At 44.0% G+C, this 70,861-nt stretch overlaps 1 protein-coding gene across 4 annotated transcripts; it reads right to left on the bottom strand.

Annotated features, from left to right (window-relative positions):
* Positions 1-14,982: 14,982 nt before the first annotated feature.
* On the bottom strand, positions 14,983-63,001 carry si:ch211-161h7.4 (protein piccolo). Of its 4 annotated transcripts, XM_036945620.1 has the most exons (17): positions 62,648-62,999; positions 62,421-62,464; positions 58,552-58,619; positions 42,157-42,240; positions 42,068-42,126; positions 41,931-41,991; positions 41,566-41,764; positions 39,989-40,087; positions 36,543-37,940; positions 34,612-35,294; positions 32,587-33,204; positions 31,669-32,431; positions 25,464-25,534; positions 19,187-19,375; positions 18,954-19,114; positions 15,812-15,902; positions 14,983-15,487 (listed from the first exon to the last, which is right to left on the bottom strand). In XM_036945620.1, the coding sequence occupies exons 1-17, from the start codon at positions 62,669-62,671 to the stop codon at positions 15,405-15,407; spliced, it is 4,695 nt and encodes a 1,564-aa protein (XP_036801515.1). In that variant the 5' UTR covers positions 62,672-62,999; the 3' UTR covers positions 14,983-15,404. The 4 variants fall into 4 exon arrangements, with proteins under 4 accessions (XP_036801515.1, XP_036801516.1, XP_036801514.1 ...); XM_036945621.1 differs by having other exon boundaries at positions 14,983-15,525; positions 42,068-42,240; positions 62,648-63,001; XM_036945619.1 differs by having other exon boundaries at positions 42,068-42,240.
* Between the last annotated feature and the right edge of the window lie 7,860 nt (positions 63,002-70,861).

Below are 70,861 nucleotides of genomic sequence, written 5' to 3'. Positions count from 1 at the left end.
AGCCCAAGCAGGACAGAGGCCAAGACAGGACATAGCCTAGGACAGAGCAAAGCCCAGGACAGGACATCCCAGGACAGAGCAGAGCCCAGGACAGGACAGAGCTCAGAACAGGGACAGTTGAGGACAAGAGAGGACAGGACAGTGCTAGGTCTTGCTGGTTCCTACCTGCTTCCTGTTTCCTGGTTCCTACCTGGTTCCTGTTCCTGAGTGGAGGACATTATGAGGGCAACAGGACAGGAGCCAAGGACAGGACAAAGCCGAGGACAGGACAGAGCCGAGGACAGTTTAGGACAGGACAGCTTGGCACAGGAGTGGGACAGGGGGGGATAGGAAGGGAAGGGAAACAGACTTTTGGCAGCACCTGTCCAGAAGAATTTGAATCTGTGAAAAATCCATCTTAAACTTTTTTAATCCATGATGCTTTACCAAACATTACAGCTGCTGACTGGAATATGAAGTCAAATCAATCCCTCACTCCCCTTCTCCCTCACTCCCACTCTTCCTTTCTCCCCCCTCTCCCTCACTACCACTCTCCTACTCTCCCTCACTACCACTCTCCCTCACTACCACATTCCCTCACTACCACTCTCCCTCACTACCACTCTCCTACTCCCTCACTACCACTCTCCCTCACTACCACTCTCCCTTTCTCCCCCTCTCCCTCACTACCACTCTCCCTCACTACCACTCTTCTACTCCCTCACTACCACTCTCCTACTCCCTCACTACCACTCTCCCTCACTACCACTCTCCCTTTCTCCCCCTCTCCCTCACTACCACTCTCCCTTTCTCCCCCTCACTACCACTCTCCCTTTCTCCCCCTCTCCCTCACTACCATTCTCCCTCACTACCACTCTCCCTCACTACCACTCTCCCTTTCTCCCCCTCTCCCTCACTACCATTCTCCCTCACTACCACTCTCCCTTTCTCCCACTCTCCCTCACTACCACTCTCCCTCACTACCACTCTCCCTTTCTCCCCCTCTCCCTCACTACCACTCTCCCTCACTACCACTCTCCCCCTCTCCTTCACTACCCCTCTCCTACTCTCCCTCACTCCCTCACTACCACTCTCCTACTCTCCCTCACTACCACTCTCCTACTCCCTCACTACCACTCTCCCTTACTACCACATTCCCTCACTACCAACCTCCCTCACTACCACTCTCCTACTCCCTCACTACCACTCTCCCTCACTACCACTCTCCCTTTCTCCCCCTCTCCATCACTACCACTCTCCCTTTCTCCCCCTCTCCCTCACTACCACTCTCCCTCACTACCACTCTCCCTTTCTCCCCCTCTCCCTCACTACCACTCTCCCTCACTACCACTCTCCCTTTCTCCCCCTCTCCCTCACTGTCACTCTCCCTCACTACCACTCTCCCCCTCTCCTTCACTACCCCTCTCCTACTCTCCCTCACTCACTACCACTCTCCTACTCTCCCTCACTCCCTCTCTCCCCCTCACTACCGCTCTCCCCCTCTCCCTCACTACCCCTCTCCCTCACTACCACTCTCTACCACTCTGTTAGCTAGTATACCTAGCTGTTAGTGTTAATGTTAGCCAGTATAGTTCGCTGTTATAGTTAGTGTTAGCTAGTATAGCTAGCTGTTAGTGTTAGCTTGTTTAACTAGCTGTTAGGGTTAGTGTTAGCTGGTATAGCTAGCCATTAGGGTTAGCTGATATATCTAGCTATTAGTGTTAGCTCATACAGCTAGCTGTTATTGTTATTGTTAGCTGGTAAAGGTAGCTGTTAGAGTTAGCTGATATAGCTAGCTGTCAGTGTTAGTGTTAGTTAGTATAGCTAGCTGTTATGGTTAGTGTTAGTTAGTATAGCTAGCTGTAATAGTTAGTGTTAGTAAGTATAGATAGCTGTTAGAGTAAGTGTTAGCTGATTTAGCTAGTTGTTAGTCTTAGCTGGTATAGTCAGCTGTTATTGTTAGTGTTTTCCAGTATAGTCAGCTGTTATGGTTAGTGTTAGCTAGTATAGCTAGTTGTTAGGGTTAGTGTTTGCTACGGTAGTATAGCTTGCTGTTTGGTTTAGTGGTAGTTGATATAGAGCTGTTAGGGTTAGTGTTAGCTAGTATAGATAGCTGTTAATGTTAGCTAGTATATATAGCTGTTAGTGTTAGCTAGTATAGCTAGCTGTTAGTGTTAGCTAGTATAGCTAGCTGTTAGAGTTAATGTTAGCCAGTATAGTTCGCTGTTATAGTTAGTGTTAGCTAGTATAGCTAGCTGTTAGTGTTAGCTTGTTTAACTAGCTGTTAGGGTTAGTGTTAGCTGGTATAGCTAGCAGTTAGGGTTAGCTGATGTAGCTAGCTTTTAGGGTTAGCTGATATAGCTAGCTGTTAGATTTAGTGTTAGCTTGTAAAGCTAGCTGTTCGGGTTAGGGTTAGCTGATATACCTAGCTGTTTGGGTTAGGGTTAGTCAGTATAGCTAGCTGTTAGGGTTAGTGTTAGCTGCTATAGCTAGCTGTTAGTGTTAGCTAGTATATCTAGCTATTAGGGTTATTTGGTCAAACTAGCAGATAGGGTCAGGGTTAGTTGATATTGCTCGCTCTTATGGTTAGGTTTAGCTGATATAGCTAGCTGTTAGGGTTAGTGTTAGCTGGTATATCTAGCTATTCGTGTTAGTTGGCATAGCTCCTGAGTGGTGCAGCAGTCTAAGGCACTGCATCTCAGTGCTTGAAGCATCACTACAGTCCCTGGTTCTAATCTAGGTTGTATCACAACTGTCCGTGATTGGGAGGCGCACAATTGGCCCAGCGTTGGCTGGTGTAGGTTGTCATTGTAAATATGAATTTGTTCTTTGATGACTTGCCTAGTTAAATAAATGTTAAATAAAACATGTTTTGTGTGTGTTAGCTGATATAGCTAGCTGTTAGTGTTAGCTGGTATAGTTAGCTGTTAGATTTAGCTGATATAGCCAGCTATTAGTGTTAGCTAGTATAGCTAGCTCTTAGTGTTTGGGTAAACTGATGTAGCTAGCGGTTAGGATTAGCTGGTATAGCTAGTTGTTAGGCTTAGTGTTCGCTGGTGGAGTTGGCTACATTTGAATAAAAAGGGTGATGAAGTTTTTACATTCCTATGTGAATATTTATGTTCATTTGAAACGTTTAACATTTTGATGACGATGCTGAAAAAAGATTGAAGCCTCAAATCTCTGTCCCTCACTAGTGTGTGTGTGTGTGTGTGTGTTTGCAGTCTTTTTAGTGTGATGCAGCTGTGTATCTCTGCCAAGGTACCTCTTATACGTTCTCATAATCAACAATGTACTTTACTGTGCTCAAAAATATGATATTTTTATCAAAGTGTTTAATTTATTTTCAGTTATTGCTGGCACGGTCATTACGAATTATGTGAAATAATATTGTAAACAGTCCAATAAGACACAGAGTTAACAACTATTTTAATTGTGTAGTAAGTTTTCCAGTATACAACTTGTGTATTCACTTGTGTTTTTAAAAAGTTCATACAATGTTCAACTTGTTGCTAGAGAACTGAATGTTGTTTAACAGAATACTATGATTCTATATCGTCTTTTTGAAATTGATTCTGTTGAGTGCATAATGCATGCAGCACGAGTAACATTATGAAACCGTGTGTACAAGCACCATGACATGCTACGCTCATGTAACTCACTAGGACTACAAGTGAACAACAAGTTGTTATTATCTTGTTATGTTCATGTTAACACACAAAACCACTCTTATTTTTGATATGCTGTCCTTCTTCATTTCCATGTACATATATAGATGGAAATAGTTTGTTATATTGGCAGAAAACTGAATTTTCCATGAAGGTTTTAAAGTGTTCACCACTCAAACCATTGCAAATAAAACTATTTAAAGAACCATGTAGGCCTTGGTTGTGTGTCAGACTATTGTTAGGAAATTGTAGTTTTTAAGATGTATTTAGACAACACATAATCACATAATCACACTCCATACCCACTAGGGGCGTTCTTTTTAGCTATGCTCTCAAGGATACTCAAATCAAATCAAATCAAATTTTATTTGTCACATACACATGGTTAGCAGATGTTAATGTGAGTGTAGCGAAATGCTTGTGCTTCAAATCAAATCAAATAAAATTTTATTTGTCACATACACATGGTTAGCAGATGTTAATGCGAGTGTAGCAAAATGCTTGTGCTTCTAGTTCCGACAATGCAGTAATAACCAACAAGTAATCTAACTAACAATTCCAAAACTACTGTCTTGTACACAGTGTAAGGGGATAAAGAATATGTACATAAGGATATATGAATGAGTGATGGTACAGAGCAGCATAGGCAGGATACAGTAGATGGTATTGAGTACAGTATATACATATGAGATGAGTATGTAAACAAAGTGGCATAGTTAAAGTGGCTAGTGATACATGTATTACAAAAGGATACAGTCGATGATATAGAGTACAGTATATACGTATGCATATGAGATGAATAATGTAGGGTAAGTAACATTATATAAGGTAGCATTGTTTAAAGTGGCTAGTGATATATTTACATCATTTCCCATCAATTCCCATTATTAAAGTGGCTGGAGTTGAGTCAGTGTCAGTGTGTTGGCAGCAGCCACTCAATGTTAGTGGTGGCTGTTTAACAGTCTGATGGCCTTGAGATAGAAGCTGTTTTTCAGTCTCTCGGTCCCTGCTTTGATGCACCTGTACTGACCTCGCCTTCTGGATGATAGCGGGGTGAACAGGCAGTGGCTCGGGTGGTTGATGTCCTTGATGATCTTTATGGCCTTCCTGTGACATTGGGTGGTGTAGGTGTCCTGGAGGGCAGGTAGTTTGCCCCCGGTGATGCGTTGTGCAGACCTCACCACCCTCTGGAGAGCCTTACGGTTGAGGGCGGAGCAGTTGCCGTACCAGGCGGTGATACAGCCCGCCAGGATGCTCTCGATTGTGCATCTGTAGAAGTTTGTGAGTGCTTTTGGTGACAAGCCGAATTTCTTCAGCCTCCTGAGGTTGAAGAGGCGCTGCTGCGCCTTCTTCACAATGCTGTCTGTGTGAGTGGACCAATTCAGTTTGTCTGTGATGTGTATGCCGAGGAACTTAAAACTTGCTACCCTCTCCACTACTGTTCCATCGATGTGGATAGGGGGGTGTTCCCTCTGCTGTTTCCTGAAGTCCACAATCATCTCCTTAGTTTTGTTGACGTTGAGTGTGAGGTTATTTTCCTGACACCACACTCCGAGGGCCCTCACCTCCTCCCTGTAGGCCGTCTCGTCGTTGTTGGTAATCAAGCCTACCACTGTTGTGTCGTCCGCAAACTTGATGATTGAGTTGGAGGCGTGCGTGGCCACGCAGTCGTGGGTGAACAGGGAGTACAGGAGAGGGCTCAGAACGCACCCTTGTGGGGCCCCAGTGTTGAGGATCAGCGGGGAGGAGATGTTGTTGCCTACCCTCACCACCCGGGGGCGGCCCGTCAGGAAGTCCAGTACCCAGTTGCACAGGGCGGGGTCGAGACCCAGGGTCTCGAGCTTGATGACGAGCTTGGAGGGTACTATGGTGTTGAATGCCGAGCTGTAGTCAATGAACAGCATTCTCACATAGGTATTCCTCTTGTCCAGATGGGTTAGGGCGGTGTGCAGTGTGGTTGAGATTGCATCGTCTGTGGACCTATTTGGGCGGTAAGCAAATTGGAGTGGGTCTAGGGTGTCAGGTAGGGTGGAGGTGATATGGTCCTTGACTAGTCTCTCAAAGCACTTCATGATGAAGGAAGTGAGTGCTACGGGGCGGTAGTCGTTTAGCTCAGTTACCTTAGCTTTCTTGGGAACAGGAACAATGGTGGCCCTCTTGAAGCATGTGGGAACAGCAGACTGGTATAGGGATTGATTGAATATGTCCGTAAACACACCGGCCAGCTGGTCTGCGCATGCTCTGAGGGCGCGGCTGGGGATGCCGTCTGGGCCTGCAGCCTTGCGAGGGTTAACACGTTTAAATGTCTTACTCACTTCGGCTGCAGTGAAGGAGAGACCGCATGTTTTCGTTGCAGGCCGTGTCAGTGGCACTGTATTGTCCTCAAAGCGGGCAAAAAAGTTATTTAGTCTGCCTGGGAGCAGGACATCCTGGTCCGTGACTGGGCTGGATTTCTTCCTGTAGTCCGTGATTGACTGTAGACCCTGCCACATGCCTCTTGTGTCTGAGCGGTTGAATTGAGATTCTACTTTGTCTCTGTACTGACGCTTAGCTTGTTTGATAGCCTTGCGGAGGGAATAGCTGCACTGTTTGTATTCGGTCATGTTACCAGACACCTTGCCCTGATTAAAAGCAGTGGTTCGCGCTTTCAGTTTCACGCGAATGCTGCCATCAATCCACGGTTTCTGGTTAGGGAATGTTTTAATCGTTGCTATGGGAACGACATCTTCAACGCACGTTCTAATGAACTCACACACCGAATCAGCGTATTCGTCAATGTTGTTGTCTGACGCAATACGAAACATGTCCCAGTCCACGTGGTGGAAGCAGTCTTGGAGTGTGGAGTCAGCTTGGTCGGACCAGCGTTGGACAGACCTCAGCGTGGGAGCCTCTTGTTTTAGTTTCTGTCTGTAGGCAGGGATCAACAAAATGGAGTCGTGGTCAGCTTTTCCGAAAGGGGGGCGGGGCAGGGCCTTATATGCGTCGCGGAAGTTAGAGTAACAATGATCCAAGGTCTTTCCACCCCTGGTTGCGCAATTGATATGCTGATAAAATTTAGGGAGTCTTGTTTTCAGATTAGCCTAGGGATATGTACGATTAGCCTTAGGGATATATACGGCTGTGATTATAATCGAAGAGAATTCTCTTGGTAGATAATGCGGTCCACATTTGATTGTGAGGAATTCTAAATCAGGTGAACAGAAGGATTTGAGTTCCTGTATGTTTCTTTCATCACACCATGTCGCGTTAGTCATAAGGCATACGCCCCCGCCCCTCTTCTTACCAGAAAGATGTTTGTTTCTGTCTGCGCGATGCGTGGAGAAACCCGTTGGCTGCACCGCTTCGGATAGAGTCTCTCCAGTGAGCCACGTTTCCGTGAAGCAAAGAACGTTACAGTCTCTGATGTCCCTCTGGAATGGAATACTCTGAGGCAATTTCATGTTAGGAATTGATAAAAAGAAGGCCGTGGCTAGCCCTCATTATGTTTGAGACTTCTTGGTGCCATGTGGTGGAGAGAGAGAAATGGTTGTTTGGTGTGCAGGTAGCCTAGTGGTTAAGAGCGTTGGGCCAGTCACTGAAAGGGTGCTAGTTTGAATCCCGTAGCCAAAGAGGTGACAAAATCTGTCGATGTACCCTGTAAATCGCTCTGGATAAGACAACTGATAGACCAAACAACACTGGAGCTGTCTGGCTCAGATGGTCAATGCTGCTGGTCAGAGGTCAGATGCTGGAGAAGTTTTTTAAGCTTGCTCCCTCTGGGTGTTCTGTTTACAGGTAAAGGACCCGTAAGGCAGAGTGAAGTTTATATCAGACTATGGCTGGATTAGAATGGGTAAAGTTTGTGTTCAGCTGTTTATATTTTGCCACAGACTCAAAGCTGCGCTTCATCCCTGTCCTACATTGATCGTAGAGATTTGAGGACCTGATGTAAATGTTCCTCCCCTTAATTTAACACCGATAAACACAGGCCAGAGTTATAGTAGTGGTAGTGTCTTCAGTGTAAGGACAGACGCTGAGAGACGAGAAGCAAGTACAGGGAGTGAATATTTAATCAATAACGGACATGAAACACAACAAGGACAGCATCTGGACAAGGGGAACAAAACATTAATTCAAACACGGGGAATAAACTGAGCAAGAAACAGATATTGGGTAGGCAATCAAGTTAGTAGAGTCCAGGTGAGTCCCATGAAGTGCTGATGCGCATAACGATGGTGAAAGGTGTGTGTAATGATGGGCTGCCTGGCGCCCTCAAGTGCCAGACAGGGGGAGCGGGAGCAGGCCTGACATTCAGTAGTAATGGTAGTGACTGGTTATAGTTATAGTAGTGGTAGTGACTGGTTATAGTAGTGGTAGTGTCTACAGTAGTAATGGTCGTGACTGGTTATAGTTATAGTAGTGGTAGTGTCTACAGTAGTAATGGTAGTGACTGGTTATAGTTATAGTAGTGGTAGTGTCTACAGTAGTAATGGTAGTGACTGGTTATAGTTATAGTAGTGGTAGTGTCTAAACTAGTAATGGTAGTGACTGGTTATAGTTATAGTAATGGTAGTGACTGGTTATAGTTATAGTAGTGGTAGTGACTACAGTAGTAATGGTAGTGACTGGTTATAGTTATAGTAGTGGTAGTGACTGGTTATAGTAATGGTAGTGACTGGTTATAGTAGTGGTAGTGTCTACAGTAGTAATGGTAGTGACTGGTTATAGTTATAGTAGTGGTAGTGTCTAAACTAGTAATGGTAGTGACTGGTTATAGTTATAGTAATGGTAGTGACTGGTTATAGTTATAGTAGTGGTAGTGACTGGTTATAGTAGTGGTAGTGTCTACAGTTGTAATGGTAGTGACTGGTTATAGTAGTGGTAGTGACTGGTTATAGTTATAGTAGTGACTGGTTATAGTTATAGTAGTGGTAGTGACTGGTTATAGTTATAGTAGTGGTAGTGACTACAGTAGTAATGGTAGTGTCTGGTTATAGTAGTGGTAGTGACTGGTTATAGTTATAGTAGTGGTAGTGACTACAGTAGTAATGGTAGTGACTGGTTATAGTTATAGTAGTGGTAGTGACTGGTTATAGTTATAGTAGTGGTAGTGACTACAGTAGTAATGGTAGTGACTGGTTATAGTAGTGGTAGTGTCTCAGTAGTAATGGTATCGACTGGTTATAGTTATAGTAGTGGTAGTGACTGGTTATAGTAGTGGTAGTGTATACAGTAGTAATGGTATTGACTGGTTATAGTAGTGGTAGTGACTGGTTATAGTTACAGTAATGGTATTGACTGGTTATAGTAGTGGTATTGACTGGTTATAGTAATGGTATTGACTGGTTATAGTAGTGGTAGTGACTGGTTATAGTTATAGTAATGGTATTGACTGGTTATAGTAGTGGTCGTGACTGGTTATAGTAGTGGTAGTGACTGGTTATAGTAGTGGTAGTGACTGGTTATAGTAATGGTAGTGACTGGTTATAGTTATAGTAGTGGTAGTGTCTACAGTAGTAATGGTATTGACTGGTTATAGTAGTGGTAGTGTCTACAGTAGTAATGGTATTGACTGGTTATAGTAATGGTAGTGACTGGTTATAGTAATGGTAGTGGCTGGTTATAGTTATAGTAGTGGTAGTGAATGGTTATAGTTATAGTAGTGGTAGTGACTGGTTATAGTTATAGTAGTGGTAGTGTCTACAGTAGTAATGGTCGTGACTGGTTATAGTTATAGTAGTGGTAGTGACTGGTTATAGTAGTGGTAGTGTCTACAGTAGTAGTGGTAGTGACTGGTTATAGTAGTGGTAGTGACTGGTTATAGTTATAGTAGTGGTAGTGACTGGTTATAGTAGTGGTAGTGTCTACAGTTGTAATGGTAGTGACTGGTTATAGTAGTGGTAGTGACTACAGTAGTAATTGTAGTGACTGGTTATAATTACAGTAGTGACTACAGTAGTAATGGTAGAGAAAAAGCGATATCTCAGACAAGCCAATCAAAATAAAAGGTGTCTGAGGTGTCTGTTTCTCAAACTAGACACTGTAATGTAATTGTCCTCTTGCTCAGTTGTGCACCAGGGCCTCCAATTCCTTTTTCTATTCTGGTTAGGGCCAGTGTGCGCTGTTCTGTGAAGGGAGTAGTACACAGCATTGTATGAGATCTTCAGTTTCTTGGCAATTTCTCACATGGAATAGCCTTCATTTCACAGAACAAAAATAGACTGATGAGTTTCAGAAGAAAGGTCTGTTTCTGGCCATTTTGAACCTGCAATCGAATCCACAAATGATCCGCAAATTATGTGGCTGATGCTCCAGATACTCTACTAGTCTAAAGAAGGCCAGTTTTATTGCTTCTTTAATCAGGACAACAGTTTTCAGCTGTGCTAACGTAATTGCAAAAGGGTTTTCTAATGATCAATTAGCCATTTAAAATGATAAACTTGGATTAGCCATTGGAACACAGGAGTGATGGTTGCTAATAATGGGCCTCTGTACGCCTATGTAGATATTCCATAAATCAGCCGTTTCGAGCTACAATAGTCATTTATAACATTAACAATGTCTACACTGTATTTCTGATGAATTTGATGTTCTTTTAAATTACAAAACATGTGCTTTTCTTTCAAAAACGAGGACATTTCTAATTGACCCCAAACTTTTGAACGGTAGTGTATATTTCAGGTGTAAAGGCTCTCCAAATCTGTTTTTGGATATTCATAAATACTTTCCTAACCCTAAATAATATACAAGATCAGAACATTTTTTTAATCCATAAATTGGTGCTGAAAATGAGACGTGTGTATTTATTTTATTTATATATTTTCACTCCAGATACAAACATATACATACAAACAACAATTTACAGACTCACACGAACAATGACTACATCTCATCTGCCCCGCATGATCACACCTCCATCCCCAGTGCTCACGCTATTGTTTGCCACATGGCCTTAAATTACAGATCACAAATATTATGTCAGAAACAGCTGGTTGATGTGTATCTAGCTGAAATTTCTGTAATATTGACAACCAATGAGACAAGTGTTTGTGATATGTAATATCCAATAAATAACTTCCTCGAGTGGAAAATACATCTGGGTTTATTTGTAGTGTAACCGATGTGAAATGGCTAGCTAGTTAGCGGTGGTGCGCGCTAATAGCGTTTCAATCGGTGACGTCACTCGCTTTGAGACCTTGAGGTAGTGGTTCCCCTTGCTCTGCAAGGGCCGCGGCTTTTGTGGAGTGATGGGTAACGATGCTTCGTGGGTGACTGTTGTTGATGTGTGCAGAGGGTCCCTGGTTCAAGCCCGGGTATGGGCGAGGGGACGGACTAAAGTTATACTGTTACAGTAGCATAGCTGTTTCTATACTTTTTCCTCTCACATACAGTAAAGGGCTGCAGAATGGAGAGCAAAGTGCTCTACGGTGTCCCCAGAGAGACAATCCTAAAAGAGAAAAGTCTGCTTTACGTCTGAATAATTCAGCATCTGGATATGGCTGGTTTATAAATACACTGCTCAAAAAAATAAAGGGAACACTAAAATAACACATCCTAGATCTAAATGAATGAAATATTCTAATTAAATACTTTTTTCTTTACATAGTTGAATGTGCTGACAACAAAATCACACAAAAATTATAAATGGAAATCAAATTTATCAACCCATGGAGGTCTGGATTTGGAGTCACACTCAAAATTAAAGTGGAAAACCACACTACAGGCTGATCCAACTTTGATGTAATGTCCTTAAAACAAGTCAAAATGAGGCTCAGTAGTGTGTGTGGCCTCCACGTGCCTGTATGACCTCCCTACAACGCCTGGGCATGCTCCTAATCAGGTGGCAGATGGTCTCCTGAGGGATCTCCTCCCAGACCTGCACTAAAGCATTGGTGGATGGAGCGAGACATGATGTCCCAGATGTGCTCAATTGGATTCAGGTCCGGGGAATGGGCGGGCCAGTCCATAGCATCAATGCCTTCCTCTTGCAGGAACTGCTGACACACTCCAGCCACATGAGGTCTAGCATTGTCTTGCATTAGGAAGAACCCAGGGCCAACCGCACCAGCATATGGTCTAACAAGGTGTCTGAGGATCTCATCTCGGTACCTAATGGCAGTCAGGCTACCTCTGGCGAGCACATGGAGGGCTGTGCGGCCCCCCAAAGAAATGCCACCCCACACCATGACTGACCCACCGCCAAACCGGTCATGCTGGAGGATGTTGCAGGCAGCAGAACGTTCTCCATGGCGTCTCCAGACTCTGTCACGTCTGTCACGTGCTCAGTGTGAACCTGCTTTCATCTGTGAAGTGCACAGGGCACCAGTGGCAAATTTGCCAATCTTGGTGTTCTCTGGCAAATGCCAAACGTCCTGCACGGTGTTGTGCTGTAAGCACAACCCCCACCTGTGGACGTCGGGCCCTCATACCACCCTCATGGAGTCTGTTTCTGACCGTTTGAGCAGACACATGCACATTTGTGACCTGCTAGAGGTCACTTTGCAGGGCTCTGGCAGTGCTCCTCCTGCTCCTCCTTGCACAAAGGCGGAGGTAGCGGTCCTGCTGCTGGTCGGCCTCCTCCACATCTCCTGATGTACTGGCCTGTCTCCTGGTAGCGCCTACATGCTCTGGACACTACCCTGACAGACACAGCAAACCTTCTTGCCACAGCTCGCATTGATGTTCCATCCTGGATGAGCTGCACTACCTGAGCCACTTGTGTGGGTTGTAGACTCCGTCTCATGCTACCACTAGAGTGAAAGCACCGCCAGCATTCAATAGTGACCAAAACATCAGCCAGGAAGCATAGGAACTGAGAAGTGGTCTGTGGTTACCACCTGCAGAACCACTCCTTTATTGGGGGTGTCTTGCTAATTGCCTATAATTTCCACCTGTTGTCTATTCCATTTGCACAACAGCATGTGAAATTGATTGTCAATCAGTGTTGCTTCCAAAGTGGACAGTTTGATTTCACAGAAGTGTGATCGACTTGGAGTAACATTGTGTTGTTTAAGTGTTCCCTTTATTTTTTTGAGCAGTGTAGATATGTCTGGATGCTGTATAGCAACAACATGGGACAGTATGGGAGGTTCAGTAAGGAACTCACGCAGCAAGAGACATTAGGGACATATGTAACAGTATAACTTTAGTCCGTCCCCTCTCCACGACCGGGCGCGAACCAGGGACCCTCTGCAAAAAATCAACACGTTTGGCTCTAGATTACACCTACCCTTACATACTTTACATTGTTTGCAATCTTACTTCTCTCAAATTTTGTGCACACATTTGTTCACATCCATGTTAGTGAGCATTTCTCCTTTGCCAAGATAATCCATCCACTTGACATGTGTGGCATATCAAGAATCTTAATAAGCAGTATGATCATTACACAGGTGCACCTTGTGCTGGGGACAATAAAAGGCCACTCTAAAATGTACAGTTTTGTCACACAACACAATGCCACAGATGTCTCAAGTTGAGGGAGTGTGCAATTGGCATGCTGACTGTAGGAATGTCCACCAGAGTTGTTGCCAGAGAATTTAATGTTCATTTCTCTACAATAAGCCGCCTCCAACATCAATTTAGAGAACTTGGCAGTACATCCAAACGCCCTCTGTGACGTAGAAGTGCGTCACTGGCCGCGGGCAGCATTTGGTTCTTTAACGCACGCACACATTCATCACTCCTCCCTGCTCCGTTATAAGATAACAATGTGGGTCGACACACAAGTTAACTTCTCTGTTTTAGTACATACATTTCACACTTATGTCAATGTTCATATATAATACAAGTAAAATGTATCTTACTTATCGATGTTATGGATGAGCGCGTTGTTTGTTAGTTCTGTTCCTCTCTCTCTCTCCATCTCTGTAGCTTCCGGGTATGATGCATAAGTCCCCGAGCAAAGAGAATTGGGCTGACTTTGTAGTGCCTCTCCCAAATGGCTCATTAATGTAAATGTACATATTGAAAGACACTGTCAGTAGTGATGTAATTTTGCAAATGTTATGTTGTGATATTGTTTCATAAACATGTTGCAATGTATATACTTTCGTATGTTTGTTTAGTTAAATGGAAAATGTAGGTTTGACTAGGTAATTGCTTAATTAGTGTTAATTGTTCTGAGGGAGCCTCTCTTTCAGTTCATGGGGAGGCCATTTTGGATTGAGCTGTGAATGGGGCAGCATTGTGTTTAGCTGTCCCATAAGGTATACGTTTGATGGCAGTACTGTTGTTTTTGTTCAGGAATCACTATGTAAATAAACACCCTGAAGCACAGAATAACTTTTGCGGCTCCGCCATCTTTGTATTTTGATAGAGGTTAGGTTTTCCAGTATAGCCTTCTGGCCTACTCTACGTGACATATGGTGGCAGTGGTGTTATGGCGCGCCGCAAATCAGTGACTTCCAACTAGAGAGGTAAAGGAATGCGTACAGGATTGCGTTCTCAGCAGCAGCATCAACTGTTAGAAAAGGTACCTGAAGTTGAACCGGGGTGGAATACCATGGAATCGTCTGGTGAAGGAGAGGTCAAGAATGAGAAACTAGGAGCCCGACCAAGTGGCCAAACACAAGCAGAACCGTTTGAGCTACCGGTTGAACCAGCAGATACAGCCATAAAAGACCATCTGACTGAAGGAACAGTTGGGGGACCAGAACCCAACCATGGTAGCCCTTTTCCAGCAACTGATCACCTGCCTTGAGAGGAGGGACGAAGACCTCAAGCAGGAGTTACGGAGTCTACGCCAATCTATCCTCACAGCTCCTCACCAAGCGGAACTCATCAGTGAGAGCCCAAGATTGGGTCTGCCAACACCAGGACGATAAAGGCTCAAAGGCTCCCCAAGCAGTAATGAGGCCAGCCCCAGCCCCAGCACCAGGACACCAGTCCAGCAGTGTAAACATCCATCTTCCAGCATTCCTGAGGAAGGAGCCAAAGATGCCCTCATACCAGCATGGGGAGGACATTGAAAACTACCTGCTGAGGTTTGAGTGCATGGCCAAGACGTGGCAGTGGCCGGAGGTAGAGTAGGCCTGCAGACTTGTCCCATTGCTCACGGGCAAGGCCTTAGAGGCTTACACAGCAATGGATGAGGGGCTGTCCAACGTCTACAAGGGCTTGAAGGAAGGGCTGCTGGTGAAGTTCGACATCTCCCTAGAGATGAACCATTCCACAGGTGCAGGTTCATTAATTGTTTATGGTCCATTGAACAAGCATTGGGAAACAGTGTTTAAACCCTTTACAATGAAGATCTGTGAAGTTATTTTGATTTTTACACATTATCTTTGAAAGACAGGGTCCTGAAAAATATATGTTTTTTTTTTGTTGCTGAGTTTAGTAGAATAAAGCTAACACAGCCAGGGCTGAATTACTTTTTATTTTTACATACCATGTGTTTGCAACAGTTGACAGAAGATTAATATTCCAATAAAAATACCCAGAAGCCTTTACAAGTTATTTCATTGGTCACATTAAATATACACAGTAGGGGGGCACAAGAAACCATAGAAACAAAAGTATTGCTATTTACAAATGTTACTGTGACAATAAGACAATAACAAGCACTTACAGCAGAGCCCTCTGTACAATTTTAATCTTTCTAACTTTTCCATTTAAATCACTGGCTGGTCATTTCCTGTTAAGTCCTTGGGAATGTCAATGAGGTGGGTGAATGTCTCTCATAAGTTGAGGTACCTGGTGGTCGTCTGTAAGGATCCTTCACTACTCTGACCTGTCACTATTGTACTTTACTGAGCCCCTGGCTGTGGTCTCCAGGCCTCACTCTGAGCTCTCTGCCAGCATCCTGGTGAAGTGTAGAGCAGCAGGTTCCTGGGTCAGATTGTGGAGGCTGTAGGCATGGCCTGTTGGACAACACAGGGAGAGGGTCAGAAGACATGGCCTGTTGGACAACACAGGGAGGGGGTCAGAAGACATGGCCTGTTGGACAACACAGGAGAGGGTCAGAAGACATGGCCTGTTGGACAACACAGGGAGGGGGTCAGAAGACATGGCCTGTTGGACAACACAGGGAGAGGGTCCGAAGACATGGCCTGTTAGACAACACAGGGAGGGGGTCAGAAGACATGGCCTGTTGGACAACACAGGGAGAGGGTCCGAAGACATGGCCTGTTGGACAACACAGGGAGGGGGTCAGAAGACATGGTCTGTCCTGGGTTAAAACTCACCACATGGGACCATGAAGGTCTGTCCTGGGTTATAATGGTTCTCTTTGCCATTGATCTTCACAGTTACTGAGCTGGTTAGGAGGTTATACACCTGGAACAACAACAAAATACAGCTGGTTAGGAGGTTATACACCTGGAACAACAACAACACACAGCTGGTTAGGAGGTTATACACCTGAACAAATTGATACCCTTGTATAATAGAGATAATACCCGAGCCCTGAAGCCTCCAGAAAATGTTTAGGAACTGACGCTCCACCAACCTGGAGGTATTCCAACTAGCTGGTAAAAAGCGGTTCGGTCATCCTTCTTTTCCAGTCTTATTGAGCAGAATAAAAACAATCCAAAATGTATTTTGATACTGTCGCAAAGCTGACTAAAAAGCAGCATTCCCTAAGGGAGGATGGCCTAGCAGTAATTTGATCATGATGATTAGAAAACAGCTTATGGACTCTCTTTTAATATGCGTATTTCTGCAAAACTTTGTTGTCACGAGTCTGCACAGAACTGCCAGGACAGAACTGCCAACTGGACCCTATTCCAACTAAACTAATGAAAGAGCTACTTCCTGTGCTTGGCCCTCCTGTGTTGAACATCATAATTGGCTCCCTATCCTCCGGATGTGCGCCAAGCTAACTAAAAGTGGCAGTAATAAAGCCTCTCCTGAAAAAGCCAAGCCTTGACTTGAAAAAAAAAAAAAGTATACATGTTTGAAACCTGACCGTTGTACATTACTTCAAATAATGAGGCATGTTTTTACCTTGCTTCAAAGTAGCCTAGCCAAAATCCATCCAGAGAAACATGGCAATTATTTTATAAAGGCTTCCTCGTGCCATTAACAGCATTTCACTCCTGTTCTATTGGTTTTCATATATATATATATATATATATCAAAAAAAGTGTTGTCTAGAAGCCAAAGGCCCAATCCTAGTCATATTAGAAACCCCGTGCTAAGAACTATTCAATGCTGGTCTGACCAAACATAATCCCTGCTTCATGATTGTTTTTTCTCACGCGGACTGGGATATGTTCCGGGCAGCTTCCAAGAATAACATTGACGAATACGAGTCGGTGAGTGAGTTTACCAGGACGTGTATAGGAGATGTTTCATCCACTGTGACTATTTGTTGCCATTGCATTCTACGGTTCTGAGATTGTCATCTCTGTCACACCATTAGGTACGCTGTTAAGAACAGTGTTTTCCCACAAATTGCATTTTGGCAAATGTTTAAAAAAATGAGGTTTTGTCAGTTGCTTCATTACAGGAGTTGTTGAATAATAGGCCTTTCGACTGGAAGACATATGCAACAATAGCCAGCCTGTCTACATTAATCTCTTAGTGAAACATTTACATTCCTTGTATGTATGCATACTGTTAGGAAAATCATTTTACTGTTAGTAAAAATAAATACATTTGTTGACCGGTTAATAAGGGTCGGTTAGATTTTCATCTAGATTTGTTTTTTAAGGAGTGAAATGTGATTCACAATATAAATCCAGATTTTTTTTAAAGTTCTCTCTGAATAAGCTTTGTTGCACAATTAGAAGGTAAATATAAGCCTTACACAACCATAAGACCCACTAATAATTACACCATTTTATCAAAACCTCTTTTTTGCTATAATCACTATTCTGGCTTTCAAAATTAAATTGTTACAAATGTAACTAGAACAATGCACATCCACTAATAATGACAAACATCTGGAGCAGGAATAATAGAAAATTAACACAGGTCTCATAATGCAATTTTTTAAAATGGTGCCGAAAGATGGGACTGCCCCACTTCTTCCTCTTAGAAAACTTTGCAGTATTTTGTTTTTTTATGTATTATTTCTTACAAATGTTCTTAGAATGTTAGCCCAGAATTATTACATACAACCGGGAAGAACTATTGGATATCAGAGCGGCGGTAACTCATCAGCACTAGAACCATTACGACCAGGAACACGACTTTCCCGAAGCAGATCCTTTGTTTGCACCCCCAAGGGCAATTGAACTGATTCCAGAAGCCGACCCGACCCTTAAAACCTACCCTAACCACAAACCGTGGATAGATGGCAGCATTCGCGCAAAACTGAAAGCGCAAAATACCGCATTTAACCGTGGCCAGGTGACTGGGAATATGGCTGAATACCAACAGTGTAGTTATTCCCTCCATAAGGCAATCAAACAGACAAACCGTCAGTATAGAGACAAAGTGGAGTCGCATTTGAACGGCTCAGACACGAGACGTATGTGGCAGACAATGACGGACTTCAAAAAAGAAAACTATCCTTGTCGTGGACACCGACATCTTGCTTCCAGACAAGCTAAACATCTTCTTTGCCCACTTTGAGGATAACACAGTGCCACGGAAATGGCCTGCTACCAAGGACTGTGGGCTCTCCTCTGTGGCCGACGTGAGTAAGACATTTAAACATGTTTGGTGGAGGAGGAATAATGGTCTGGGGTTGTTTTTCATGGTTCGGGCCCCTTAGTTCCTGTGAAGGGAAATCTTGACGATACGGCATACACAGGGGCATTGTCATGCTGAAACAGGAAAGGGCCTTCCCCAAACTGTTGCCACAAAGGTCAAAGCACAGATTTTAGACGATTCTGTGCTTCGACCTTTGTGGCAACAGTTTGGGGAATGCCCTTTCCTGTTTCAGCATGACAATGCCCCTGTGCACAAAGCGAGGTCCATACAGAAATAATGGTTTGTTGAGATCGGTGTAGAAGAACTTGATTGGCCTGCACAGAGCCCTGACCTCAACCCCATTGAGATGATTTGGAACACTGACTGCGAGCCTGGCCTAATCGCCAAACATCAGGGCTGTTGGTAATGTAGTGTATCTGACATCACACTGAACTCTGATATTGTCTTTGTAGAACGCGTAGGGGTGTATTCTGTGCTCAGTCAATGATTTCGATGTGAGAAACAGAGAACAGACCACAACCCCCTTCCAAGCTCAAATCGTTCATTCTTCGGATCTACACGATTCACGTGGATGGCCTATTTAGAAATCAAAATGGCGAATATCGCAGAAAAGCGACAATTTTGCATCCCTGATGGTTTTAGGGATCAGGGGTTAAAGGTTACTCAGAGTGCTAGGGCTGTTGTCGACCAGTAGAGGGTTAGGGGTTAGAGGTCAGGGTTACTCACAGTGGTGGCGCTGTGGTCCACCAGCAGAGGTTTCTTCATGTAGGAGCCCAGCAAGATCTTTCCATTGGAGAAGGTTTCAGCCAGAAGGTCCATCTTGTAACCAAGAGCTCTGTCTCGATACGAGAACCACTGGAAATGATCTGGGCTGATCTGGCCTCCCTCTGATAACACAACACAGGACAACATCACACTATTGTTGACCTATTGCCCCATCTCTGTCTGTGTGTACATACGTTTCCCAGTGGCAGGCCAGAGCAAAGCCATCCAGTCTGTGAGGTTGGCCTTGTCCTCCAGCTGCAGTGTGATGGCTCTGAGAGGAGGAGCACAAAGCTCAGTCACAGCCTCAGGGTCCGACAGCACGATGCCAGGAGGGACAGACTGATGGACAGACGGATGGGGCGTCACTCTGAACGACTGGACACCTGTCATGAAGAGGGCAGGGTTAGAGGTCAGTGGAATAATAAGAAAGTAGTATACAGTGCCTTGCGAAAGTATTCGGCCCCCTTGAACTTTGCGACCTTTTGCCACATTTCAGGCTTCAAACATAAAGATATAAAACTGTATTTTTTTGTGAAGAATCAACAACAAGTGGGACACAATCATGAAGTGGAACAACATTTATTGGATATTTAAAACTTTTTTAACAAATCAAAAACTGAAAAATTGGGCGTGCAAAACTATTCAGCCCCTTTACTTTCAGTGCAGCAAACTCTCTCCAGAAGTTCAGTGAGGATCTCTGAATGATCCAATGTTGACCTAAATGACTAATGATGATAAATACAATTCACCTGTGTGTAATCAAGTCTCCGTATAAATGCACCTGCACTGTGATAGTCTCAGAGGTCCGTTAAAAGCGCAGAGAGCATCATGAAGAACAAGGAACACACCAGGCAGGTCCGAGATACTGTTGTGAAGAAGTGTAAAGCCCGGATTTGGATACAAAAAGATTTCCCAAGCTTTAAACATCCCAAGGAGCACTGTGCAAGCGATAATATTGAAATGGAAGGAGTATCAGACCACTGCAAATCTACCAAGACCTGGCCGTCCCTCTAAACTTTCAGCTCATACAAGGAGAAGACTGATCAGAGATGCAGCCAAGAGGCCCATGATCACTCTGGATGAACTGCAGAGATCTACAGCTGAGGTGGGAGACTCTGTCCATAGGACAACAATCAGTCGTATATTGCACAAATCTGGCCTTTTTGGAAGAGTGGCAAGAAGAAAGCCATTTCTTAAAGATATCCATAAAAAGTGTAGTTTAAAGTTTGCCACAAGCCACCTGGGAGACACACCAAACATGTGGAAGAAGGTGCTCTGGTCAGATGAAACCAAAATGGAACTTTTTTGGCAACAATGCAAAACGTTATGTTTGGCGTAAAAGCAACACAGCTGAACACACCATCCCCACTGTCAAACATGGTGGTGGCAGCATCATGGTTTGGGCCTGCTTTTCTTCAGCAGGGACAGGGAAGATGGTTAAAATTGATGGAAAGATGGATGGAGCCAAATACAGGACCATTCTGGAAGAAAACCTGATGGAGTCTGCAAAAGACCTGAGACTGGGACGGAGATTTGTCTTCCAACAAGACAATGATCCAAAACATAAAGCAAAATCTACAATGGAATGGTTCAAAAATAAACATATCCAGGTGTTAGACTGGCCAAGTCAAAGTCCAGACCTGAATCCAATCGAGAATCTGTGGAAAGAACTGAAAACTGCTGTTCACAAATGCTCTCCATCCAACCTCACTGAGCTCGAGCTGTTTTGCAAGGAGGAATGGGAAAAAATGTCAGTCTCTCGATGTGCAAAACTGATAGAGACATACCCCAAGTGACTTACAGCTGTAATCGCAGCAAACGGTGGCGCTACAAAGTATTAACTTAAGGGGGCTGAATAATTTTGCACGCCCAATTTTTCAGTTTTTGATTTGTTAAAAAAGTTTGAAATATCCAATAAATGTCGTTCCACTTCATGATTGTGTCCCACTTGTTGTTGATTCTTCACAAAAAATACAGTTTTATTTCTTTATGTTTGAAGCCTGAAATGTGGCAAAAGGTCGAAAAGTTCAAGGGGGCCGAATACTTTCGCAAGGCACTGTATCAATAAATGGATTGTAAAGTTCCTGGGTTGGCTCTGCAGTCATCCTGGAAACAGGTCTGTCCAACACATCAGTGCCTTCAGAAAGTATTCACACCCCTTGACTTTTTCCACATTTTGTTTTTACATCCTGAATTTAAAATGAATTAAATAGAGATGTTTTGTGTGTCACTGGCCTACACACAATAGCCCATAATGTCAAATTGGAACTATGTTTTTAGAACATTTTACAAATAAATGAAAAATGAAAAGCTGAAATGTCTTGATTCAATAACAATTCAACCCCTTTGTTATGGCAAGACTAAATAAGTTCAGGAGTAACAACTCGCTAAATGAGTCACATAAATTGCATGGACTGACTGTGTAACGTAATAGTATTGAACGACTACCTCATCTCTATACCCTACACATAACCACGAGGCCAATGGTGACGTTAGGGTTGAATGGCTGTGATAGGAGAAAACAGGATGAATCGACAACATTGTAGTAACTCCACAATACTAACCTAATTGACATAGTGAAATGAAGGAAGCCTGTACAGAATAACAAATATTCCAGAACATGCATCCTGTTTGCAACGAGGCACTAAAGCAAAACTGCAAAAGATCTGGTAAAGCAATTTACATTTTGTCCTGAATACAAAGTGTTATGTTTGGGGCAAATCCAATACAACACATTACAGAGTACCAAACTCCATATGTTCAAGCATAGTGGTGGCTGCATCATGTTATGGGTATGCTTGTAATCGTTAAGGACTAGGGAGTTTTTCAGGATAAACAGAGTGGCACAAAGCACAGGCAAAAACCTATAGGAAATCCTGGTTCAGTCTGCCTTCCACCAGACACAGAGGTGAATTCACCTTTCAGCAGAACAATAAGGCCAAATCTACACTGGAGTTACTTACCAAGAAGACAGTGAATGTTTCTGAGTGGCCGAGTTATAGTATTGACTTAAATCTACTTGAAAATCTATGGCAAGACCTGAAAATGGTTGTCTAGCAAAGATCAATAACCAATTTGACAGAGCTTCAAGAATTTTGAAAAGAAAAATGGGAAAATGTTGCACAATCCTGGTGTGCAAGCTTTTAGAGGCATACTCAGAAAGACTGCTGTAATATTTGCCAAAAGTGCTTATAGAAAGTATTGACTCAAGAGGGGGGGGAGAATACATAGGTAAATTATATATTTCTGCATTACATTTTCAATAAATTAGCAAACGTTTGGAAAAACATATTTTCACTTTGTCATTAAGGAGTACTGTGTGTAGATGGGTGACTTTATTTGGATCCATTCTGAACTCAGGCTGTAACACAACAAAATAAGTCAAAAGGGTAGGAATACGTCCTGAAGGCTCTGTACTTTAAATGTCTCATATCAAACTTCACTTAAAGTGCATATAAAATCCCAACACACTTTAAATTAAAACAATAAATTGGAAAAGTCCAAGCAAACAAACAGGAATCAGTAAAACAGAAGCAATACAGGCTCCATAGGACACACTAGGTTAGGACAACATGCTCCATAGGACACACTAGGTTAGGACAATAGGCTCCATAGGACAACAGGCTCCATAGGACACACTAGGTTAGGACAACATGCTCCATAGGACACACTAGGTTAGGACAATAGGCTCCATAGGACAACAGGCTCCATAGGACACACTAGGTTAGGACAATAGGCTCCATAGGACACACTAGGTTAGGACAACAGGCTCCATAGGACACACTAGGTTAGGACAACATGCTCCATAGGACACACTAGGTTAGGACAACATGCTCCATAGGACACACTAGGTTAGGACAATAGGCTCCATAGGACACACTAGGTTAGGACAATAGGCTCCATAGGACACACTAGGTTAGGACAACATGCTCCATAGGACACACTAGGTTAGGACAATAGGCTCCATAGGACAACAGGCTCCATAGGACACACTAGGTTAGGACAACAGGCTCCATAGGACACCCTAGGTTAGGACAACAGGCTCCATAGGACACACTAGGTTAGGACAACAGGCTCCATAGGACACACTAGGTTAGGACAACATGCACCATACGACACACTAGGTTAGGACAACAGGCTCCATAGGACACAATAGGTTAGGACAATAGGCTCCATAGGACACACTAGGTTAGGACAACAGGCTCCATAGGACACACTAGGTTAGGACAACATGCTCCATAGGACACACTAGGTTAGGACAACATGCTCCATAGGACACACTAGGTTAGGACAATAGGCTCCATAGGACACACTAGGTTAGGACAATAGGCTCCATAGGACACACTAGGTTAGGACAACATGCTCCATATGACACACTAGGTTAGGACAACATGCTCCATAGGACACACTAGGTTAGGACAATAGGCTCCATAGGACAACAGACTCCATAGGACACACTAGGTTAGGACAACATGCTCCATAGGACACACTAGGTTAGGACAATAGGCTCCATAGGACAACAGGCTCCATAGGACACACTAGGTTAGGACAATAGGCTCCATAGGACACACTAGGTTAGGACAACATGCTCCATAGGACACACTAGGTTAGGACAACATGCTCCATAGGACACACTAGGTTAGGACAACAGGCTCCATAGGACACACTAGGTTAGGACAACAGGCTCCATAGGACACACTAGGTTAGGACAACAGGCTCCATAGGACACACTAGGTTAGGACAACAGGCTCCATAGGACACACTAGGTTAGGACAACAGGCTCCATAGGACACAATAGGTTAGGACAATAGGCTCCATAGGACACACTAGGTTAGGACAATAGGCTCCATAGGACACACTAGGTTAGGACAACAGGCTCCATAGGACACACTAGGTTAGGACAACAGGCTCCATAGGACACACTAGGTTAGGACAACAGGCTCCATAGGACACACTAGGTTAGGACAACAGGCTCCATAGGACACACAAGGTTAGGACAACATGCACCATAGGACACACTAGGTTAGGACAACATGCACTATAGGACACACTAGGTTAGGACAACAGGCTCCATAGGACACACTAGGTTAGGACAATAGGCTCCATAGGACACACTAGGTTAGGACAATAGGCTCCATAGGACACACTAGGTTAGGACAACAGGCTCCATAGGACACACTAGGTTAGGACAACAGGCTCCATAGGACACACTAGGTTAGGACAATAGGCTCCATAGGACAATAGGCTCCATAGGACAACAGGCTCCATAGGACACACTAGGTTAGGACAATAGGCTCCATAGGACAACAGGCTCCATAGGACAATAGGCTCCATAGGACATACTAGGTTAGGACAACAGGCTCCATAGGACACACTAGGTTAGGACAATAGGCTCCATAGGACACACTAGGTTAGGACAACAAGCATCACAGGACACACTAGGTTAGGACAATAGGCTCCATAGGACACACTAGGTTAGGACAACATGCACCATAGGACACAATAGGTTAGGACAACAGGCTCCATAGGAAACACTAGGTTAGGACAACAGGCTCCATAGGACACACTAGGTTAGGACAATAAGCTCCATAGGACACACTAGGTTAGGACAACAGGCACCATAGGACACACTAGGTTAGGACAACAGGCACCATAGGACACACTAGGTTAGGACAACAGGCTCCATAGGACACACTAGGTTAGGACAACAGGCTCCATAGGACACACTAGGTTAGGACAACAGGCTCCATAGGACACACTAGGTTAGGACAATAGGCTCCATAGGACACACTAGGTTAGGACAACAGGCTCCATAGGACACACTAGGTTAGGACAACAGGCACCATAGGACACACTAGGTTAGGACAACAGGCTCCATAGGACACACTAGGTTAGGACAACAGACTCCATAGGACACACTAGGTTAGGACAACAGGCTCCATAGGACACACTAGGTTAGGACAACAGGCTCCATAGGACACACTAGGTTAGGACAACAGGCTCCATAGGACACACTAGGTTAGGACAATAGGCTCCATAGGACAATAGGCTCCATAGGACAACAGGCTCCATAGGACACACTAGGTTAGGACAACAGGCTCCATAGGACACACTAGGTTAGGACAATAGGCTCCATAGGACACACTAGGTTAGGACAACAGGCTCCATAGGACACACTAGGTTAGGACAATAAGCTCCATAGGACACACTAGGTTAGGACAACAGGCTCCATAGGACACACTAGGTTAGGACAATAGGCTCCATAGGACACACTAGGTTAGGACAACATGCATCACAGGACACACTAGGTTAGGACAACAGGCTCCATAGGACACACTAGGTTAGGACAACAGGCTCCATAGGACACACTAGGTTAGGACAACAGGCTCCATAGGACACACTAGGTTAGGACAATAGGCTCCATAGGACAATAGGCTCCATAGGACAACAGGCTCAAGGCTCCGTACTTACAGATGTCGTCATTCTCTTCATAATCCTCCAGTTCAATCATGGAAGACGGTCCGCTTTTGAACCCTTTTAACCTGTTGACAAAAAGGAATGGATCTCCTGACAGTGTCATGTTGGACAACAGTCACTCATAACGTTGTTTAGAAGAGAAGCAACAGTCAGAAATACACCATATATATACATATATATATACATACACATACAGCAGTATGTGGAAACCCCTTCAAGTTGGTGGATCTGTCTATTTCAGCCACACCCGTTGGTGGAATCGGCTATTTCAGCCACACCCGTTGGTGGAAACGGCTATTTCAGCCACACCTGTTGGTGGAATTGGCTATTTCAGCCACACCCGTTGCTGACAAGTGTATAAAATTGGACTCTGGAGCAGTGGAAACGTGCTCTCTGGAGTGATGAATCACGCTTCACCATCTGGCGGATGCCAGGAGGACGCTACCTGTCCCAATGCATAGTGCAAACTGTAAAGTTTGGTGGGGGAGGAATAATGGCCTGGGGCTGTTTTTCATAGTTCGGGCTAACCCCCTTAGTTCCAGTGAATCTTAACGCTACAGCGTACAATGACATTCTAGATGATTCTGTGCTTCCAACTTTGTGGCAACAGTTTGGAGAAGGCCCTTTCCTGTTTTACCATGACAATGCCCCCGTGCACAAAGCGATGTCCTGGGGCGGCAGGTAGCCTAGTGGTTAGAGTGTTGGACTTGTAACTGAAAGGTTGCAATATCGAATCCCCGAGCTGAACAGGGTAAAAATCTATCGTTCTGCCCCTGAACAAGGCAGTTGTTCCTAGGCCGTCATTGAAAATAAGAATTTGTTCTTAACTGACTTGCCTAGTTAAATAAAGGTAAAATACAATGAAAACAGTGTTTAGAAGCAACAATCAGAAGTAAAAGATGCTGAGAAGCAACAGTTAGAACTAACAAGAAGTCGACCGATTATGATTTTTCAACGCAGATAACGATTATTGGAGGACCAAAAAAAGCCTATACCGATTAATCGGCCAATTTTTTATTTTATTTACAGGGGGGCAAAAAAGTATTTAGTCAGCCACCAATTGTGCAAGTTCTCCCAATTAAAAAAGATGAGAGAGGCCTGTAATTTTCATCATAGGTACACTTCAACTATGACAGACAAAATGAGAAGAAAAAAAATCTAGAAAATCACATTGTAGGATTTTTTTATGAATTTATTTGCAAATTATGGTGGAAAATAAGTATTTGGTCAATAACAAAAGTTTCTCAATACTTTGTTATATACCCTTTCTTGGCAATGACAGAGGTCAAACGTTTTCTGTAAGTCTTCACACACTGTTGCTGGTATTTTGGCCCATTCCTCCATGCAGATCTCCTCTAGAGCAGTGATGTTTTGGGGCTGTTGCTGGGCAACACTGACTTTCAACTCCCTCCAAAGATTTTCTATGGGGTTGAGATCTGGAGACTGGCTAGGCCACTCCAGGACCTTGAAATGCTTCTTACGAAGCCACTCCTTCGTTGCCCAGGCAGTGTGTTTGGGATCATTGTCATGCTGAAAGAACCAGCCACGTTTCATCTTCAATGCCCTTGCTGATGGAAGGAGGTTTTCACTCAAAATCTCACGATACATGGCCCCATTCATTATTTCCTTTACACGGATCAGTCGTCCTGGTCCCTTTGCAGAAAAACAGCCCCAAAGCATGATGTTTCCACCCCCATGCTTCACAGTAGGTATGGTGTTCTTTGGATGCAACTCAGCATTCTTTGTCCTCCAAACACAACGAGTTGAGTTTTTACCAAAAAGTTATATTTTGGTTTCATCTGACCATATGACATTCTCCCAATCTTCTTCTGGATCATCCAAATGCTCTCTAGCAAACTTCAGACAGGCCTGGACATGTACTGGCTTAAGCAGGGGGACACGTCTGGCATTGCAGGATTTGAGTCCCTGGCGGCGTAGTGTGTTACTGATGGTAGGCTTTGTTACTTTGGTCCCAGCTCTCTGCAGGTCATTCACTAGGTCCCCCCGTGTGGTTCTGGGATTTTTGCTCACCGTTCTTGTGATCATCTTGACCCCACGGGGTGAGATTTTGCGTGGAGCCCCAGTACGAGGGAGATTATCAGTGGTCTTGTATGTCTTCCATTTCCTAATAATTGCTCCCACAGTTGATTTCTTCAAACCAAGCTGCTTACCTATTGCAGATTCAGTCTTCCCAGCCTGGTGCAGGTCTACAATTTTGTTTCTGGTATCCTTTGACAGCTCTTTGGTCTTGGCCATAGTGGAGTTTGGAGTGTGACTGTTTGAGGTTGTGGACAGGTGTCTTTTATACTGATAACAAGTTCAAACAGGTGCCATTAATACAGGTAATGAGTGGAGGACAGAGGAGCCTCTTAACCTGTAGACACCCAGCCCGTGAACGGGACTGTTATCATCATCTGACACTAATTAGCATAACGCAACGAACATAAATCTTCCTAGAAAATATTCCTATTCATGAAAATCACAAGTGAAATATATTGGAACACAGCTTAGCCTTTTGTTAATCACCCTGTCATCTCAGATTTTCAAAATATGCTTTACAGCCAACGCTAGAAAAGCATTTGTGTAAGTTTATCATAGCCTAGCATAGCATTATGCCTTGCTAGCAGCAGGCAAACTTGTCACGGAAATCAGAAAAGCAATCAAATTAAATCGTTTACCTTTGATGAACTTCGGATGTTTTCACTCAAGAGACTCCCAGGTAGATAGCCAAAGTTCATTTTTTCCCAAAATATAATTTTTTTAGGCGAAATAGCTGTTTGTTCTTCACGTTTGGCTGAGAAATCGCCCAGAAATTGCGGTCACCACAACGCCGAAAAATATTCCAAATTAGCTCCATAATATCGACAGAAACATGGCAAACATTGTTTAGAATCCATCCTCAAGGTGTTTTTCTAATATCTATTCGATAATATATCCGTCGGGACAATTCCATTTTCTCTAGGACCGATTGGAGTAATGGCTACCTCTGCACTTTACGCGAGAATCTCTCTCGGAGCCACCATGTGACCACTTACGCAATGAGCCCTCCTACGGCTCGTTGATGGTACATTCACAGACATATAGGGTCATTGGAACGAGTCATTGAAAACCTGGGGCACTTCCGGATTGGATTTTTCTCAGGCTTTCGCCTGCAACATCAGTTATGTTATACTCACAGACACTATCTTTACAGTTTTGGAAACATTAGAGTGTTTTCTATCCAATTATATGCATATTCTAGCATCTTTTCCTGACAAAATATCCCGTTTAAAACGGGAACGTTTTTTTCCCCAAAATTAAAATACTGCCCCCTAACACCAAGAGGAAGTTACAGGTCTGTGAGAGCCAGACATATTGCTTGTTTGTAGGTGACCAAATACTTATTTTCCACCATAATTTGCAAATAAATTCATAAAAAATCCTACAATGTGATTTTCTGGATTTTCTTTCTTCTCATTTTGTCTGTCATAGTTGAAGTGTACCTATGATGAAAATTACAGGCCTCTCTCATCTTTTTAAGTGGGAGAACTTGCCCCACTGTATTTGTGTCACAATGTTGGCCTGGGGGTAGGTTTATGACAGTCATAAATACCTCTTCTCCCCCTTTTTCCTCTCTCTACCCTACTGATGTGACATTTGAAAATCCCTTGGTTAAAAGAGATTCTGGGAACATCAGAAGGTGGGGGGGAAATGAACTATATTCTGGTAATCTGACCAATTGAACATATGCAGTGGTACTTAATGAATATGATGTCAGTTCGGTTGTCATCTGAGACATTCTCATCAATGATAAGATGACATAAGCTCTACAGTGGAAAGTCTGCACATTGTAGTTATCGGTTTCACATAGAGTTGTTGTTCAATTTAAATGTTTGAATATAAAATTATTGGTGAAGAGATTAAATGTAATTTTATCTTCCAAATGAGAGATTTGGGTTTTCATAAGGTTAGGGCTCTGCTCAATCAGTGGCCCGCCCCTGTGAAGGGACATGGGTTACACAACTTTTCAAACACACCCTTCTCGCTCCACTATATAAAGTCTTGATGAAAATGTAACCTCCTGTTCCAAGTACGTGAGGTCTGCAGCCTCTGCGTTAAAAGGACTAACATGTCAACTACAGAACTAAGCCAACCTCAGCGTGAGCTTTGGTTGCGAATGGTATGAACTTTGAACTCTTATTCACTACAGAAGTGATACCTCCTAGCCGTTGAGTTAGCAAGAGCAGCTGCAAACGTGGGCCAGGAAAGAACAGAGACAGAGTATCCCGTCGACCACACAACGATGTTACTACAACGTATCCAATTTACCACCAGAGACATTCTTCAAAGGACAAAGGACTCGTTTGGGCAACACGGACTTCCATCTCCCACAACCTGCCGAAGCGCAGCTCAGAGTAAATATTTATTGCACTTTCCTTTTCCAAATGAGAGGTAATTTAGAATGCATAAGATACTGTATTTACGATAGCACAGCTTCTTCCTTTGTCCCTCAGTCTTCCCACTCTTTCACTCAAACCCAGCCCTTTTCCTTTGTGTAACAAGCTGTCATATCGGTTCCGCCCGCTAGGGACGTTTTCCTTTATGACATAATTTGTAATTAACCTCTTGAAGCTAGGGGGCAATATTTTTATGTTTGGAAAAATAACGTTCCCAAAGTAAACAGCCTATTTCTCAGGACCAGATGCTAGAATATGCATTTAGAAAACACTCTAAAGTTTCCAAAACTGTCAAAATATTGTCTGTGAGTATAACAGAACTGATATTGCAGGCGAAACCATGAGAAAAATCAAACCAGGAAGTGGCTTCTATTTTGAAAACTCCATGTTCCATAGCCTCCCATTGCTCCATTTAAAGGGATATCAATCAGATTCCTTTTCCTATCGCTTCCTCAAGGTGTCAACAGTCTTTAGACATAGTTTCAAGCTTTTATTTTGAAAAATGAGCCAGAACGATAACATCGCGTCAAGTGGTCACATGAGTTTTGCTCGTGCAACAGAGTTTGGATAGGTATTGCTTTTCCCTCTCCTACTGTGAAAGACATTTGCGGTTGAGGATTGATTATAAAAAACGTTTGACATGTTTCTGTGGACATTACGGATATTATTTGGAATTTGTCTGCGTTGTCGTGACCGCTCTTTCCTGTGGATTTCTGAACATAATGCACCAAACAAACAGGTATTTTGGATATCAAAATAATCTTAATGGAACAAAAGGAACATTAATTATGTAAATGGGAGTCTCGTGAGTGAAAACATCCGAAGATCAAAGGTAAACGATTAATTTGATTGCTTTTCTGATTTCCGTGACCGAGCTACCTGATGCTAAGTGTACTTAATGTTTTGTCATGCGATCGATAAACTTACACAAACGCTTGGATTGCTTTCGCTGTAAAGCATCATTTCAATATCTGAGATGACAGGTGGATTAACAAAAGGCGAAACTGTGTTTTGCAATATTGCACTTGTGATTTCATGAATATGAATATTTGTAGTAATATTATTTGACTGAGGCACTATACTATTCAGCGGTTGCTGATGACAATTATCCCGCTTAAGGGATGGGTAGCGCCAAGAAATTAAGGTATGATTAATATGATTGTATATGTAATTCTGTGTGATTAGTTAGGTATTTAGTAAATAAATAATTAAACCCAATTCTGTATTGCTGATTCAACTTGTTAGCCAGGGTTCGTGAAGATAACCAAGAATTTACAACTTTTTCAGATGAGACTGAAGTAAGGTGACGATTAATATTGACTGCTATAGATGTAAAATATTACTAGGTCTTTAAGAGTTTATTCGGAAGATAACAGCTCTATAAACATTATTTCGTTGTGCCCCGACTTTCTAGTTAATTACATTTACATGATTAGCTCAATCAGGTAATATTAATTACGGAGAAAGGATTTTATAGAATAGCATGTCATATCACTTATTCCGGCATAGCCAAAGACACGACAAGAAGCAACAGTCAGAAGTAACATGTAGAGAAGCAACAGTCAAAAGTAGCGTGTTGAGAAGCAACAGTCAAAAGTAGCGTGTTGAGAAGCAACAGTCAAAAGTAGCGTGTTGAGAAGCAACAGTCAAAAGTAGCGTGTTGAGAAGCAACAGTCAAAAGTAGCGTGTTGAGAAGCAACAGTCAAAAGTAGCGTGTTGAGAAGCAACAGTCAGAAGTAAGTAGTATTTGGGAGTGTACTTACGTGTTGTCTGAGAGTCGGTTGTTGCTTTGGGAGAAGTCTCGGTGTATGGTCTTCTTTTTCCCCAGCTGTCCAACAGGCTCTATGCAGACAGTACTGGCACTCAGATCCACAGGGCTGGAGCTCCTGTCACTGGTTGGGTCCTGGGAGGGGTCATTAGCTGGCCCAGAGCTGAGGCCGATGCTGGGGCTCTGGGCTGACTGCTCCTCAGGCGCTCTAGGGAATAGCGTTTTCCCCCCCAAAGTATGCCACGTGCTGCTTCTGACCGTGGCCACCGGGAGCGCTCCTCTGCCCGAGGAGAAGACGGCGCCAATGGTGGCCAGAGAGCACTTGACCGTCTTGGGGGCGGAGAGGTCCTTCCTCTTCAGCGGGGTCTGAACTCCTCCAGGTCGAGTTGAGGAGGCTGTGTTGCCATTCTGAGGGGGTCCAAGGAACTTACTTCTCTCCACCTTGCGAGTTTTTGGGTTCGGCTGTGGTTGAGGGGGTGAAGGTTTTTTGGGGTAAGGCTGGGATTGTTGAGGGAATGAAGAGGTGCTGTCAGCGTTCTCTGGGGGGTTGTTGGTGACCCACCAGTTCCCTGGAGCTTTCCTCCTCCTGCTGCGTTTCTCTGGAGCCTCCCTGGCCTGACGCCACTGCCTGCTGGGGGTAACGGTAGTGGGGTAGGCATCACTCCTGCTGGGGATAACGGTAGCAGAGTGGGGGGTAATGTCACTCTGGGGTTTACACTTGGGATGGCGGGTATAGATCCAGTCAAACACCTTCTCACCTGAGAAGAGACACAAGCAGAACACAAAATCACCACATATTTAAATAACAGCTGTTTGAGATGACAGAGTACATATTTTGTATTTTACTAAGTTTGATTTATGAGTGAGCTATATCCACTTGAAGGAAAAGGGTGGTGTTAGTATGAAGCCTTACTTGGGGTGAGTGTATGCTGTCTGAGAGGGCTGGGCATGGGACTGAGCCCCCCCAGCTCCTGTTGCTCCTCCTGCTGCTCTGCCGTAGAGGCCTCAGCCTCCTCCTCTTCTCTCTGACCTTCAGGCCTCGCTGGTTCCTCTCTACTGGTCGTCTTTTGCTTCTTAGTTCTGCCCCTCTTGGGCTTCTCTGCTTTATGCTCTGCAGTCTGATTGGACCAGGGTTTATTTTCTGTGGTCTGATTGGACAAAGGTTTATTTTCTGCGGTTTGATTGGACGAGGGTTTCTTCTTTGCGTTCTGATTAAACAAGGGTCTTGATGTCCCCTCCTCTTGCCCTGACTCCACAGAGGAATATCTTGCTGGTTTGGTTTTTGTTTTCTTGTTATTGTGTTTGTACTTGTTTGCTGTGTGTGTGTTGACTGTCTCTGTGACCTGTGTGTTGAAAGGGCTGGTGAGCCACCAGGGACCAGGCTTGATCCTCTTCCTCTTCCCTGCTGACTGGGTTAGCTGGCCGGCCTGGGAGGAGTCAGCCTCACCTGTAGGGGAGGGGCCGACCTCCTTGGCTTTACGATTGGCTGGGACCTTGACTAGTCTCTGTCCTGTCGGTGCCAACTGTAGAACTGTGGAGGAAAGACAACATCTAGCCTAGATTTTTATGTGCACTACATTTTTCCATTGATTTTTTTGTGAATATTTTTATTTTGTTGTTTTTATTGTTGAGAGCAAAACATACAGTCAAAGTCGGAAGTTTACATACACCTTAGCCAAATACAGTTAAACTCAGTTTTTCACAATTCCTGACATTTAATCCTAGTAAAAATTCAGTTTTAGGTCAGTTAGGATCACCACTTTATTTTAATAATGTGAAATGTCAGAATAATAGTTGAGAGAATGATTTATTTCAGCTTTTATTTCTTTCATCAGAAGTTGTGGTTAAAGTTTACATACACGCAATTACTATTTGGTAGCATTGCCTTTAAATTGTTTAACTCGGGTCAAACGATTTGGGTAGCCTTCCACAAGCTTCCCACAATAAGTTGGGTGAATTTTGGCCCATTCCTCCTGACAGAGCTGGTGTGACTGAGTCAGGTTTGTAGGCCTCCTTGCTCGCACACGCTTTTTCAGTTTTGTTTTCTAATTGTCTATAGGATTGAGGTCAGGGCTTTGTGATGGCCACTCTAATGCCTTGACTTTGTTGTCCTTAAGCCATTTTGCAACAACTTTGGAAGTATGCATGGGGTCATGGTCGCAAATGGGTCTTCCAAATGGACAAAGCTTTAACTTCCTGACTGATGTCTTGAGATGTTGCTTCAACATATCCACCTAATTTTCCTACCTCATGATTCCATCTATTTTGTGAAGTGCACCAGTCCCTCCTGCAGCAAAGCACCCCCACAAAAGGATGCTGCCACCCCAGTGCTTCACGGTTGGAATGGTGTTCTTCGGCTTACAAGCCTCCCCCTTTTTCCTCCAAACATTATGATGGTCATTATGGCCAAACAGTTCTATTTTTGCTTCATCAGTATAGAGGACATTTCTTCAAAAAGTACGATCTTTGTCCCCATGCGCAGTTGCAAACCGTAGTCTGGTCTTGAAATAAATCAACAAATACACCTCCAATTGACTCAAATGATCTCAATTAGCCTATCAGAAGCTTCTAAAGCCACGACATCATTTTCTGGAATTTTCCAAGCAGTTTAAAAGCACAGTCAACTTAGTGTATGTAAACTTCTGACCCACTGGAATTGTGATACTGTGAATTATAAGTTAAATATTATGTCTAAACAATTGTTGGAAAAATTACTTGTGTCATACACAAAGTAAATGTCCTAACCGACTTGCCAAAACCATAGTTTGTAAACAAGAAATTTGTGGTTGAAAAACAAGTTCTAATGTCTCCAACTTAAGTGTATGTAAACTTCTGGCGTTCAACTGTATTCCTATACCTACAAATTATACAACTTGAACTTGTGATGAACATTGTAGTCAAAGAAACCATTGTGATGTGTGATGTTAGCTGATCTTACCTGGTGAAACATCCTGGTCTGAAGCAGCTTCACTCTCCTCCTCCATGCTGACGGGCTCCTCCCCAGCTCCAGCTGACAGTCTCCTGGTCTTCCCAGACTGCAGGCCTCGTCCTCGGCTCGTCTTGGGGTTCACCTTGTTACCTTGGATACCAGCTTGGAATTTAGATATTCTGGGAACGTTCTTTTCTGTTTTGGTGCGGGCTTTTGATTGGCTGGGTTTAGGCTTAGCCCCTCCTCCTGGTTCCAGGTAACCTGCTGTCGGTTCAGATAACGGGTTGTTGACCTTCTTCTTCGGGTCTTGTTCTATGTGGTCTGCCTCGACAGGCCCATCACCCTGGGGACTTGAGTCCCTCTTCTTCCTGGCTGTAGACTTGGTGAGGACAGGTATGAGGGAGGAGCCTCCAGTAGCATTCTTCTCTTTAGTTTTCACTTCAGCTGTCCCTCCTGATCTCAGCTTGGCTGTATCCTTCTCTGATTGGCTGGCCTTGGTGAGTGTGTCAGCTGAGGCGTCATTACTGCTGTATGATTGATCCTTCTGCTGCGGTTGAGGTGTGGCTGTGGTCCTGTTGGGGTCAGTCTTCCTGCGAAGGGAGAACCAGGAAGGACCATCGTCCTCCAGGATCAGGAAGTCATCCTCCAGGTCGGTGAGAGGAGCTTCTCTCACTGGAGACGCTAGGGCTTTCCTAGGGCAGAAACACAGCATTAACCCTTTCCTAGGGCTGAACAGAAACACAGCATTAACCCTTTCCTAGGGCTGAACTTGTGAGAAGGTGGGAAGGGTCCGTGGACACTTCCCACCTTGGAATGGATGGGTATGATGAGTGTGTTTCATTTGGTGACTTCAGAGAGGACAGGAAACACACATGACGATTAGAGGTCGACCCCTTTGTTTTTTTTACACCTTTATTTAATCTTTATTTAACCAGGCAAGTCAGTTAAGAACACATTCTTATTTTCAATGACGGCCTAGGAACGGTGGGTTAACTGCCTCGCTCAGGGGCAGAATGACAGATTTTCACCTTGTCAGCTCGGGGGATTCAATCTTGCAACCTTACAGTTAACTTGTCCAACGCTCCAACCACCTGCCTCTCATTGCACTCCACGAGGAGACTGCCTGTTACGCGAATGCAGTAAGGTAAGTAAGTAATGCAGTAAGGTAAGTTGCTAGCTAGCATTAAACTTATGTAGCATTGGCTACACGGCTGGAAATGGTTGAACTCTGAGACTATCGATCCCTACAGAATAAGAGCAAATCTTAGATACGAATTACTAGTCTTCATATCGACTGTTTGTTTGCTTATGCATTTCTGTGATTATTTAGTTAATAAATAAATGATTATGACATTTGATGTATGGATGATTCATAGTGAAGACTGGGTTCGTGCAGATAAACAATTTATGATGTTTGGAATGAGACTAACGTGAGTTAAAGAATAATTCATTAATTAGAAGACTAATTGATCAGATATTAAAATATCTGAAGAGTTCAATTCGGAAAATTATAACTTTGTAATCTGAAGATTTTCCTTGGTGCCCCGACTTCCTAGTTAATTACATTTACATGATTAGATTAATCACGTAATAATAATTACAGAGAATTGATTTGATAACATAACAGTCTTCACTTTAATGCCAAAGACACGACATATTAGTTACATGTTCAACTACTTAAGACATTGGCTCAAATCTAGGTTGTGCCTTTATTTTTCAGAGACAATTAACAACGATGGAAGAATATTTCACTTCTCTCATTGGGATTTGAGAAGTCAAATCCCAAACTCCAGCCTGGTATGCTTCGCAAGCGTTCCCGGAAGTCTCGTGATGTTGGGCCTTTGGGTGTAGAAACAGGGAGGGCCACTTCTGTGGATATTGTACACAGGGCAGTTCTAACCATTCATTCAGTTAAATGAAGACAATAGATGTGGACTCACCAGGCAGGCTTGGACTGACCAGCCTCTCTCAGCTTCTGGAGGAAGGAGGATGTGGCTTTCCTTTCCGGTGTTGCCTCCTTCTCTGGTGGTTGGGCCAGACTCTTCTTCTCTGAGGGCTGGGCCAGACTCTTCTTCTCTGAGGGCTGGGCCAGACTCTCCTTCTCTGAGGGCTGGGCCAGACTCTCCTTCTCTGAGGGCTGGGCCAGACTCTCCTTCTCTGAGGGCTGGGCCAGACTCTTCTTCTCTGAGGGCTGGGCCAGACTCTTCTTCTCTGAGGGCTGGGCCAGACTCTTCTTCTCTGAGGGCTGGGCCAGACTCTTCTTCTCTGAGGGCTGGGCCAGACTCTTCTTCTCTGAGGGCTGGGCCAGACTCTTCTTCTCTGAGGGCTGGGCCAGACTCTTCTTCTCTGAGGGCTGGGCCAGACTCTTCTTCTCTGAGGGCTGGGCCAGACTCTTCTTCTCTGAGGGCTGGGCCAGACTCTTCTTCTCTGATGGCTGGGCCAGACTCTCCTTCTCTGAGGGCTGGGCCAGACTCTCCTTCTCTGAGGGCTGGGCCAGACTCTTCTTCTCTGAGGGCTGGGCCAGACTCTTCTTCTCTGAGGGCTGGCCCAGACTCTTCTTCTCTGAGGGCTGGCCCAGACTCTTCTTCTCTGAGGGCTGGCCCAGACTCTTCTTCTCTGAGGGCTGGGCCAGACTCTCCTTCTCTGAGGGCTGGGCCAGACTCTCCTTCTCTGAGGGCTGGGCCAGACTCTCCTTCTCTGAGGGCTGGGCCAGACTCTTCTTCTCTGAGGGCTGGGCCAGACTCTTCTTCTCTGAGGGCTGGGCCAGACTCTTCTTCTCTGAGGGCTGGGCCAGACTCTTCTTCTCTGAGGGCTGGGCCAGACTCTTCTTCTCTGAGGGCTGGGCCAGACTCTTCTTCTCTGAGGGCTGGGCCAGACTCTTCTTCTCTGAGGGCTGGGCCAGACTCTTCTTCTCTGAGGGCTGGTCCAGACTCTTCTTCTCTGAGGGCTGGGCCAGACTCTTCTTCTCTGAAGGTTGGGCCAGACTCTTCTTCTCTGAAGGTTGGGCCAGACTCTTCTTCTCTGAAGGTTGGGCCAGACTCTTCTTCTCTGAAGGTTGGGCCAGACTCTTCTTCTCTGAAGGTTGGGCCAGACTCTTCTTCTCTGAAGGTTGGGCCAGACTCTTCTTCTCTGAAGGTTGGGCCAGACTCTTCTTCTCTGAAGGTTGGGCCAGACTCTTCTTCTCTGAAGGTTGGGCCAGACTCTTCTTCTCTGAAGGTTGGGCCAGACTCGTCTTCCCTGGTACTGGTTGTTCTTTGGGTTCTACTGCTGGACACGGGCTTGTTTGGGGAGGCTCTTCTGGCTCTGTCTCTATGCTGCACAGGGACAGAGTCAACTTCCTGGAGAATGAACACAATAGGGTTGTGATACATTGAAAATTATCTTAACATTTAAACTGCCATTTTGTTCAGTTTCTGTTAAAAAAAATAAGAACAAGTGATACAATTCCACATGAATTCACAATGCAGAATATGGTCCTAATGCGTATGACCGCAAAGGTACAATGAAGATCAATCTACCACAGTCCTAGATTCAGTAGGCTACCGGTAGTCTACTGTCATTTCATATTATAAGACAAAAACACATTACCTAGCAATGATTCATAAGAAAAATAGTTGGAGAGCTTGCAGAGTAATAATTGTACAATTTCTCCACCAAGGCCATCATGGCATCTTGTAGTCTGGTTCTAGATATGCCATGAGGGTATTGAAAATAACATCCTCTACCATTGACAATGGCTGCATATCAATTGCAGTCATTTCTGGAATCAGGATCTCACTCCCATATCACAGTTCTTTAGTGTGAAGCAGTCTGATGTCTGTTGTTGGGGGCCTGTGCTGCCAGCAGCGGTGTGTCTCACGGTGCGTCCCTTTCACATGGTTAGACATCTGTACTACCATTACTGTACCTCAATTACACCTCGCACACTTTGCATTTCACCACTTTCTCAAAGTATTGCCATTTGCCAGACAGGATTTTGTTGCTGTCGCTTGCCCTTTTCTTCCATTTTCCCAACTTAACGAAGATGACATGCGAAGCTCTTTATATACAGTGCCTTGCGAAAGTATTCGGCCCCCTTGAACTTTGCGACCTTTTGACACATTTCAGGCTTCAAACATAAAGATATAAAACTGTATTTTTTTGTGAAGAATCAACAACAAGTGGGACACAATCGTGAAGTGGAACGACATTTATTGGATATTTCAAACTTTTTTAACAAATTGAACTTTTTGGCAACAATGCAAAACGTTATGTTTGGCGTAAAAGCAACACAGCTGAACATACCATCCCCACTGTCAAACATGGTGGTGGCAGCATCATGGTTTGGGCCTGCTTTTCTTCAGCAGGGACAGGGAAGATGGTTCAAATTGATGGGAAGATGAATGGAGCCAAATACAGGACCATTCTGGAAGAAAGCCTGATGGAGTCTGCAAAAGACCTGAGACTGGGACGGAGATTTGTCTTCCAACAAGACAATGATCCAAAGCATAAAGCAAAATCTACAATGGAATGGTTCAAAAATAAACATATCCAGGTGTTAGAATGGCCAAGTCAAAGTCCAGACCTGAATCCAATCGAGAATCTGTGGAAAGAACTGAAAACTGCTGTTCACAAATGTTCTCCATCCAACCTCACTGAGCTCGAGCTGTTTTGCAAGGAGGAATGGGAAAAAATGTCAGTCTCTCGATGTGCAAAACTGATAGAGACATACCCCAAGCGACTTACAGCTGTAATCGCAGCAAAAGGTGGCGCTACAAAGTATTAACTTAAGGGGGCTGAATAATTTTGCACGCCCAATTTTTCAGTTTTTGATTTGTTAAGAAAGTCTGAAATATCAAATAAATGTCGTTCCACGTCATGATTGTGTCCCACTTGTTTTTGATTCTTCACAAAATAATACAGTTTTATATCTTTATGTTTGAAGCCTGAAATGTGGCAAAAGGTCGCAAAGTTCAAGGGGGCCGAATACTTTCGCAAGGCACTATCTGTGGCATATAATTATAAAGATGTATATATATCTCCTCCTTACATTATAACATTGTTGCGTTGGGTATGTTCATCTTTTTATTTTCCCTTTATGATGAGGATCAGGACCTGTTAGTAGTAGTTTTGTAAACATTTAACATCCCAATTTCATTTAAATGTTCACACACCTAGAACAGAATAAGACAGATTCTAGAACACCTTCCTTGGACTACACAGATAAAACACAAAAGGTTTGCTCTAAACCATCAACTAACCTAACCCAGGTCTCCTGTTCTGTGTTAGCACTGATCTGATTATTATGAACTATAATAGGTAGAGACAAAATGGCCCAACAAAGCCAGGAGATGGGATTAAGATCAGTCTACAGAGCCACCATACTGAACCAGTCCAGTAGACTGACCAAGGTGTCTCTTCCTTCTTCGGCATACTGCGAGATGGCGTCTTTTGTTTGCCGACAGAAAACCGACAGGGAGGAGAGTCCAGCACTGCATCATATCCCCTGGAGAAAAGGAAACATCAGGGAGGTATAACAGGAGGGGGAACACCAGGGGGGTATAGAAGGGGGAACACCAGGGAGGTATAGAAGGGGGAACACCAGGGAGGTATAGAAGGAGGAACACCAGGGGAGTATAGAAGGAGGGGGAACACCAGGGGGGTATAGAAGAAGGGGGAACACCAGGGGGGTATAGAAGGAGGGGGAACACCAGGGGGGTATAGAAGAAGGGGGAACACCAGGGGGGTATAGAAGGAGGGGGAACACCAGGGGAGTATAGAAGGAGGGAGAACACCAGGGGGATATAGAAGGAGGGGGAACACCAGGGGGGTATAGAAGGAGGGGGAACACCAGGGGGGTATAGAAGGAGGGGGAACACCAGGGGGGTATAGAAGAAGGGGGAACACCAGGGAAGTATAGAAGGAGGGGGAACACCAGGGGGGTATATAAGAGGAAACACCAGGGGGATATAAAAGGAGGGGGAACACCGGGGGGGGGGGGGGGGGGGGGGGGTAAAAAGGAGGTGGAACACCAGGGAGGGGGTGTATAAAGGAGGGGGAACACCAGGGAGGTATAAAAGGAGGGGGAACACCAGGGAGGTGTAAAAGGAGGGGGAACACCAGGGAGGTATAGAAGGAGGGGGAACACCAGGGAGGTATAAAAGGAGGGGGAACACCAGGGGGGTATAGAAGAGGAAACACCAGGGAGGTATAAAAGAAGGGGGAACACCAGGGGGGTATAGAAGAGGGGGGACCACCAGGGGGGTATAGAATAGGGGGGTTATAGAAGAAGGGGGAACACCAGGGTGTATAAAAGGAGGGGGAACACCAGGGGGGTATAAAAGAAGGGGGAACACCAGGGGGTTATAGAAGAAGGGGGAACACCAGGGGGGTATAAAAGAAGGGGGAACACCAGGGGGTTATAGAAGAAGGGGGAACACCAGGGGGGTTTAAAAGAGGGGGAACACCAGGAGGTATAGAAGAGGGGGGAACACAGGGGGGTATAGAAGAAGGGGGAACACCAGGGGGGTATAAAAGAGGGGGGAACACCAGGCAGGTATAGAAGAAGGGGGAACACCAGGGAGGTAAGAAGAGGGGGGACCACCGGGGGGTATAGAAGAGGGGGGACCACCGGGGGGGTAGAGAAGAGGGGGGACCACCGGGGGGGTAGAGAAGAGGGGGGACCACCGGGGGGGGGGGTATAGAAGAGGGGGGACCACCAGGGGGGTATAGAAGAGGGGGGACCACCAGGGGGGTATAGAAGAGGGGGGAACACCGGGGCGGGTATAAAATAAGGGGGAACCCCAGGGGGGTATAGAAGAGAAAACACCATGGGGGTATAAAAGAGGGGGGAACATCAGAGAAGTGTAGAGGAAACAAATGTTCCCCCTATTTGAATCAATATAACACATCTACAACAAGACTAAAAACAACAAACTCGTTGTCAAGCGTTCTATTTCAGTATCGAGTTGGGATGCATCTTACCCGTCTGCTGCCTGTCCGTTGCACTGTGGTGTCAGGGCAGTGATAGGCTGCTTTACAGGGCCGTAGTCATCTTCATCATCATCATCATCATCACAGATCAAGAGCAATGGAGAGGCTGTTCTGTCCTTGTCCTCATCCCCCTCCTGCCGCTTCTTGGGGCTGGAGGTCTTGATGGGAGCGTGCTTTTTAAATGGGCTCTCTACCTCAGCCAAGGAAAATAGGAAAAGGGTTGATGATTTCTACAGATAACTTGCTGATGTCATACAGAGGTGGGCAGGTGAAACATTAACATATGCCCAGAGATACTGCCCCAGTAACAAGCCATTTCAGTCACTAGCTATCAGTTATCAACAGTCATCACCTACCAGTATCCAGCAAAGTGCTCTCTGCTCTCCCCTCCTCGTGCATCTCTTCTCCTTGGGGCACCTGGTGTCAACAGATCATAAGTGTGCATTCTGACATTTCATTTCATTCCATTGCAGAATAGTACGAGGTGTTTTACCGCTTCACCAGTCTCTGGAACTGATGATGGTTCTCTCCTCTCCTTCTCTACAGGGTTACCAGTCTTCTCCTCCTTCTCTACAGGGTTACCAGTCTTCTCCTCCTTCTCTACAGGGGTGAAGGTCGGAGAGGGAGGCAGAGGGGGAAGCTCTTCCCCAACATCAGAGGAAGAATCTGCAGGACATATTAAGTCACATTAGTTATTGAGGGTCCAGAGACAAGGTAACATACCGGACAGATGATGGGTCATAGGGATGGGCATTTTAAATAATTTCTCTATTTGAATCGTTAAAATAAAAAACATTGCTCTACTCTGACCAACCAGAATGACGCAAAACGCCACGACAGCAAACAGTGTTGTTTTCAGGGTGTTAAATCAGTACGGTAGCCTATTCTAACAACCACAGTGAAAGAGAAGTCTGACGTTCGCCATCATAGAAATAAGGATGCGACAAATGGAAAACATTTACTTAAACATCCCTTTTTTGTCGGTTTTCAGCCCCCATTGAGTATGACTGCTAGGGGGAAATTAAGTTCTCTGTGTTGGACAATGACTCTTACTGCAGTCCTCTGGGTTTTGTCAAGTCAAAATTGACTTTTCCTAGAAGGTTTAGGAAAACATCTGCAGCAGGTTATGAGAATTAAGGCAGCAGGTTAGGAGAATTAAGGCAGCAGGTTAGGAGAATTAACGCAGCAGGTTAGGATAATTAACGTAGCAAGTTAGGATAATTAACGTAGCAAGTTAGGAGAATTAGGTTAAGGTTAGAAAAACGGTTAGACAAAACATGACATTTTTCATGTCAATTTGATAAAAGCTGCATCCCATCTAGACATGACCCTGTTCCCCACCCACTCAGCAATAGTTAATGCCACTTTTAGGTTCTCTACTGTGTGCCTCTCCTCCATGTTCTCAGTGGTAAGTACATGGGACTTCATCCCACTTCATTTGTATTTATTATGGATCTCCATTAGCTGGTGCCTAGGCAGCAGCTACTCTTCCTGGGGTCCAGCCAAATTAAGGCAGTTCATACAATTTTAAAAACATTCAAATAGATTTTCTGATTTCACAACACACTGTGTGCCCTCAGGCCCCAACTCCACCACTACAAAACAAAATCCATGTGTATGTGTGTATAGTGCACGTTATCGTGTGTGTGTGTAGTGCACGTTATCGTGTGTGTGTGTGCATGTGTCTGTCCTATGTTTGTCTCTTCACAGTCCCCGCTGCTCCATAAGGTGTATTTTTATCTGTTTTTTTTTTATCTGATTCTCCTGCTGCATCAGTAACCTGATGTGGAATAGAGTTCCATGTAGTCATGGCTCTGTCGTACTGTGGAATAGAGTTCCATGTAGTCATGGCTCTATGTAGTACTGTGGAATAGAGTTCCATGTAGTCATGACTCTATGTAGTACTGTGGAATAGAGTTCCATGTAGTCATGGCTCTATGTAGTACTGTGGAATAGAGTTCCATGTAGTCATGACTCTATGTAGTACTGTGGAATAGAGTTCCATGTAGTCATGGCTCTATGTAGTACTGTGGAATAGAGTTCCATGTAGTCATGGCTCTATGTAGTACTGTGGAATAGAGTTCCATGTAGTCATGGCTCTATGTAGTACTGTGTGCCTCCCAGTTCTGGACTTGGGGATTGTGAAGAGACCCTTTGTGGCATGTATTGTGGGGTATGCATGGGTGTCTGAGCTGTGTGCTAGTTGTTTAAACAGACAGCTAGGTGCATTCAACATGTTAATACCTCTCATAAATACAAGTAGTGATGAAGTCAATCTCTCCTCCACTTTGAGCCAGGAGAGTTTGACATGCATATTATTATTAGCTCTCTGTGTACATCCAAGGGCCTGCTGTGCTGCCCTGTTCTGAACCAATTTTCTTAAGTCCTTTTTTGTGTTACCTGACCACACGACTGAACAGTAGTCCAGGTGCGACAAAACTAGGGCCTGTAGGACCTGCCTTGTTGATAGTGTTGTTAAGAAGGCAGAAACTAGGGCCTGTAGGACCTGCCTTGTTGATAGTGTTGTTAAGAAGGTAGAAACTAGGGCCTGTAGGACCTGCCTTGTTGATAGTGTTGTTAAGAAGGTAGAAACTAGGGCCTGTAGGACCTGACTTGTTGATAGTGCTGTTAAAAAGGCAGAGTAATGCTTTATTATGGACACCCACGCAATGTTAATGATCCCAATTGTGTCTTTCTATAAATAAAATGGGGCCAATGTGCGACATGGTTTGAAAGAAAATCCAAAATGTGCTGAATACAACAAGTGTAGACCGTACAGTGAAATGCTGACTGACAAGCCCTCAACCAACAATGCAGTTAAGACAAAGAGAGTTAAGAAAATATTTAGTTTGCTTAGTAAAGTAAAAAGAAAAAGAGCAACAATAAAATAACAATAACAGGGCTATATACAGGGGGTACCGGTACGGAGTCAATATGGAGGCTATATACAGGGGGTACCGGTACGGAGTCAATATGGAGGCTATATACAGGGGGTACCGGTACGGAGTCAATGTGGAGGCTATATACAGGGGGTACCGGTACGGAGTCAATATGGAGGCTATATACAGGGGGTACCGGTACGGAGTCAATATGGAGGCTATATACAGGGGGTACCGGTACGGAGTCAATATGGAGGCTATATACAGGGGGTACCGGTACGGAGTCAATATGGAGGCTATATACAGGGGGTACCGGTACGGAGTCAATATGGAGGCTATATACAGGGGGTACCGGTACGGAGTCAATATGGAGGCTATATACAGGGGGTACCGGTACGGAGTCAATATGGAGGCTATATACAGGGGTTACCGGTACAGAGTCAATGTGGAGGCTATATACAGGGGGTACCGGTACAGAGTCAATGTGGAGGCTATATACAGGGGGTACCGGTACGGAGTCAACGTGGAGGCTATATACAGGGGGTACCGGTACGGAGTCAATGTGGAGGCTATATACAGGGGGTACCGGTACGGAGTCAATGTGGAGGCTATATACAGGGGTTACCGGTACGGAGTCAATGTGGAGGCTATATACAGGGGGTACCGGTACGGAGTCAATGTGGAGGCTATATACAGGGGGTACCGGTACGGAGTCAATGTGGAGGCTATATACAGGGGGTACCGGTACGGAGTCAATGTGGAGGCTATATACAGGGGGTACCGGTACGGAGTCAATGTGGAGGCTATATACAGGGGTTACCGGTACGGAGTCAATGTGGAGGCTATATACAGGGGGTACCGGTACGGAGTCAATGTGGAGGCTATATACAGGGGGTACCGGTACGGAGTCAATGTGGAGGCTATATACAGGGGGTACCGGTACGGAGTCAATGTGGAGGCTATATACAGGGGGTACCGGTACGGAGTCAATGTGGAGGCTATATACAGGGGGTACCGGTACGGAGTCAATATGGAGGCTATATACAGGGGGTACCGGTACGGAGTCAATGTGGAGGCTATATACAGGGGTTACCGGTGCGGAGTCAATGTGGAGGCTATATACAGGGGTTACCGGTACGGAGTCAATGTGGAGGCTATATACAGGGGGTACCGGTACGGAGTCAATGTGGAGGCTATATACAGGGGTTACCGGTGCGGAGTCAATGTGGAGGCTATATACAGGGGGTACCGGTACGGAGTCAATGTGGAGGCTATATACAGGGGGTACCGGTACGGAGTCAATGTGGAGGCTATATACAGGGGGTACCGGTACGGAGTCAATATGGAGGCTATATACAGGGGGTACCGGTACGGAGTCAATGTGGAGGCTATATACAGGGGGTACCGGTACGGAGTCAATGTGGAGGCTATATACAGGGGGTACCGGTACGGAGTCAATGTGGAGGCTATATACAGGGGGTACCGGTACGGAGTCAATGTGGAGGCTATATACAGGGGGTACCGGTACGGAGTCAATGTGGAGGCTATATACAGGGGGTACCGGTACGGAGTCAATATGGAGGCTATATACAGGGGGTACCGGTACGGAGTCAATATGGAGGCTATATACAGGGGGTACCGGTACGGAGTCAATGTGGAGGCTATATACAGGGGGTACCGGTACGGAGTCAATATGGAGGCTATATACAGGGGGTACCGGTACGGAGTCAATATGGAGGCTATATACAGGGGGTACCGGTACGGAGTCAATGTGGAGGCTATATACAGGGGGTACCGGTACGGAGTCAATATGGAGGCTATATACAGGGGGTACCGGTACGGAGTCAATATGGAGGCTATATACAGGGGGTACCGGTACGGAGTCAATGTGGAGGCTATATACAGGGGGTACCGGTACGGAGTCAATATGGAGGCTATATACAGGGGGTACCGGTACGGAGTCAATGTGGAGGCTATATACAGGGGGTACCGGTACGGAGTCAATGTGGAGGCTATATACAGGGGGTACCGGTACGGAGTCAATGTGGAGGCTATATACAGGGGGTACCGGTACGGAGTCAATATGGAGGCTATATACAGGGGGTACCGGTACGGAGTCAATATGGAGGCTATATACAGGGGGTACCGGTACGGAGTCAATGTGGAGGCTATATACAGGGGGTACCGGTACGGAGTCAATATGGAGGCTATATACAGGGGGTACAGAGTCAATGTGGAGGCTATATACAGGGGGTACCGGTACGGAGTCAATGTGGAGGCTATATACAGGGGGTACCGGTACGGAGTCAACGTGGAGGCTATATACAGGGGGTACCGGTACGGAGTCAATGTGGAGGCTATATACAGGGGGTACCGGTACGGAGTCAATGTGGAGGCTATATACAGGGGGTACCGGTACGGAGTCAATGTGCAGGGGTACAGGTTAGTAATGAGGCTATATACAGGGGGTACCGGTACGGAGTCAATGTGCAGGGGTACAGGTTAGTAATGAGGCTATATACAGGGGGTACCGGTACGGAGTCAATGTGTGGGGGTACAGGTTAGTAATGAGGCTATATACAGGGGGTACCGGTACGGAGTCAATGTGGAGGCTATATACAGGGGGTACCGGTACGGAGTCAATGTGGAGGCTATATACAGGGGGTACCGGTACGGAGTCAATGTGCAGGGGTACAGGTTAGTAATGAGGCTATATACAGGGGGTACCGGTACGGAGTCAATGTGCAGGGGTACAGGTTAGTAATGAGGCTATATACAGGGGGTACCGGTACGGAGTCAATGTGGAGGGGTACAGGTTAGTAATGAGGCTATATACAGGGGGTACCGGTACGGAGTCAATGTGCGGGGGTACAGGTTAGTAATGAGGCTATATACAGGGGGTACCGGTACGGAGTCAATGTGCAGGGGTACAGGTTAGTAATGAGGCTATATACAGGGGGTACCGGTACGGAGTCAATGTGCGGGGGTACAGGTTAGTAATGAGGCTATATACAGGGGGTACCGGTACGGAGTCAATGTGCAGGGGTACAGGTTAGTAATGAGGCTATATACAGGGGGTACCGGTACGGAGTCAATGTGCAGGGGTACAGGTTAGTAATGAGGCTATATACAGGGGGTACCGGTACGGAGTCAATGTGCGGGGGTACAGGTTAGTTGAGGTAATATGTACATGTAGGTAGGTAGGGGTAAAGTGACTATGCATAGATAATAGAAAATAAAACAGTGAGTAGCATCAGTGTAAAACAATGCAAATAGTCTGGGTAACCATTTGATCAGCTGGGAGTTACGCAATAGTCTATCCTACACAATTGCACACAGAAGACTCAGTGTCCAATCTGAGGCACAAAAACAAGAACTCATTACCTTGATGCTTTCTCTGTTAAATCTAATGAGACTCTACTGTAAATCAAGCTGACGACATATGGTCAACTTGCTAGGGATATTAGATCCAACATGGGTCCAGGCACAATGGTCTTCACCGGCGTAACGAATGAGACACCAAAATATTATATTCTGGACATTCCTCGCCAACAACTTTTTTCCAGCACGTTGGCTATTCCATTGCATGTGCTGTCACCACAGCTGTTCATCACTTGACTGTCGTTCAAAATTCCTTCCTGGGTCAGATGTGGAAAAATAATCACCAAACACGTATCCAATAAGTATTATGCATAATTATTGAAGAACCACACTAATGACATTATCCATTTAAGTATCAAGGTGAGGTGACATTCAGTAATATGGAAGAAAATATAAACGGAACATGTACTCAATTGTCATACTTGAGTAAAAGTAAATATACCTTAATAGAAAATGACTCAAGTCACCCAGTAACATAATACAATATTTGGTTTGAAATAGTTCTTTATTTAACCAGGTAGGCTAGTTGAGAACACCTTTATTTAACCAGGTAGGCCAGTTGAGAACACCTTTATTTAACCAGGTAGGCCAGTTGAGAACACCTTTATTTAACCAGGTAGGCCAGTTGAGAACACCTTTATTTAACCAGGTAGGCCAGTTGAGAACACCTTTATTTAACCAGGTGGCCAGTTGAGAACAAGTTCTCATTTACAACTGCGACCTGGCCAAGATAAAGCAAAGCAGTGCAACCCAAACAACAACACAGAGTTACACATGGAACAGACAAGTGTACAGTCAATAACACAATAGGGAAAAAAAGAAAGTCTATACAGTGTGTGCAAATGGCGTGAGGTGGTAAGGCAATAAATAGGACATAGTAGCAAAGTAATTACAATTTAGCAGATTAACACTGGAGTGATAGATGAGCAGATGATGGTTTGTAGGTAGTTTATGTGTTGGGGGGCTAGGGTCAGTCTGTTATATCTGGAGTGTTTCTCCTGTCTTATCCGGTGTCCTGTGTGAATTTAAGTATGCTCTCTTTAATTATCTCTTTCTTTCTCTCGGGGGACTTGAACCCTAGGATCATGCCTCAGGACTACCTGGCATGATGACCCCTTGTTGTCTGGAAGAAAAATAAATGCACACCTATTTAGGCGAGGTGCTGGCTAGCGGAGTAGAAAACTTATAAAAAAATTAAAACATTTTTTTTTTTTTAAATAAGCCTCCCACTCTAGGAGCTCAGATGCAAAAATGTAATTACCAACGTTTCGACAGCCAAGCTGTCTTCATCAGGGTATAATCACAAACACTGCGGGATGACTCGTTTATACAGTGTCAAAAGACACAGGTGTCTGTAATCATGGCCAAGAGTGGCCTAATATCATTGGTTAATTATCAAATAATAAAATGGCATACAAAGAACAGCATACAAACAAATGGATAGCATATGATCATAGATTCATTTGACTACACAAGTCACAATAATCACAAGAATGGCTTCAGATCAAAGTCTAAGTTGAGACCAAAGGGAGCAAGGGCCTTTAAGTTAAAGATCCAGGCAGCCTCTCGTTTTGACAATAAATGATCAAGGTCACCCCCTCTCCTAGGGAGGGTGACATGTTCGATGCCAATATAAACGCAGAGACGTAATCCAGTGGCCTGCCTCCAAAAAGTGGGCCGCAACTGGATAAGTCAAGTTTTTACACCTAATGGTGCTACGATGCTCTGAGATACGTACTTTTAATTTGCGCTTTGTATTACCCACAATTTTTACCACAAGGACAAGTTATAAGATAAATAACTGCCTTAGTGGAACACGTAATAGCACCTTTAATTGGGATCTGTTTCCCTGTTTGTGGGTGTTTGAAGGATCTACATTTATAAGTGCCATTGCATTGAGCACAGCCATTACATTTGTAATTTCCATCCAGTAGGGGTGCAAATAGACATGGTTCAGGAATATCTTGGGGTGGTAAATCAGAGTGTACCAATTGGTCTCTGAGATTTCTGCCCAGTGAGAATACGACCAAGGGAAGGTTCGAAAACACATTACTGAGACTATAATCAGATTTTAGAATGTGCCAATGTTTGTGAACAATTCCCTTAATTTGTTCAAAACACTTTGAATAGTTAGAACACAAGAATGCGTCTTTTTGCGAGACTGACCTTGAAAAGGGTCATGTTTAGTTTAGAATCTTCAATGGCAATATTAATCTGATCATTTTTGTAACCCCTCTCCTTGAACTTTCTTTGCGTCTCAGCCATATTTCTATCGAAATCTGATTATTCTTTTGATTTGACAGAATTGGCTGTAGGGCAAACTATTTTTCAAGGGAAGTGGGTGACAACTATCAGCCCTCAACAAACTGTTACGATCAGTGGACTTCCTGTAAAGATCAGTGTATAGAACATTATCTTCACACAAGATCAGAAGATCAAGAAAACTGATTTGACTCCTTGTTGTCCCCAGTCCACCTGGCCGTGCTGCTGCTCCAGTTTCAACTGTTCTGCCTGCGGCTATGGAACCCTGACCGGTTTACTGTGATTATTATTTGACCATGCTAGTCATTTATGAACATCTTGGCCATGTTCTGTTATAATCTCCACCCGGCACAGCCAGAAGAGGACTGGCCACCTCTCATAGCGTGGTTCCTCTCTAGGTTTCTTCCTAGGATTTGGCCTTTCTAGGGAGTTTTTCCTAGCCACCGTGCTTCTACACCTGCATTGCTTGCTGTTTGGGTATTTAGGCTGGTATTCTGTACAGCACTTTGATATATAAATACATTTGATTTGAAGTAGTGATACTGGTGTGCAAAAGAGCAGCAAAGTAAATAAAAACAATATGGGGATAAGGTAGGTAGATTGGGTGGGTTATTTACAGATGTACAGCTGCAGCGATCGGTTAACTGATGTTTAAAGTTAATGAGGGAAATGTAAGTCTCCAACTTCAGCGATTTTTGCAATTCGTTCCAGTCACTGGCAGCAAAGAACTGGAAGGAAAGGCGGCCAAAGGAGGTGCTGGCTTTGGGGACGACCAGTGAGATATACCTGCTGGAGCGCGTACTACGGGTGGGTGTTGTTATCGTGACCAGTGAGCTGAGATAAGGCGGAGCTTTACCTAGCATAGATTTATAGATGACCTGGAGCCAGTGGGTCTGGCGACAAATATGTAGCAAGGGCCAGCCGACTAGAGCATACAGGTCGCAGTGGTGGATGGTGTAAGGCGCTTCGGTAACAAAACGGATGGCACTGTGATAAGACTACATACAATTTGCTGAGAAGAGTATTGGTAGCTATTTTGTAGAGTCTGGAAGGAGAGTTTACAGTCTAGCCAGACACCTAGGTATTTGTAGTTGTCCACGTATTCTAGGTCAGAACCGTCCAGAGTAGTGATGCTAGTCGGGCGGGCGGGTGCAGGCAGCGAACAGTTGAAAAGCATGCATTTGTTTTTGCTAGCGTTTAAGAGAAGTTAGAGGCCACGGAAGGAATGTTGTTAGGCATTGAAGCTCGTTTGGAGGTTAGTTAACACAGTGTCCAAAGAAGGGCCAGATGTATACAGAATGGTGTCGGCTGCATAGAGGTGGATCAGGGAATCACCCGCAGCAAGAGCGATATCATTAATATATACAGAGAAAAGACTCGGCCCGAGAATTTAACCCTGTGGTACTCCCCATAGAAACAGCCAGAGGTCTGGACAACAGGCCCGCAGATTTGACACATTGAACTGTCTGCAAAGTAGCTGGTGAACCAGGCGAGGCAGTCATTAGAGAAACATAGGCTATGGAGTCTGCCGATAAGAATACGGTGATTGACAGTCAAAAGCCTTTGCCAGGTCTATGAAGACGGCTGCACAGTACTGTCGTTTATTGATGGCGGTTCTGATATTGTTTAGTACATTGAGCGTGGCTTAGGTGAACCGGTACGGTGGGATTCGAAATGGTCAGTGATCTGTTTATTAACTGGGCTTTCGAAGACTTTAGAGAGGCAGGGCAGGATAGATATAAGTCTATAGCAGTTTGGGTATAGAGTGTCACCCCCTTTGAAGAGGGATCTCGGACTATACGAAAGAGAGGTTGAAAAGGCTGGTAGTAGGGGTTGCAACAATGGCGGCGGATAGTTTTAGAAAGAGAGGGTCCAGATTGTCTAGCCCAGCTGATTTGTACGGGTCCAGGTTTTGCAGCTCTTTCAGAACATCTGCTATCTGGATTTGGGTGAAGGAGAAGCTAGGGAGGCTCAGGTGAGTAGCTGCGGGGGGGAAGCGGAGCTGTTGGCCAGGGTTGGAGTAGCCAGGAAGAAGGCATGGCCAGCCGTAGATAAATTATGCTTATTGACATTTTCGATTATCATGGATTTATCGGTGGTGACCGTGTTACCTAGCCTCAGTGCAGTGGTTAACATGCATGAAACCAAGGCTTTTTCGATCACAGAAGTCAACAAATGAGAGTTCCTGGGGACACGCAGGGCCTGGGTTAACCTCCACATCACTCGAGGAACAGAGGAGGAGTAGGATGAGTGTACAGCTAAAGGCTATCAAAACTGGTCGTCGAGAGCGTTGGGCACGAAGAATCAAAGGAGCAGATTTCTGGGTGTGGTAGAATAGATTCAGGCCGTAATGTGCAGACAGGGGTATGGTGGGGTGCGGGTACAGTGGAGGTAGGCCCAGGCACTGAGTGGTAAGAGAGGTTGCATCACTAGACAGCATAGCATGTATGGCATTGTGTGGGCTAGCGGTTTGCTGATGTCAATGTTGTGACCATAGTGCCCCATGGTGGCGGTGGGGTTATGGGTATATGAATACGCTACAGACAATGAACACAAATCACATTTTATCAATAGCAATTTGAATGCACAGAAAAACCATGATGAGATCCTGAGGTCCATTGTGGTGCCATTCATCCATCACCTCATGTTTCAGCATGGTGAGATCCTGAGGCCCATTGTGGTGCCATTCATCCACCACCATCACCTCATGTTTCAGCATGATGAAATCCTGAGAACCATTGTGGTTCCATTCATCCATCACCTCATGTTTCAGCATGATGAGATTCTGAGGCCCCTTGTGGTGCCATTCATCCACCACCATCACCTCATGTTTCAGCATGATAATGTCGCATGGATCTGTACACAATTCCTGGACATAACAACAACCTACACTGCCATAAATGCAAGGACCGAAAAGTTGTTTTACGTCACCCGATTTTAGACAAATCCATCAAGACATCAACCACGATAAAGGATTAAACATACACTACATGTCCAAAAGTATGTGGACACCTGCTTGTCAAACATCTCATTCCAAAATCATGGGCATTAATATGGAGTTGGTCCCTCGGCTGCTATGACAGCCTCCACTCTTCTGGGAAGTCTTCCCACTAGATGTTGGAACGGGGACTTGTTTCCATTCAGCCACATGAGCATTAGTGAGGTCGGGCACGGATGCTGGGCGATTAGACCTGGTTTGCAGTCGACTTCACAAACTCATCACGAAGGTGTTCGGTGGGGTTGAGGTCAAGGCTCTGTGCAGGCCAGGCAAGTTCTTCCACACCGATCTCAACAAACCATTTCTGTATGGATCTTGCTTTGTGCACAGGGGCATTGTAATGCTGAAACAGGAAAGGGTCTTCCCCAAACTGTTGGCACAAAGTTGGAAGCACAGAAATGGTTTATCCATATTATTGCCCATGATTTTGGCATAATATGTTTGACGAGCAGGTGTCCACATACTTTTGGTCATGTAGTGTAAGATATTCAATTCCATGAAAAAAAAAAACACAAAATAAGAGTTTTACACTATCGGTCAAAAGTTTTAGAAAACCCCTTGAATGAGGAGGTGTTCTTTATTTGAGCTATTTTCTACATTCGAGAATAATAGTGAAGTAGTGAAATAATAGTGAACTACGAAATAACTAATGTAGTAACCAAAAGTGTTAAACAAATAAAAATCTATTTTATATTTCAGATTCTTCAAATAGCCACACTTTGTGCAATCTTGGCACTCTCAACCAGCTTTATGAGGTAGTCACCTGGAATGCATTTAAATAAACAGGTGTGCCTTGTTAATGGTTCGATGGTGGAATTTCTCTTTCCTTCTTAAAAACCTCTACGCGGTGTTCCCCCCCGCGTTATGAGTGAGATAACATAGGCTAATGTGATTAGCCTGAGGTTGTAAGAAACAAGAAACTTTCCCAGGACATAGACATATCTGATATGGGCAGAAAGCTTCAATTCGTGTTAATCTCCCTGCACTGTCCAGTTTACAGTAGCTATTACAGTGAAATAATACCATGCTATTGTTTGAGGAGATTTATGAATCAATGAAAATGTATCACTGTGCAAACCAATTAGGCAGATTTGGGCAGACGTGATACAACATTTTGAACAGAAATGCAATGGTTATGTTCACTGTATCAGTCTAAAACTTTGCACATACACAAAAATCATAATTGCACCTAACCTGGAATAATACATTACGGCCTTTCTCTTCCATTTCAAAGACGATACAAAAAACATTTTTAAAACATGTTTTTTTCCATTGTATTATCTTTTACCAGATCTAATGCGTTATATTCTCCTACATTAATTTCACATTTCCACAAACATCAAAATGTTTCTTTTCAAATGGTAGCAAGAAAATGTATATAGATTGTGGTATGTCATTTTAGGAGAAAATTGAAAAAAAGGTTCAAACCCTTGTGTGTTTGAGCCAATCAGTTATCTTGTGACAAGGAAAGGGGGTATACAGAAGATAGCCCTATTTGGTAAAAGACCAAGTCCATATTATGGCAAGAACAGCTCAAATAAGCAAAGAGAAACGACAGACCATCATTACTTTAAGACATGAAGGTCAGTCAATACGGAAAATGTCAAGAACATTGAAAGTTTCTTGAAGTGCATTTGCAAAAACCATAAATCGCTATGATGAAACTGGCTCTCATGAGGACCGCCACAGAAAAGGAAGACCCAGAGTTACCTCTGCTGCAGAGGATAAGTTAATTTAGGAGTTACCAGCCACAGAAATTGCAGCCCAAATCAATTCTTTAGAGTTCAAGTAGCAAACATCTCAACAGCAACTGTTCAGAGGCGACTGTGAATCAGGCCTTCATGGTTGAATTGCTGCAACGTTGGAACGTTATTCAAGATATATGGAAACAACATTCTAAATATTGATTCAGTACATTGTTTGACATGTTTCTACTGACTGTTACAGAACTTTTTAACATTTCGTCACGTCATAGGGGACGCGCTTTGTGACTTTGGAATTGTTTACCAAACGCGCTAACCAAAGCTAATTGGACATAAATAACGGACATTTTGGAACAAATCAAGCATTTATTATGGACCTGGGATTCCTAGGACTGCATTCTGATGAAGTTCCTCAAAGGTAAGGAAACATTTATCGTGTATTTTCTGGTTTCTGTTGACTCCAACATGGCGGCTAATTTTGCTTCTGTTTTGAGCGCCGTCTCAGATTATTGCATGTGTTGCTTTTTCCGTAATTTAAAAAAAAAATCTGACACAGCGGTTGCATTAAGGAGAGGTATATCTATGATTCCATGTGTATAACTTGTATTATCATCTACATTTATGATGAGTATTTCTGTTTAAACAATGTGGCTATGCAAAATCACTTGATGTTTTTGGAACTAGTGAATCTACATAGCCAATGTAAACTCAGATTTTTTATATATAAATATGAACTTTATCAAACAAAACATGCATGTATGTATTGTGTAACATGAAGTCCTATGAGTGTCATCTGATGAAGATAAAATTAATCACTAACCTTGAATTATCTTTATTTCTGGTTTTTGTGAATGCTATATTTCGCTGGAAAATGGCTGTGCTTATTGTGGTTTGGTGGAGACCTAACATAATCGTTTGTAGTGCTTTCGCTGAAAAGCCTATTTGAAATCGGACACTTTGGTGGGATTAACAACGAGAATAGCTTTAAAATGATATGACACATGTATCTTTTAGGAATTGTAATTATGAGATTTCTGTGGTTTGAATTTGGCGACCTCTATTTTCACTGGTAGTTGTCATATCGATCCCGTTATTGGGATTGTAGCCATAACAAGTTAATTCAAAATGATACAAACGACAAGGTTCCAGTTTACCAAAGTTTACTAAACCGTATGAACACACTACAAGGTAGCCATCGCACATCAGGCTAGGTCCATCAACAACAAGACTTCCCGTGCAGGCGCACTCTTGACTAAGTGATAGCCCCGTAATAACAGAAATATAGGGATACTTAAAACATGAACTTAACAATCTCCCCCTTTTCTTTAAAGACAAATAAAACATCAACAACATAATTAAATGCCCAAGTATTATTCAAGTTCCCCATTACAAATGAGTTGTGTGACAGTTTGTATTTGTATTACTCAAGCTGCCACTTGTGTGATGTCTTTGTCAAAAATGTTTACACAATAGTGGCCTGGTTCAAGAGTCACTGGTTGTTGAACATCACTGCCTTGTATTTTTCTATGTCTAGAACAGCCCCTGCCTTCTTGAGGGAAGCTTTGCTTAATAGTAAGGGGATATCTGTAGGGACCACCTCTGTTTCAATGTGACACTAGGTCTGACCAATTTTTGCAGACCTCTTAACTCTTGGTAGAATGGACGATTCTCCCATCTCCAAATGTGAAAGCTCTGTTGCTTGGTGTGCCAATCATATTTTGTACTTCTTTCATATTTAGTTCACTGACATGGCTATCAAGCCATTTTGCACCACACACTGTCCGTGTACATGCAGTATCAATCACAGCAGATCCTAAGGATTCAACTATAAAGATCTCAGTGTCAGAAGCAGATTAGTTTGAAAACAGTGTAATGTTACACTGCTCTTCCTGTTAGTTTAACTTGTTCATTTTTATGAGGACATTCTTTAACACAATGTTAAGTGCTTTGACAAATAGCACATTTTGATCTCCTTCCATATTTGTCCAGTGGATTTGTGCTGGGAAATGGCGCCCTCTTCTGGTTGTCTTGGGAACGTGACTTGTTGGTGCCTTTTCTCTGCTGCTCAGTGTAATATGCTGTGTCACTCACTTGCATTCCATCTGTTATTGGCGCGACAGACGTCATTTCAACCAAAATTATTTTTAGTGCCCGACTTCATTGATGCAAAAGTCAGCACAGTACAAGCAGTCAAAGCCAACTGTTTCTAGACAGACAGGAACTTGAAAGCTAACACTGCATCCAGGAGAACCATGTCGTACTTGCCCATCCTATTGTACCTGTTAGAAATCAATGACGTAGTCCGTCATTGCAACCGAAATATCAAATCAAATTGATTTATATAGCCCTTCTTACATCAGCTGATATCTCAAAGTGCTGTACAGAAACTCAGCCTAAAACCCCAAATAGCAAGCAATGCAGGTGTAGAAGCACGGTGGCTAGGAAAAACTCCCTAGAAAGGCCAAAACTTAGGAAGAAACCTAGAGAGGAACCAGGCTATGAGGGGTGGCCAGTCCTCTTCTGGCTGTGCCGGGTGGAGATTATAACAGAACATGGCCAAGATGTTCAACTGTTCATAAATGACCAGCATGGTCAAATAATAATCACAGTAGTTGTCGAGGGTGTAGCAAGTCAGCACCTCAGGAGTAAATGTCAGTTGGCTTTTCATAACCGATCATGACTATTTGTAACCATTTGCATTTCTTTAAATAAGGGACTTTAATTTTGAAGGCAAAACACAAATTCCACTAATGTGGCTAATCATTATTGTGGCTAGCTTCACATATGTGCTGCATGCCCCTTGGGTTCCAAAGAGCAAGTCGAACACTGGGTAATGCCTCCCAACATAATACATACAGTTGAAGTCAGAAGTTTACATACACTTAGGTTGGAGACATTAAAACTCGTTGTTCAACCACTCCACATATTTAGTTTTGGCAAGTCGGTTAGGACATCTACTTTGTGCATGACAAGTAATTTTTCCAACAATTGTTTGCAGACAGATTATTTCACTTATAATTCACAGTATCACAATTCCAGTGGGTCAGAAGTTTACATGCACTAAGTTGACTGAGCCTTTAAACAGATTGGAAAATTCCAGAAAATGATGTCATGGCTTTAGAAGCTTCTGATACGCTAATTGACATCATTTGAGTCAATTGGAGGTGTATCTGTGGATTTATTTCAAGACCTACCTTTGAGTGTATGTAAACTTCTGACCAACTGGGAATGTGATGAAAGAAATAAAAGCTGAAATAAATCCTTCTCTCTACTATTATTCTGACATTTCACATTCTTAAAATAAAGTGGTGATCCTAACTGACCAAAGAAAGGGAATTTTTAAGATGACAGGAATTGTGAAAAACTGAGTTCACATGTATTTGGCTAAGGTGTATGTAAACTTCCGACTTCAACTGTATGTTAATTTATTTACTTAACTAGGCAAGTCAGTTATTAAGAACAAATTCTTATTTAAAATGATGGCCTACCCCGGCCAAACCCTCCCCTAACCCAGACAACGCTGAGTCAATTGTGCGCCACCCTATGGGACTCCCGATCATGGTCAGTTGTGATACAGCCCAATCTCGATCCAGGGTCTGTAGTGACACCTCTAGCACGACATGCAGTGCCTTAGACCGCTGCGCCATTCGGGAGCCCCCATCTCCACCTCCTTTATATGTGACTTTGGTCAGGAATCTTCGTTTCCATTGACAACATGTGAGAGGATGAATATTAAAGTGAGTATATTTCTTACCCAAGTTTTTGAACCAAGTATTGGAGTCATCAATGTCCAGTTCGGCATTTCCCTTCATGGTTGATGCGCTGACAGAACAGAAGAACATCAACATAGAAAGCAGTTTTTATTTACTAGTATTTATGACGATGGTTAACATTAGTATAATCAATGTATGACAACCTGATGACTGGTTACCCCATGCAAATTCAGCCAGAAGTCTGGCAAAAAAAATATGCAAGTCTCTGCAAGCCAGAATGTTGAAAATGATCATATTTCCACTTCCTTTACCGGTTGTCCGCGCTGTTGGTCCTTTTGACGGTAGGAGGTTGAGATCGGGTATCCACAGGAAAATGTTGCTAACCCAACTTTTTCCAGCGCCGATAGGGTGTCACTTGTAAACAATAGTAGAATGTAACCGAACGTAGTCGACCCAAGCAATTTTCCTTATTATCAGCTGAAAGAACTTGTGAAATTTGCCAGCTGCTTGCGTGAAACAATGTTCATTCTGTGGTTTGATTAAGTGCAAGTGTTGGTCTCATAAAACAAAACATTTAAATATATTTGACCGAAAACAGCTTTTGGACATCAGCACTGCAAACACAAACCTCAATTTCGATGACAATTTCTACTTCAAAGAGTCGTCAGCTCTGGACGTTCTGCTTACTCTGGCCCAGGCCCTAATCCCCGGGACTCGAACGAGGAAGCGATGGCACAAGAGGCAAATGAGCAAGGATCCCGGCGAGACTACGTTGGTGAGCAAATAAATTGCCTCTATCCTCCTTTCGATTGGCAAACATACAATCACTAGAGAAACTGGACGAGCTCCGCTCGAGACTATTCCGTCAGCGGGACCTGAAGAACTGTAATATTCTATTTCTCCGAGTCGTGGCTGAACAAGGACATGGATAATATACATCTTTCTAGTTTTTACACGCATCGTCTCGACCAGACTCTGGTAAGACTAAGGGAGGAGGGGTGTGTCTTTTGATGCAATCATTTGATGCATTTTGAATCATAGAATGCAAAATACATCATACAGTGATGATATCTGTATTTTGAAAGTTAAATATCTTGAAAACCTGATTACTTTCAAGCAAAACATTTTGGGACTATGTCAACAATTGCCTAATGAAACAAATTCCAAATGATAATTTATGGGTGGAATGTTCCTTTAATAGCAGCTGGAGTATGAGCTCTAATGTTTAGAAAGTCTCAAGTTTTTCCTCACCAGAGTAAGAATACCTCATGACAAGCTGCAGAACATACATAGCTGTATTTACCACCAGACCGCACTCAATGAGCTGTATAAGGCCAGAACCAAACAACATGCAAATCCTGAGACGGTGGCCTGTGATTTTAATGCAGGGAAACAAATCTGTTTTAACTCATAATTACCAGGATGTCGCCTGTGAAACTAGAGGCAACAAAACTCAATCACCTTTACTCCACACACAGAAACGCATACAAGACTCTCCCTTGCCCTCCCTTTGGCAAATCGGACAATAACTATCCTCCCGATTCCTGCTTACAAGCAAAAACTCAAACAGGAAGTGCAAGTGACCCGCTCAATAAGGAAGTGGTCCAATGAAGCGGATGCTAAGATACAGGACTGTTTTGCTAGTACAGACTGGAATATGTTCAGCGATTCATCCGATAACATTGAGGAGTTTACGACACCAGTCAACGGCTTCATTAATAAGTGCATCGACGACGTGGTCCCCACAGTGACCTTACGTACATATCCTAACCAGAAGCCATAGATTACAGGCAACATCCTCACTGAGCTAAAGGCAAGAGCTGCCGCTTTCAAGGAGCGAAACACTAATCCGGACACTTACAAGAAGTCCCGCTATCAGAATCAGAACCTTCATGGTCGAATTGCTGCAAACCACTACTAAAGGACACCAATAAGAAGAAGAGACTTGGTCCAAGAAACACAAGCATTGGACATTTAGACCGGTGAGATTTTTGGTTCCAACCGCCATGTCTTTGTGAGAAGTAGTGTAGGTGAACGGATGATCTCCGCACGTAGTTCCTACCATGACACATGGAGCAGGTGTGATGGTGCTTTGCTGGTGACACTGTCAGTGATTTATTTAGAATTCAAGGCACTTAACCAGCATGGCTAACACAGCATTCTGCAACAATACACCATCACATCTGGTTCACATTTAGTGGGAGTATCATTTGTTTTTTCAACAGGACAGTGACCCAACACACCTCCAGGCTGTGTAAGGGCTACTTGACCAAGAAGGAGAGTGATGGAGTGCTGCATCAGATGACCTGGCCTCCACAATAACCTGACTTCAACCCAATTGAGATGGTTTGGGATGAGTTGGACCGCAAAGTGAAGGAAAAGCAGCCAACAAGCGCTCAGCATATGTGGGAACTCCTTCAAGACTGTTGGAAAAGCATTACAGGTGAAGCTGGTTGAGAGAATGCCAAGCATGTGCAAAGCTGTCAAGGCAAAGGGTGGCTAATTTTGCTATATTTTGATTTGTTTAACACTTTTTTTGGTTACTACATGATTCCATATGTGTAACTTGATAGTATTGATGTCTTCACTATTATTCTACAATGTAGAAAATAGTAAAAAGAAAGAAAATCCCTTGAATGAGTAGGTGTGTCCAAACTTTTAATTGGTATTGTATCTACCTCAAATAACACATACCCCTGTAACATTGACTCTGTACTGGTACTCTGTGTACATAGTAAAGTAAATAAAGACTGACTTGTAATAGGACTGTTCTGGACTGCTGAGCCTACATGTTAGAGACGAGAGTAAGTATTTCACGCTTAGATTCTAAAAGAGACTAGCTAGGCTTATGTGAAGCTAGCCAAAATAAGGATGAGCCAAAATAGTGGAATTTGTTAAAGCTTCTTTAGAAGCTTCTGATAGGTTAATTGACATTATTTGAGTCAACTGGAGGTGTTCCTGTGGATGTATTTCAAGGCCTACCTTCAAACTCAGTGCCTCTTTGCATAACATCAAGGGATGCACCATTAGGTGCAAAAACACAATTTAGTTGCGGCCCACTTTTTGGAAGCGAACCACTCGATTTCGTCCCTACGTTATATCAGCATCGAACATGTCACCCTCCCTAGGAGAGGGGGTTGACCTCGACAATTTATTGTTAAAACAAGAGGCTGTCTGGATCTTTAATTTAAAGATCCTTGCTCCCGTCGGTCTCAATGTAGACTTTGACCTGAAGCCATTCTTGTGATTATTGTGATTTTGCTATTCATTGTAAATGTTTGCAGGCCTATGTATCCAAATTGTATCTATTATCGTATGCTATCCATTCATGTGTTTGTATGTTCTTCTTATATCTGAGAATTAACCAATGATATCAGGCCACATCCCACCATGATTAGACACTTGTGTGTGTTTTGACACTATAAAAACTAGTGATGGGTAGAGTTTGTCATCATACCCTGATGAAGACAGCTTGTTGGTTATTAGGTTATTCAATTATTGCATCTGAGCTCCTAGTGTGCAGTTCTCCTTTTTCAAGTAGTCTACTCCGCTAGCCATCACCTCCCCTAAACTGGTGTTTCTTTCGCCTCCAAATTAACACAAATTTAGGACATTTTATACGTGTTATTCTGACTGCTATGATCGCACAGTTAACATTACCTTTGGATTACGAAGCCTTTGATTTGTTTAATTATTACATAACGTAACTTTGAGTTTATAATTTATCTGATTTAAGATGCATAGAACCAAACGTATAACAACAACTTGACAGACCTTATTTTCGGCGTTTTTCCAAAAACACATTTTCCTCATAGGCTTTGTCCAACGAACGAACCAAGGCAGAGTTAATACCTACAAAAATGCGCCATTACCATTTCTCTATACCTAGTTACCTAGAATAGTTTCTTACCTCGTTTTAATGGAGAAGTACCGGCGCTTCTTCTGAGGTCTCATCTGTGAAGAGATTGACATTTTGTAGTCATGATTATCAGCTGGGATAGTTAACGTTGTTAGCAAGTTAGCTAACTAAAGTAATTTACGTTAGCTAGTTTTTCAGTGCATATGGCAATTTTTTCTGTAATGTTAGTTTGCTAGCCAAATGTAGCTTGTCATTACTTAGCGAAAATAAATAGCTACCAGATTTGGGTATTTGGAGTCCATTTCTGTCCGTGTAGCCAAATGTATTTAGCCCGTTAGCGTGATAATAAATCGGTCTAGCTAGCATAGTACAGCCCGACCGCCATTTCTCCCAGTTAGTGAAAAAGGAGTGTTTTATTTGCACGCTGAAACTAAACTTGCCATCAAGTTAACATATACACGTATCCTTATTTCGTGAAAAATATATATCGATGTTTACAAGGCCGAAGACGTTGTTGACACAAAAAAAGATTTGCCCGCGTAAACTTCAAACACTGCCTCTGTAGTCCCGGAAACTGCATTGCATTCTACTAAAACACATTACCCACTTGCCCATGCGTCAAGATACGCGGTGCATTCCGGGACAGGGCGATCACTCCTTCAATGAGCGAATGGGTGTCAGCTAAAAAAACAACATGAATTACGTGATCAAGAAGTACAACGTTACAAATATTTTCCAAGTTGTGAGATAATGAACGTGTTTTTGATCTTTTTTGGCATTGTATGCATGTAAGAAAACTGTGGCAAGACATCAATAGGTTTATAATTGAACACATGTATGAAGATGTTACACTATTGTGGAGAGACGTACTGTTTGGATTCTTTACATACAATAGAAATAAGCGGAATAATTATGTAATTAATTTAATTACTCTTTTGGCCAAATTGCATATACAAATGTAAATTTACAAACAGAAAACCACATTTTCGTACCCTACAAAAATTGTATTTTACTGTATTTTAAGACGGTTAAATGCTATGCTAACAAAAAAGCTGTTAGAATTGTAAGTATATGCATGTCCCTTAAGGTCCTTGTGTAATTGTAATGTGATATTGTACCCCCTAGCTCGATTGTCTATTGTTTGTAATCTATGTATGCTTGTGTTCCCTCATGTGCGTTTATGTATTGATTTGTTATTAATAAAAAAAATACATACAAAATGATAATGAACGTGTTTTCTGTAATATCGTATAGCTTTGAATTCGTGACATGTACTTTCGAGGAAAATAGTCAGGGATATTTTGACTCATACCCTGACTTTTAGTTTAACATTTTTGCTAATTTATTAAAGCTTGCTGTTATTCTTTTCTCTTCCTTTTCTAATATCTCTGATATCATCCATCCGTCTTCTGCTTCTTCTATGGTATTATTGACTTCCGCAAACAATTATTAAAGATGCAGGCCGCCACCTACTGTATGGGTTGTATACTATAGACTATAGAAACTATAGAAAAAAATATCCAATATACGAAAGGGGGAAAAACCTAAATTCAAAAGACAAAAATATCACTATTTTTTTGATACATACAAATAAAACCATCATACTCCTTCAGTCACATACCTATTCAAGTCACCTCCCTACAGGCTCAGGGGCCCTGTGAGTGCAGATTTCCTTCAATGCCTCTAAAATAATTTTCTGTTTGTGGATGATCTTTAAAAAAAATGTTGGTCTGATGTGATTAATAAGGAGCATCCAGACGCTAAACTTGATGAATTTATTATTATGCAATTATTGATAAACATGCACCTTTTAAGAAACTGACAGAACATTTAAAAGACTTGGTGAGGAATTGAAAAACTATGGTTGAAAGAGATGGGGCGAAAGGAGTGGCTAATACGGCAGTTCTACAATTTAAAAAAACATTACAATACATTCACAACAGATTTCACAACACATTAAAGATGGCAACGACAGACATGGCAGCTCTGCTTTCAGCTCCTAAGCAACTTTGCAGTATTTTTTTTGTGTGTTATTTCTTACATTATTAGGTTAACCACTGATTCCTTGTCTGGTCTCTTCTCTGCACCTGGGTCCAAGCTTACCACATCACAGCAAGTTTCTGCCACAACGTGGACCCAGTAGAGATCACCCAGATCCAGAATGTGGTAGCCCACCAAGGAGCACTGTTAGGACTGTAGCAAATCCAGCTCTTCCAAATCTCCAGGACCATTCGGGCACTTGCCGAATCCCTCCAACTACAACACGACCCTAACCAAGGAGGAGCCAATGCCCAGGTCTCATCGCCCAGTGCTATGAATGTCATCATGGTTCCTCCAGGGAACCTGCACCAGGATCACAAGATCCCAGCTTCCGAGCTGCACGAAGGCTACCTGGGAGGATGCAAGGGTTCCTCACTCAGTGTTCTCTGGTGTTCGCGCTACTGTCTTCCTCGTACCACACCAATCATGCCTTGATCACCTACATAATCTCTTTACTCTCGGGCAAGGCCCTAGCGTGGGTAACGGTGGTGTGGGAACAGCAGCCACCATCTTGCAGATCCAGTAGCCTCCTACCTTCAATGCGACGAGTCTTCGACCACCCAGTCGGCGGGCGAGAAGGGACTGTTCAACCTCCGCCTACGGGCCAGACCAGTGGCTGACTTCGCCATTGAGTTCCTCACCCTCGCCACCGAGAGGGATTGGAATATGGAGCCACTGGTTACCGCTTTCCACCAGGGTCTGTCTAACTCAAAGATGAACTGGCCGCTCAGGAACTGGGAGAGGACCTCGAGTCCCTGATAACGCTGGCAATCAGGATTGACAGCCGCATCCGGGAATGGGTGAGACAGCGCCCTTTTGACACCACTCCAGAATTCCGGTTTCCTGAGCACCCCAATCCCACCGAGCCCAGCATGGAGGATCCCATGCAGCTGGGTCACACACGTCTGAGCCCACAGGAGCATGAAAGGTGAATATTTGATGGCTGCTGCCTCTATGGCGGAGGTCTTGGTCATCTCCATGCTACCTGCCCAGAGCTGACGAGAAACGTCAGGGCATGCCAGGACAGGGAGAGACCATGACGAGCTGTGCAGTTCCTCCCGGATACCCAGTCACCGTCTGTTACTACCCGCAACACTCCACTGGGACAACCGTCAGCACCAGATTCAAGCTTTTGTGGACTCTGGCGCCTACTACATTGACTTCGCCAGAGAGTTACAGATGCCCTGCATGAAAATGTTCTATCCCTCGCATATTCAAGCCCTCCATGGATGCCCCATTGCCTCCTGTCAGGTGGAATATCAGACCAAGCCCATTCTACTGCAGGTTGGGGTGAACCACTCTGAGACTCTTAGTTTTCTGTTGATCATTGCTCCAGAGAACCCTCTTATCCTAGGGTACCCCTGGCTAGCGCTATATAACCCACTAGTTTCCTGGTTTATGGGACACCAACTAGACTTGGGTAAGGACTGCTGGACTAAATGTCTAAGATTCCCACCAAGAGCCTTGCCATGTTGTCCTGTATCCCTTGAAGACCAAAACTTTTCTGCTCTCCCTCCCAAATACTTTGACCTCCGGGAGGACTTCAGTAAGAGGCAGCAAGACACTCTTCCCCCTCATCGTCCTAACGACTGTGACATAGAACCTACCCTACCTACCTGTCGCTACAACTCCTCGGGTTCGTCTGTACTTCCTCTCGACCCCTGAAGCAGCAGTCATCGACAATTACATCCGGGAGTTGCTGGAGGCAGGTTTAATTTGCCCCTCTACATCCCCTGCTGGTGCAGGGTAAGAAGGCTGGGGGCCTGCGTCGACTACAGAGGGATGAACCAAACTACGATCATGAGTCATTACCCCCTAACTCTGATGTGCATTGGAGTTGGTCCAAGGGGCCCAATTCTTCACCAAACTGGACATCTGCAATGTTTACGATCTGGTGAGAATCAGGGAGATAGACAGTCTTCCAGTCATCTAACACCCCTAGTGGCCACTGTGTATTTAGTTCAACAATGTCACCGCACCTGGATCAGAGCGTGATCCTCCTTGCTCCACTCCTCTGCCCGACACCAACATCAGGCAAACTGGCACCGAAGACCTCTTCGGCTCTTCCAACCGGGTCAACAGGTGTGGCTGTCCACCCGTGATCTTCACTTAAAAGTGGACTCAAAGAAGCTAGCCCTCGCTACATAGGACCATACAAGATCCTGAGTCGCATCAACTCGGTCACCTATCGTTTTCCAGCTTCCCAGGTCCATGAGGGTCTGTCTGTCCTCGTTTCCCTTCTCAAGCTGGTAAGAACCAGACCATTCTCTCCCCCCACACCTGCTCTTCAGCCTCCTCGGCTTGAGGGATCCACCCGACGGTCCGATGTCTGTTAGAGGCTCGTCGGGTCCGTGGGACCCTGCAGTACCTGGTGGACTGTGAGGACTACGGTCCCGAGGAGCGGGCGTGGGTGCCTGCCCAGGACACCCTGGGTCTTGGTAGAGACTTCAACTACGTGGTGGTCGTCACGGCTCTTCGGCTGGAGCTGCTCCTAGAGGCGGGGGGGGGGGGGGTTCCTTCTGGCACCAGAGGGCGGCAGAAACCGCCTTAGAGACTTTTTTTGGACTCAGGTTTGTCATATGATTTCATGATTGTATCCCTGTTAAGAGGTTTGTTTTCTATGGTCCTTTGCAGAAGCTTTGAATTGTTTACTGTGTGCGTTTGTTTCCTGAGTGCGTTTGAGACTTAGTGTTTGTTTTTTCAAGTGTACTGTGATCCCATGGCTACCGTTTCTCAGTAAAGTATTATGTTCATCCTTAACCACTGATTCCTTGTCTGGTCTCTTCTCTGCACCTGGGTCCAACCTTATCACGTCACATGGATGTGTTTAACTATTCGTAGAATTACGTTAAGGGTTAGGATTAGGAGCTAGGGTTAGGTTCAGGATTAGGGTTAAGGTTAGGTTTTTGGGTTAAGGGTAAGGGTTAGAGTACCGGTACGGGTTAGGTTTAGGTTTGGGGGTTAGTGAAAACAGGATTTTGAAAGGGACTGAATTGTGTCCCCCCCACAAGGTTAGTTATACAAGATTGTGTGTCTGTGTAGTATGTTTTCTTGTTTTGTGCAAAAGCCCCTAATGTGTGAAGCAATATGATTATCTAATGCTCTTTGTATACACACGCACACAATATCTACAGATTTGTGTGGGCCCACTGCAGGGCAGGGCAGGACTGAGAAGATTGTGTTACACTCCTACACACCTTCAACACTTCAGGCCAGTTGTGTGTGTCCATTTACGAGTCTGTGTCCATTTACGAGTCTGTGTCCATTTACGAGTCTGTGTCCATTTACGAGTCTGTGTCCATTTACGAGTCTGTGTCCATTTACGAGTCTGTGTCCATTTACGAGTCTGTTTGTAATTACGAGTCTGTTTGTAATTACGAGTCTGTTTGTAATTACGAGTCTGTTTGTAATTACGAGTCTGTTTCCATTTGCTTGTCTTTCCTTTTGGGTTTCCGTTTGTAATTATGTGTCGGTCTATAATTACGTGTCGGTCTGTAATTACGTGACGGTCTGTAATTACGTGTCGGTCTGTAATTACGTGTCGGTCTATAATTACGTGTCGGTCTGTAATTACGTGACGGTCTGTAATTACGCGCCGGTCTGTAATTACGTGTCGGTCTGTAATTACGCGACGGTCTGTAATTACGTGCCGGTCTGTAATTACGTGCCTGTCTGTAATTACGTGCCTGTCTGTAATTACGTGTCGGTCTGTAATTACGTGCCGGTCTGTAATTACGCGTCAGTCTGTAATTACGTGGCGGTCTGTAATTACGCGCCGGTCTGTAATTACGTGCCTGTCTGTAATTCCGTGTCGGTCTGTAATTACGTGTCGGTCTGTAATTACGTGACGGTCGGTCTGTAATTACGTGTCGGTCTGTAATTACGTGTCAGTCTGTAATTACGTGCCGGTCTGTAATTACTTGCCTGTCTGTAATTACGTGTCAGTCTGTAATTACGTGCCTGTCTGTAATTATGTGCCTGTCTGTAATTACGTGACGGTCTGTAATTACGCGCCGGTCTGTAATTACGCGCCGGTCTGTAATTACGCGACGGTCTGTAATTACGTGTCGGTCTGTAATTACGTGCCTGTCTGTAATTACGTGCCTGTCTGTAATTACGTGCCTGTCTGTAATTACGTGTCGGTTTGTAATTACGTGTCGGTCTGTAATTACGTGTCGGTCTGTAATTACGTGCCGGTCTGTAATTACGTGTCGTCTGTAATTACGTGCCGATCTGTAATTACGTGCCTGTCTGTAATTACGTGCCGGTCTGTAATTACGTGCCTGTCTGTAATTACGTGCCTGTCTGTAATTACGTGACGGTCTGTAATTACGCGCCGGTCTGTAATTACGCGACGGTCTGTAATTACGCGACGGTCTGTAATTACGCGACGGTCTGTAATTACGTGCCTGTCTGTAATTACGTGCCTGTCTGTAATTACGTGCCTGTCTGTAATTACGTGTCGGTTTATAATTATGTGTCGGTCTGTAATTACGTGCCGGTCTGTAATTACGTGTCGTCTGTAATTACGTGCCGGTCTGTAATTACGTGTCGGTCTGTAATTACGTGCTTACATGATACTTGTATATGTATGTTTGTATTTTTACGTCTGTCAGCCGTCCTCTCTCTATCTTCAGGCAAACAGTATTCCTACTCAATTCAGTTCCATCAACCATAGGAGTGTTCCTCATTGAAGGATATCAGACTGGTTCCTCTTCTAGAGAATACCATCAATACACCCACACCACACGTATACACATGTACACAGGCACGCACGCACAGACACACACATACACACAAATAATATAATAGCTGTGTGAGTGTGGGGGGGATGGTGTATCAGGAATGTAGTAATCCATTGTCTCCAATTATGTCAATCCAATCATGATGTTCTAACTAAACCCAACCCTGTAACTCTCCAGGACCAGGGGCCTCCTTTAGAGCATCTTTAGATGAACCCCAACCCTGTAACTCTCCAGGACCAGGGACCTCATTTAGAACATGTTTAGATGAACCCCAACCCTGTAACTCTCCAGGACCAGGGGCCTCTCCAGGACCAGGGCCCTCATTTAGAACATGTTTAGATGAACCCCAACCCTGTAACTCTCCAGGACCAGGGACCTCCTTTAGAGCATGTTTAGATGAACCCCAACCCTGTAACTCTCCAGGACCAGGGACCTCATTTAGAACATGTTTAGATGAACCCCAACCCTGTAACTCTCCAGGACCAGGGACCTCTCCAGGACCAGGGACCTCATTTAGAGCATGTTTAGATTAACCCCAACCCTACAACTCTCCAGGACCAGGGACCTCATTTAGAGCATGTTTGGATTTCATATATTTTTCACTCCCTGGTTAATTTCCTACATGTCACCTGGACACAGGACACACACAGACAACATACATTTGAAAACAAGAAAAATAATTGTCTACCTATCCAACTATTTTAAGTTAATCAGCAAGTATCTTGCCTGGTGCTTTGGCCTTGAGTGTGTCCTATGAAGGGCGAATGGTCCTCTTCACTCTTAACACGTTCTTCATCTCAAATGACACAGAACTCTCTTCTCCTCCTCTCTTCTCTTCTCTCTCCTCTGACCAGACAACCACTCCAAATCTAAACCCCTCAGACAGTAAAGTACAGCATCAACACTATATCCAAACTTCCCTTCATCTCTCCAGTAGTTCACCTGTTATTTTACCTCTCTGCCTGCCTGTCTGTCTTCGTCAGTCTGTTTGTCTGCCTGTTTGCCTGTCTGTCTATATCTGCCATTGTCTGACGCCAACCTGAGAGAGTTCAGGAAATCAAAAGTTCTGAAATGTGACTCCTGCAGACTGTGACCCACCCATCTGTAGTAATGGGAACTGAGAGGGAGAAGCTTCAGGGCAGCAGCTGGTCCTGCAGTATGTTGGGCTAGACAATTCCTGGAGAGAATTTCATCCTTTAGGGAGTGTCTCCTAATCCGGTACCGGATCTTTTTTTTCTGAGGCTACGTATCCGCGAAGGTGCAAATTCTCAGAGCATCTTGCAGGAATTTTTACTAATTTTCTCATGCCGAAACCGGATAAGATACATACGGGTAGTTCAATCAGAGTTAACTGCCAAAAAGATGATGTTAGCAACAAACAAAAAAACATCCATTTTTTAAAATTGTATTTAACCAGCTAGGCCAGTTGAGAACAAGTTCTCATTTGCAACTGTGACCTGGCCAAGATAAAGCATAGCAGTTCGACACATAACACAGAGTAACACATGGAATTAACCCTACATAGTCAATAATACAGTAGAGAAAATAAAATAAAAGTCTATACAGTGAGTGCAAATGAAGTAAGATTAGGGAGGTAAGGCAATAATAGGCCATATTGGCGAGGAAATTACAATATAGTAATTAAACACTGGAGTGATAGATGTGCAGAAGATGAATGTGCAAGCAGAGATACTGGGGTTTGCAAAG

Source organism: Oncorhynchus mykiss, chromosome 15 (assembly GCF_013265735.2).
Source record: "Oncorhynchus mykiss isolate Arlee chromosome 15, USDA_OmykA_1.1, whole genome shotgun sequence".
Lineage (NCBI taxonomy): Eukaryota > Metazoa > Chordata > Actinopteri > Salmoniformes > Salmonidae > Oncorhynchus > Oncorhynchus mykiss.
The sequence above is the reverse complement of the archived record's forward strand: the minus strand, read 5'-3'. Positions and strand labels throughout refer to the sequence as shown.

Excerpts from the sequence above, each read along its gene's own strand:
- si:ch211-161h7.4 (XM_036945619.1), bottom strand. The coding sequence starts at position 62,671 with ATGGACTCCAAATACCCAAATCTG. Across the intron at positions 58,620-62,420 it reads TACTTCTCCATTAAAACGAG|CGCATCAACCATGAAGGGAA; the intron begins GTAAGAAACTAT and ends CTGTTCTGTCAG. Across the intron at positions 41,765-41,930 it reads GAGCACTTTGCTGGATACTG|AGAGCCCATTTAAAAAGCAC; the intron begins GTAGGTGATGAC and ends TGGCTGAGGTAG.